Source organism: Mchenga conophoros, linkage group LG13, assembly GCF_057382185.1.
Source record: "Mchenga conophoros isolate Kocher_MC1m ecotype Shallow Benthic linkage group LG13, M_conophoros_male_GT1.1, whole genome shotgun sequence".
NCBI classification, from domain to species: Eukaryota; Metazoa; Chordata; class Actinopteri; order Cichliformes; family Cichlidae; genus Mchenga; species Mchenga conophoros.
Window position 1 is genome coordinate 28592868 of NC_140538.1, and position 60948 is coordinate 28653815.

The 60948-nt window shown below is 40.1% G+C and overlaps 4 protein-coding genes across 7 annotated transcripts; 3 read left to right on the plus strand and 1 right to left on the minus strand.

Moving 5' to 3' along the window:
• Positions 1-3329: 3329 nt before the first annotated feature.
• Positions 3330-6877, plus strand: LOC146561488 (transmembrane protein 229B-like). Its single transcript, XM_085297610.1, has 2 exons — positions 3330-3540; positions 6118-6877. The coding sequence occupies exons 1-2, from the start codon at positions 3492-3494 to the stop codon at positions 6597-6599; spliced, it is 531 nt and encodes a 176-aa protein (XP_085153736.1). The 5' UTR covers positions 3330-3491; the 3' UTR covers positions 6600-6877.
• A 3370-nt stretch (positions 6878-10247) lies between these two features.
• On the minus strand, positions 10248-20821 carry haao (3-hydroxyanthranilate 3,4-dioxygenase). 4 transcript variants are annotated; one of them, XM_085297614.1, is made up of 12 exons: positions 20726-20746; positions 18760-18890; positions 18032-18181; positions 17768-17846; positions 15833-15916; positions 14510-14616; positions 11995-12084; positions 11865-11908; positions 11645-11790; positions 10870-10938; positions 10705-10787; positions 10248-10569 (listed from the first exon to the last, which is right to left on the minus strand). In XM_085297614.1, exons 3-12 carry the CDS (start codon positions 18118-18120, stop codon positions 10497-10499), a joined length of 864 nt encoding a protein of 287 aa, XP_085153740.1. In that variant the 5' UTR covers positions 18121-18181; positions 18760-18890; positions 20726-20746; the 3' UTR covers positions 10248-10496. The 4 variants fall into 4 exon arrangements, with proteins under 4 accessions (XP_085153740.1, XP_085153739.1, XP_085153738.1 ...); XM_085297613.1 differs by having other exon boundaries at positions 18032-18178; positions 20726-20745; XM_085297612.1 differs by lacking the exon at positions 18760-18890 and having other exon boundaries at positions 20726-20821.
• papolg (poly(A) polymerase gamma) lies at positions 20812-39514 on the plus strand. Its single transcript, XM_085297611.1, has 24 exons — positions 20812-21173; positions 21874-22032; positions 22334-22400; positions 23665-23746; positions 25732-25841; positions 25944-25997; positions 26216-26327; positions 26443-26532; positions 28458-28596; positions 28690-28762; positions 30625-30745; positions 30863-30947; positions 31617-31670; positions 32859-32978; positions 33067-33176; positions 34216-34337; positions 34412-34569; positions 34695-34855; positions 35046-35236; positions 35314-35397; positions 35502-35561; positions 35647-35750; positions 35886-35986; positions 37237-39514. Exons 1-24 carry the CDS (start codon positions 21157-21159, stop codon positions 37410-37412), a joined length of 2550 nt encoding a protein of 849 aa, XP_085153737.1. The 5' UTR covers positions 20812-21156; the 3' UTR covers positions 37413-39514.
• A 2028-nt stretch (positions 39515-41542) lies between these two features.
• Positions 41543-55232, plus strand: rel (REL proto-oncogene, NF-kB subunit). The gene is made up of 11 exons (XM_085297616.1): positions 41543-41736; positions 42152-42190; positions 43775-43914; positions 44022-44170; positions 44958-45049; positions 50595-50735; positions 51413-51517; positions 51697-51915; positions 52012-52077; positions 52178-52252; positions 52337-55232. The coding sequence occupies exons 1-11, from the start codon at positions 41730-41732 to the stop codon at positions 53164-53166; spliced, it is 1863 nt and encodes a 620-aa protein (XP_085153742.1). The 5' UTR covers positions 41543-41729; the 3' UTR covers positions 53167-55232.
• The last annotated feature ends 5716 nt before the right edge of the window (positions 55233-60948 follow it).

A 60948-nucleotide genomic window follows, 5' to 3' on the forward strand; every position in this document is an offset into this window, starting at 1 on the left:
TTCCCCACGTCCACATAGCATTATATATCAGTGGGTTATGCTTTATTACATAAGGTAAGTCATTTAGACTTTAGATTTTTGGGACTTTTAATGTTCTTTTTTGTTTTTTACTGAGGTGAACCGAGGATAAGCCAGTAGCTGTGGAACCTTTGGTGGTGGGTTGTTTCCACTTTTGTTGTACAGCACCTTGGGTCCAAAGTTGGTTGGTTGGTGTGTCTGTGTGATTTTTCTCTCTCATGGTCCTCAGCTTCTGGTAAGTCCAGGTTGTTTTATCTTTGATCAATGGTTGCTAATCAATGATACATCCAGATTAACAGAGTCACCTTTATGGACTGAATCTTGTCTTTTCTTCAGATGAGCCAGGGCCACTGCTGTCAAAGAATGATTTTTATCTCTATCTGCAGGAATTCATATTTAGTGGCATTGCTCTGATCTGGGTGCTTCCCTTCCACATGCATACAAGGGAAGTGTGTGTTCACACCGAACGCGATGGAATTTACAGAGAGACAGGAATAAAAAGGACCAGCTGCTCTCCAGAGCAGGAACAAGGCTGAGGAGGAAATGCTCCATTGGAGACTGGTGTGGCCTCTTCAGGGACTCCAGGGTGGCCAGCTCCACCGCCGATGGACCGTCCTGGGACCCGTCCCTCATCTGCCTCGGAGCCGTCCTCCTCTGTGGGCCTGTAAAACAGCACAAAACACAAAGAAATGAGAAGGCTGCTACTAGATTTTAATTTCAACATTGAAAAAAAAAAAAACAATAACAGGATATAATCAGATTGGTTGTAGATATTTAGTAAAGGTGATCACAAGGGAATCCCACCGACTAAAAAGGTATCAGTGCTTGCTGTACATATCTATGGGTGCAGCAGCAGGAGCTCAGGGACTGGGGATGCTCTGCTGCAGAATCAGTTGGTTCTATCAATACAGTATTAAATGTTAACAGGTTGGATATAATAATCGTAGAGTAGACAGTGGTCCCTCATTTATTGCAGGGGTTCTCAGAATAACTAGCCCCTGGTCACAGTTCTCACAATTGATTCTCAAAGTGCAAACCTTTGTAGATTGCAAAACGTAAAAGTATTAATATGCCGCGGTTTGTCTTCATCTGCCCGCCACTTTCGTGCGCCTTTTTCCCTCACGGTGCAGGTGTGTATTTCCGAATGAGGCTCATAGTTATGGGTGTTTTTGTGCTTTTTTGTCTATTGGACGCGATGGTTATCAAAACCAAACGTGATAAATTTGGCAAGCGCAGGAGATTTGTCAATCAGGCTGCAGAATGCAATGCTGTACTGTGCAATAAAAAATCAGCGAAAAAGCAAAGCAGTGACGGATGAACAGCGGGACCACTGTGTGCTGTTTATTAATAAACAATAAAATATATTCCTAAATGACAACATGCATAAAAGCAGAACGGTATTTGTACGTCAGTGGGAAAATAGCGGTGGCTTGCTAGCTTTTGTGCGGCTTCCCCGGGTCAGTGAAAACTTTCAAAAGAGAAATGAATGAACTTACCAGGTTGCCCGATCTCTTCACATATCTTCCTCCAAGCTCGGTCCTTTTTATTCCTGTCTCGGTACTGAAAGCAGCTGGTGTTGTACAGCTCCGAGTTGTTTGCTACCGCATTGATTAGCCTTCCCCTCCATTGAAGTATGAAAGGCTTTGGCTGGATCTGCCCCTTTGACCTAGGTAACAGCCACGTCACCAGGCTCCTGATTGGTTGTCGCGGCGCGATTTGACGCTGGAGTTCAGATTTTTCCAACTCGAGCGGTAGACGCGAAACGCGCGTATGCACAAAATGCAACACAAAAACTCACGCGCGTGGTTTTATTCGCGAGTCAAACGCGCCAGACGCGCTACACTGACGCGCGTTTCACGCGTTTTGGCGTTTTCGCGACGCAAATCTGCTTCCGAATTTTCGCGGGACCCGCAATCGCGCCTTTCCATTGACTTTACATGTAAACCTGACGCTCTGGTGTGAACACACCGGCAAGGACAGCAGCAGCAAGACCCCAGCACAGAGCACAACAGGCAACATTGAAAACAAGGGTATAGGTGGGTTGCAATGTAGCTTGCAGATGCACAGCAAACACAGTCAGGCTGAAGCGGCTTAAATAGTGTGACCTCTTTTTGACGCATAGAAGAATAATCAAGCCATCAACTGATGTGGGCTGACACTGAGACCAGTTGATCTTCCTGGATTACACCATACTTGACTTCATGATCTACCAGAATTCACTCGTCCCGTCCGCTGTCATGCCGTACTATAAAATGTCAGCTGTGTGTTTGCCAGAATCACTGGACTCTGATCTGGACAGCTGCCATTCATTCAACTGTTTTATTAGCGTACACATAAAACAAACACACACAAACAAGCAGCGCCACCACGTCAGGACTGACATCTGCTCTCAGACCCACTTTATGGTTGCAGTGTATACTATGCATGTGTGAAACCAGGCTGTTAAGAGCTCGCTTCCATATTTGTATCATATGTTTTTATTTGTATATTGGCATCTTTGTGTACATGTCAGTTGGTGTCAGTGATTAATGAGCGTAATCCACTTCCTTATTTCTATAATAAGAAAAGAAAACATGATAACATCATATAAATTTCTCCCCTGTACCTGAGCCATTCAGCTCCCTAAATAAACTAAGAAATGCATAAACTAGCTACAGAGAGGACGGTGAAAGGTTTTTATGCACACCAAATAAATACAATACATTTGAATATGATGTAACTATGAAAATATTGAAAGCTATTTGAATGTAGGCTGTACTTGGACCAAACGTATTAGTCTGTACTGGGTGTCTGGTGTATTGTTTTTTCTGTTCACTTTCTAAATTTGTGTTATTGCGCTAATCTTTACTAATCATTTTAAAGGTAAATGCCCAGTTAATATGTCCTAAATAATGACTGAACAATGAAATTTCTGGATTTCACGGCAATCTGCTTCAGACTTGTTGAAGTGTCTTAGGTGGGAAAAGTGGTGGACTGGCCAACCAAAGTGCCATTCTTTAATTTACCTGATTATATAATGTAAATATTAAACTGATCTATTAATATGATTTCTGACTCGCTTCTCTGACACACCTAGGTACTGTAGTTCACTGATAACCGCCAATCTGACCCACTGCATGACTCAGATACAGCATTATATGGCGCTTCCGTGTCTGCCCTTTGAAAACACTCATCGATACAATTCTTCGCTCACTTATTGTATGCTTAAAACATTCAAACAGCCACTGTGGGATCAATACTAGGATTTGCACACAACACACACACAGTTACTGCTCAGGTGGTCCAGGTTTGCTTCCCGAGTTTTCCCTCAGTTCACAGCTTCAGCCTGTGACAGGGACATCACTGTCTCACTCTGATAACATGGAGCAGCTTAATGTTTAGCCCAAGACCCATGCACATGCACACACACACACACACACACACTAGAGAGCTAAGAGATTACAAAGGCACAGAGACCCATATGCCGACAAGCAATGGAGACGAGTAAACTCAATGTGAGGCGAATGCGAGGTAACGATCAAGGTGAGTTATAACTGCTAATAGCATTTTAAAATGTGTAATGACTGAAGAAGAAAAAACTTGAGGTGGTGCTACCTGCCACTGCATCTTTATTTCTTCTGCACTGAGTGAAGAAGCAAAGTGATGGAGTTCAATTCTGTACAGATGGTAAATTATTACTGATTGGATTGACTGGGGAAAATAATTGACCGTGAAAGTCGCCTAGCTGATATTTATAGCAAAGTGAAAACTTGTTGAAGTCAGTCTAAGCCTTTAATTTGCTAATTAGGGCTATTAGCCTGTTAATCCACACGAGAGGCTGTCAGCTGTGCTGCATGGCCTGAGAATGAGCGAGTGAATTCATTTTGAACTTGTAATAATGTAAAGAACAAAATTCAACAAACTTTTCTTTCTCTTAAAATTTTATGATTTTTTTTTTTTATCTGGACAGGAAAATGCTGGCAAGAGAGATTAATGTTAAACACGCTGTTTAATATATTAATAGACTTAACAGCCTTCGACACCCGTTCAAGAAATTATGAAAACAGGATTTATTGCTCAGACTTTACAATTTCATGAAAGAGAGCGTTGAATAATGTAATTAAAAGGAAGGGAAATGTCTTTAAAACAGACTTTTATCCGTAAATAATCTGATTACTTTTCAGAGCAGGAAGCTATTTCCATCTATGGTTGAAGTAATTTATCGTTTCATTTTTTTCTGATTTTGATCATCTTACTTTACATCCATGAAAAACAAAAGAGTGAGAGACATAACCCATAATCCAGAGACATTATGAGAAAAAAACGTGGCACAGAATAGTTTGTTGAAATCAGTAAACTTCTTAAGTTTGGCTTTTAATAGTTGTATTAACATTTACAAATGTAAATCATCTCGATAAAATTTATAATACAAAAGCTTGAACCTTCCACAAAAAATGAGAAAATAGGAAGTGAAAACTAAACTATAGTCTTTGAACTTTGGTTAATTAAGGCTAGCTGTTACCCCCAGCTAACGTTAATATTTTGTAAATATTGTTTTCTGATGTTTACTTCGACATATTTTACATTTAATTTGTTTCACAACCTAAATATTAATTTTCAGTGATATTTCTGACCAGGCAGCATCTTCCTTTAAAACCTCATTTCAGTCCATGTAGCACATACGTGTGTGTGTGTGTGTGTGTGTGTGTGTGTGTGTGTGTGTGTGTGTGTGTGTGTGTGTACATATATATTCGTATTTGTATGTGTAAATGCAAGTATGTGTACGTGTACATAGTGGTTTGCTCTATATGTCTGAAATAAAGATACAATAACAATATATGTAATACTGTACATTCAACCTACAGGCTGACTGAACATTGTAGAACAGCTGGAGACGGGGGGGGGGGAGTTAGTCTGACACAACCCAAAACTAACGTAAAGCAATTATTATAATTTTTATTTTTATTCTGTACAAATTATTTCAAATAAAAACACTTTATGGCCAATTGGCTGTCAAAGTCTTGTCTGTGCACAGTAAACATTAGAAGTGAACTGAATTTATTAGGCTGACAGGTAGACAGACAACTCTAAGAAAAGGGTGCCCCAGGCAAAGAAATAGTCTGACGGCTTTTTTAATATTTGAACTGTTGAACAAATGAAACAAATAGAAGTTCATACCTCTGACAGCACTAGTGCCGAATTCAATTAAATGTTTCTGTCAAATCACAACAACAGGCACCTCTAGTTACTTTGCATTATAACGTGAAACCCTGCAAAAACAGAGAGAAATCAGTTGAACAGTCTTACTGCTAAGCTGAGCTAAATATCTGGATGCCCTTAATATTTACAGCAAAGAAATGAGAGCACTCATCTAATTTATTCTCATCATTTATTAGCCCAGGCTTAATCTGTTTACTCTAAACTATTAAAAATCTTTGAAAAGTTATTTAGAAAACTACACATATTAAATAGTTTAAGAAAAGACGAAAACGCCTCGTCTGGGGATCCTCAGCCCTTCCCATGAAGGTGGCACGGATGCCCCTCCGGTGGTCCTCGTTGGGCTCTCGCACTCTGAGGCCTCTGGATGTCTGGAGCCTGGATCTCCTCCATGCCTGCTTCATGCCCTGGGGGACGGGGCTATGGCTCCCTACATCCTCTAGCAGACCATTACATGTGGAAACCATTTGAATACAAGCGCGCTGATCCACACAGGTGTGCACACGCGTGATCACTGTTCGTAGACTTAAATTACACCTTTCTTGGCTGCTACTTCAAAGCACATTGTGCGCTGTCTGTCCTGTGTGCTGCACAACAAAATTGAATATTTAGTATTTACTGCTGTTTACACTTAGCTAGATTAATGCGATGGTGTTGTGTTTAGTATGTTGCTTTGGGTTTTTTTGCTTGTTTTCTATTCTTTCTCTCTCAACAGGTGATCCAGGAGATTTTTTTCCCTTTCTCACTGTCCCTCTCCCCTTCTGTTCTTCTTTTCTTTCCTCTTTCTTTCTCCCTTTCCTATCCCTCACTCATGTCTGTCCCGTCTGTAACAACTGAAAATAAGAAAAGAAAAAAAAAAAGAAAAGATGAAAACATCCAGTAATTTCTGTCTCTTTTTGACAGGGATTGTTGAAAATGACTCCCCAGCAGAACCACATGGCAGCAGCTCTGTTCGACCTGTTTCTGCTCTTGTTCGTCTCTACGTGTATGCGCTGCATGGCTGCCTCTGCGAGGTGGCCTTCACTGCTGTGTGGGACTGGTGCAGCACCCAGGACAGGAGGCTGGCAGGCCACAGCAGTCTGTGGGCGCTGCCCATGTATGCCACAGCAATCTATCTCATGGAGAGGCTGAGGGCCCTGATGCTCGCTCAGAATCACCCACTGACTGTGCGGCTCGTGCTCTACACTGTTTTCATCTACCTGTGGGAGTTCAGCTGGGGTGTGGGGCTTAGTTTGTTGGGAGCCTGTCCATGGGACTACTCAGGCCATAGGTACAACCTGAGAGGACTGATAACTCTGGACTATGCACTTCCCTGGGCTGTGGCTGCATATATAGCAGAACAGCATGTGATCAGGCACACTTTAAGAATAAGACTGCATAACTGAACCGCTGTTGTGACGATCTGGACTCATGTGCTTCCAAAACACTTGATTAATTAATTTCATATTAATTATATTAAAAGTAACTATTCTGTTGTTTTTAGCAGTATAATAAACCTGACTGGGAAAGTACATTAAAGGAGTAGTCTTGATTTTGGAAAATAAGATAACAAAAAGTCTCTACACAAAGCCACAGATATGAATTAGCCTGGACACTTGGAAAAATAAAATATTATGAAGAAACAGCAGGTGTAGTTTTATAGTAAAGTGAATAAAAACAGAAAGAATGATCAACAATGAGCTTTGAACTATTGAGAAAGTGAAGCCAGCTTTCTTAAATCCTTTGATCTTTTCCCAAAGGATTATTCACACTAAGCTAAAAGAATCCAATCGCTTAATACAGTCAACACTCACCTTTTTATATCTTTGCTTTAAGAAGCAGTTTTACTTTAAACGTTTAGCCTCATTGAAAGTAGAAGAAACTCCAGCAATCTATTCTCTCAATGCAACATAAATACTCTTCTCTTTGTAGCTTCAAGGCCAAATTCATGCACGTAAGCGTACAAGGAACTCTCCAATATTTCATCCTTTAAAAAGATTGTTTAAAACAGCTTGTACCGATTTGCAATGAGGAAGTTAGTGTATGTATTTTTTTTTTAAAAACCTGAACAATAACAGCACACGTGGTTCAGCACTTTTATGCACATTACACAAAGGCAAACATAGATTTACGCTCTGTCTATGCAAGACAAGACACAAGCCTATTTAAGTCTCCACAGATAACGTGTCCTGCAAAGTAGTAGATGGGAGCAAAAATTAAACAAACAGTGAGAATAAAAAACAGGAAATGTCCACAAATGTAGCTAAATGCTGAAAAGTAAGTGTCAGACCAGAAACCAGTTAGTCAAAAACACAAACACGTACCTTGCGTTGTGCGTTTAGCCCTGTACATTTGGCTGTGCTGTGATTGGTGCCTTCCTGGTAACATTTTTTGCTGGTGCATCTAAAGCAGTAAAATTCTGAATTCAAACAAGCTCAAATTTCAGCACTGGGGGTAAATAAAATAGTAGACAAAACCTAATAAGTGGGCTTTAAATTATCTTCATATATGACAATAACATCATTAAGCTTACGCACTGCCACCCCCAAAGTATCTGGAACAATTCAAATCTTTATTGAAAGGCTCTTTCAGACTGTCGACCGAAGGCTAATTACACTGCTGATTTATAAAGTGTCACCAGTTCTTAAATGTCAGCTTTGTAAGAGACTACATGACAAATGTAGGTGGTTGAAAAGCAGAAGACAAGTACTCAACCAATCAGAAATGTCCAGCGCAGCAAGCTCCACACCCATAGTTCCCATTACTTATTAATAAATATTGTCCCACCTAGCTGGAACGTTTTATTGCAGGGCAACGTTCCTGGATCTTAATTTATAGCTTACGCGTCCATGGGAAAAGTGTAGTGAAAACAATTCAGAAAATGTTCATTAAAAAAATATTTGTATTTGTTTTTTTAGTCTGGGTGCCATCGATAATTATGACTGGCATCTCACAGCCAAATATGCTTTGAACTCATTTACAGTCATTTGTGCATTACTGGGGGAAATCCCGTACTCCATTAAACAGTGGTGATTAAATAGGAACCTGGCAGTTGGCACCTAACAGCAGTGTCATCTGACAACAAGGCTGCGTTCCTGATACTCGTTGAAACTTGTGTTTTTAAGTCCTTTGAGCCACTGGGACTGAAGTTTATGAGTGACAGTCATCTTGCAAGGAAAGCACATAATGTTATTTCTGTAGATATTTATTTATTTTTCTCTCAGCACTCACATACAATTACATCTGATGGGAGAGTACAGCTTTCACGTTCTTTAATCACTTTTATTGCAGGGTTTACATCCTTTAGTCTTTATGTGTTAGTCCATGAAATGCTTCTCAGTGAGCAGGACAGCGGTTTCTAATACAGATGTGACTTAGAGTTCATGCTTGGATTGAGGAGTATTTAATGATTGAGGGTATCGATTAATACAGCTACAAGTAAGAAAAGTAAAAAGAAAAGTATCCATAAATAATTTTTACATGAAGATTTACTCACTTTTCAGAGCAAGAAGTTATATTCATTTATGGTTGTAATACTTTAAAATGTAATTAATTTTCTCATTTTAATCATCCTCTGCTATCCGGGGGGAAGGAAACAAAAGAAAAGAGAGTGAGACAACACAAAAATCAGAGACATTTTAAGAAATGAAGGTGGTTGAAATCTATAGGAAAACCTCACAGCAGCAATGAGGGTAACAGAAGGAAAAGGCTTTGCTAAGACTTTATTTTAGACCTAAAAACACTTGCTGTTGTGTCTTTCTTAATATCAAATTTTCCTTGTAAATTTCTCCATACTGTTTTGGTGACCAGGGAAATGGTATGACATAGAGGTTACTTATATTACAAATATATGTAAATTTTGGGGTGTGATGCTTAAATTAATTTGTTTTTACATCTATTTTTGTATAAAATAGGTTTTTCATGAACACAGCAATGTAATGCCTCACAGTACTAAATTGAGAAATCACATCATCATTATGTCTTCCTGCAATCTTCTACATGACGAGAGGAAAGAAAAATATGAAACATGGTTTTCTGTTTAGCCTGCAGTTGCGTTACAGTTGCACTGGACGTAGCGCAGTAGCATTTACCATCAGTTGTGCAGTTGTACTAAGATGTGCAGGGAATAGACAGGGTGGAGCAGTCTACAACGGAGGAGTGGAAATACCAACATTACTTTTATTTTCATTGCATAAAAACACAGGAGGGTGATGGTAAAGTACAAATTGTGTCCAGGACAGAAACAGCCACACTGTACTGCTAACACAACATCAGGTCTTTGCAGACATCTACACAAACAACGTGCCAGCACAGAGCCAGCGTGTAACAAAGTGAGTGATGAGTAGTCAAGCTTAGAGCGCTGTAGCATTCATTTTAGAATCACAGTGGCAACACTTTGAAGTCTATGTGGTGGTTTTCCACTTTGTTTTGTGTTCAAATGTAACCTTAAAAGAAAAACTGCTCTTTTTAAGAAAAGGATTTATCTTATTATCTGGGACTGTAGCCGAAGGTTCATACTGGTAACTGGTAATTATGTCACAGTGTATTTCAGGACATGCTACTGAGCAACATGAAAGAAATATAAAAACAAAAAGCAGCATAACAAATTACTTTTTACTGGGAAGTAATCAAATTCATTTCTTTTAAGTAATTGTAAAAGAAACACTAGATATGACCGTAATGTTATTAAACTGAATTAATTTGGTTACAAAAATCCAAACAAAGCATTGGGTTTGGCTCCGAAACTGTCAGCCTGCTGGTTGACGTGAACAGACAGCCTGCTAAGGAGTCAAATTCCTGTTAGCTCGCTGTATCAGTTCACCTCCATGCACCTCCACCTAAAAGGTTTTTGAAACAGCAGCAGGTTCTACATGTCAGTTTTGTAAGAAACTACGCAAAACATGTAGGTGGCTATGAAGCAGTTCGTTGGAAAAGTTCATCTGACAACAGTGTTATGTTCCCGATACCTGTTGAAACTTGTGTTTTTAAGTCATTAGAGCCACTAGAAATGCAGTTTATGAGTAACAGCCAACTTACAAGGAAAAGACAAATGCTCAGACATGAGGATGTTTTTATTTATGCATTTTACTCACATAAAATTACATGTAGTGATTGATGAATGCGAGAATATAGCATCATTTTGTAATTGTTTATTAATACTGTTTACCCTTACTAAATGGTCTATGCTACTTACTGTATTTGTTTTATACATAAAACACTTTCAGTTGTTCGAGCTCATTTAAAGAATTCGTGCTCCCCTCCCAGCATATGTTTCAATGCAGGTGTGATTTGACGGTTGATGCTTAAGGTCTCTTCCTCTCTGGGTTTTGGATCACAACCAAGGCGACAGTCCCCTCAGCTCTCTGCCACTGGTATCTACGACAGAGAAAGTCACTGCATGCAAAACCACACTGGAAACCCTGGAGAGTTCACTTTCAACACTTTTGATCCAATAATTTGTACACTCAGTGAAAGAGTTTGTGATTTACTGACAACTTGATATTGACTTACTGGCTCTGCTCGGGAATGAGCAAACTGTCTCCTGCAGGAAGACTGAACTCCTGCTCGTTCATAGTCACTGTGGAAGATCCCTCCTAAGAAAGAGATGTAGAAGAGGAAGGGAGATTTACATGTGCGTCCAGGGACAGACTGTTGGGACAGACTCTGCATACATACCAACTGCCAAACCCACACATCAGTTTGGGGTGTTGTCATCTCTGTGAGTCCAGGTCCGAACACCATCGCCTGTTGGGGAGGCAGTAAAAAGAGTCTTGTTTATCACTATCATTACCTACAACACGTCTAGTCTCCTGTTATTTCAACAATAATTATACCTTTGACTTGTACTTTTAGTATCAAAACATCCTTTCTGCCGGATAGACCGTACTATACAGTTGTGGTCAGAAGTTTACAGACACTCATCATGGGCATGTAACTTTGTCATAGTAATTTTGTTCCAGTAGTTTCCAGGTCAGGGTAGGCTTGTGCCTTTGTGGCCCCTGGATTGTCCCTGAAAGTCCGAGCCAATACCCTCTCATGTGAGGGAGACAATTTGTGTCTTCTTGTGGTGGCACACACATTAAACCTGTACTTACAAATATTTATTTAAGGTGTGATCTTGCAACCTACAGTTACTTAGTGCTTTCAAACAAATCTTGTTTATACTGGCAAATAGAAACAACCATTGCCAGCAGTCAACCACGATCTCTGACAAGAAGCTGGTCTTCAAGGACACTGCAGAACCTTCAGGATTGCTTATTAAAAGAAATAAGTGAACGTATGTTTATATTTGAGTGTGTTTGTACACGTTTGACCCTGCATGGATTTAAGAAACCAAAATTGTAACTATATATGAGTGCAGGCCTATATGAAATGTTTTACTGAAAATGGCTGAAAAAAACCCTGATCAACCATCTCATATATGATCATTACCTGACACTAGGTTTCTTACCTCAGTCTCAAACTGAGCTCCGAACATGTCGATGGGCCTGCCATTCCCCAAAGACGGCCTCTGTTTTTCCAGCCAGTCTTTGAAGGAGAAGGGCGTCATCACGTTCATGGTGTTCAGCTGGAAAGGAGGTTCCCTGAAGACTTCATCTATCCATCCAATAATAAACATTGACACCAGCTCAAAGTTTACAGGGACTTACAATTTCTTCTGAACAACTCACTTGGATCAGGTTTTCCTGTTTTGCACTGCTTGGATGCCATGAACCTGAAAGTAAAATACAGTCAAGTCAACATACTTAAAAGAAAGAGCATGATCTGAGTATGACTTGTAAAGATGAAAAGATGCCTTACTCCTTGATTATTGGCACCAGCTGGGTTCCTAGATCCTGACAGTAGAACCATTTTTCAAATAGGATGTCAGTGGTGTTGTCTACATGGTACCTGAGAGCACAAATACATGCTAACATAAAAATCTGTTTACAGGACAAATGTGTTTCACTAAGATCTAAGACTCAATTCAATAACATTGTTATTTATCTATTGTAGGACCCTACAATAAAACTGAACAAAGTAGCTGCTGATGAAGATAGCCACTTAATTAAATCCAAGGCATCACTTAACATTTATCATTTATATATAAAAAATGTAGCCAGTGGTGTAAATACATATCATTAAAGGTTTATTTGTTCAAATAATTAATCATTAAGCAAAATGTGCTGGGTATAATCTGAAGTATACCAGTCCCATAAATTTTATTTGACCAGATTCAATAAAGTTAGACATTTTACATTGTACTTATTTTTGTTCTTGCTTGTACTTGAAAATTGATTAATTAATTAAAGTAGTTTAAGTCATACATTTTTATGAGTGTAGTTTTAAGTCTTACTTAATACAGCATGCTGTCTATTTAGTAAATGATGGTCCTGTATAGAGAAAAACAGACAGTAAGGAGAGTATTTGTAGAGCAGGGGTGTCCAAGTCCAGCCCTCCAGAGCTACTATCCTGCAGCTTTTAGATGCAACCCTACTCCAACACAGCTGAATCAAATGATTGGATTACCTCCTCAGCATGGCATCAAGGTTGGCAAAGGCCTGATAACAAGCCATTCATTTGATTCTGGTGTGTCGGAACAAGGATGCATCTAAAAGCTGCAGGACAGTAGCTCTGGAGTGGTAGTAGGACTGGAGTTGGACACCCCTGCTTTAGAGTATAGCCGGGTTGTGATTTATGGAGGGTCAGGAGTGCCAGAATGAATTAATTAGCAATACCATTAAATTATTAATTAAATGTTTACTAAATTAATTAAATTTGGAATTTATTAATTACATAAATAATTAATTTACTGCCTATTCATTTTATTCAAAACATGTAATAATTTATTTATTTATTTCCTATTCTAATTAATTAATGACATGTTTAATTAATGAAATTATATATTTAATAGGGGTGCAACGATACTCGTATCGATGTTGAACCGTTCGATACAGTGCTTTCGGTTTGGTACGCATATGTATCGAACAATACAAAATTTTTTATTTATTTTATCAACTTTTCTTTTGACGATGCTGTCTGTGTTGAGCGCTCAGTCGATCTGCGCTCGACAGTGCGGAGTAGTCGAACACAGATTCACTGAGAGCAGCGCAAGCTAGCAGGCAGAAGTTAAGCTCACCTTGCAACATGGCAAATTGAACCTCCCCCACCCTCATTCAGATCTGGCATTTGGAATTATTTTGGTTTTCATGTGACGTATGACCCTGAAGGTAAGCGCGTCATGGACTAAAGTAAAACAGTATGTTGGATGTGCCACGCAATGCTCAATTACATGGGTGGGAACTAGTGGTTAGCGCAGTTAGCTTGTTAACGTGTTGACGCCGTCCAGCCCCACGCACGGGGCGGTAGCTCGTTAACAGAGATTTGCCGTGTTGTGACGTTAACGTCATTTCAGATTAACGCTGACAGCACTAGTGGGAACACAACGAATATGACTGCACATTTACTCCGACATCATCCTAGTGCAAAGACAAGTGGAAGCAAGCAAAAACAACAAGCACGCATGCTACAAACTTTACCCAAGTCATTTAGACAGCCGTTAGCACATGATTCTCCTTATGGGGACCTGATATGTTTAATATGCTGCTGAGAATATAGCCCAGAAGAAGCGTATAGTATAGCTTTTATTTTGGAAAGAGACATTTCTCTGTAATAAACTCTCTTTTCCAAAGATGAGTGATTTCTCGATCAGATACTTATTTTTTTCTTACTTTGTTGTTTCAGCAACATTAAATTTAAAAACTGTACTTTTGAGTTAAAATATATATTTATAATTTTAATAAATGACAAATTAAAAAAGCATGAACATTTTTTTTGTATCGAAAAAATATCGAACCGTGACACCAAAGTATCGAACCGAACCGTGTGTATTGTTGCACCCCTAATATTTAATTGTGTATTTATTTAATGATTTTGGCACTCCTGGCCCTCCAATTGACATGGGGACTGTTAAATCCCCAAAATGCTGCTGCTGTAATTTGATTATGTTGTCAGATTTGAATTTGATTTTATTTGTTGTAAAAATGTAAATTTGTTACATACTTACAAGGTAAACATTCAAGTTTACATCGAATCTGGTCAAATAAAATATATTTAACTGGTTTACAGTTTATACCACACGTTTCATTACTGATCTTTGAAAAACCTCTTTTTATGTCAGCTGAGTTTTAATTAAACTTATTGCCTCGTGTTTATGAGGGCAAAGAATCTTTTCTTTTTAAGTGTCCTGTCATGTTTATGACCATTCATCATTTTTCTGTTGTCAACAACTCTCTAAGAAAAAATGCAGAAAATCGAAACTGCCACAGCAGTGAACCTCAGGCAGTCGGTTTCAGTGAGCAGTCTTCTCCTTTCCATCACCAAGCCCACGGTGTTAGCCTGCCTCTGGGGGGAGTGAGGGATCCGAGCTGGCAGCAGAAACATCTAGAATTTGAGACAAAAAGTAGTGGAATGCACAGTGAAGCAGATTCACCTGAGATAAAGCTTATTGCACAAGCTTGCTGTGCTTCCTTATTTCTAATCAGCAGAGAGCGATGGGAACTGGAGCAGAAAAATAGTTTCCAGGAGGGTTTAGTGCAGTTGTCTATCTCAACCAGCATTTCACTATTATGTATAAAAAAAAATTTATTCCTGTTTTGAAAGATGACCAAATAATTTCTATGTTCTCTGTTAAATAAGTATCTTACTACAAATTTAGAGCTAACACACTACATTGTGGGGGGCCTAAGAGACCTGGGCCCATCCCGACTGGCTGTGAGAAGAATTTTCTTAGGTCTTATCTTCAGTTACTAAATGTGGTTTTGTTTGTTTGTTTGTTTTTTTAGTAGACGGCTTTTATGACATTATCACTGACAAATTCTGACTATTCACTACAGCCTGTTTCACATTTACAATTACCTGTTAAATCTGAGCAGCACAGCGCGGTTCAGCACAATGTGAAGAAACGTTCCTCTACTTTATTTGGGCGCTGCTGTAGACGGCTCAGGTTGTGACATGGGTTACTGAACTTGTATGACTTCCTTATGTCTAAAAGATATTTACACCAGTCTCATCGGGAAAAACCCAATTGTTAACAAATTGGTTTTCGCAGGTTTTCTTCCTCCTTTTCACAGGAGGAGTATACTTCAGGGTCTGTCAGTGTAAAATGGGAGGAAGGGGCTACAGCATGCAAGTCAATGCATCAAATATATTTTCTTTTGAAAGTATAAAAAATGTGGAGAATAAATGGTTGTTCGAGCTGAAAGTTTCAGTAAAGTTCAGTGGCTCTGCAGCACTCACTCTTTCTCACTCATCTGATATTTAATTACAATCTCTTTGTTTAAGTGAATAGACGGCCTGTCTCAGTCTTCACAATTAATAATGATGGATTGGGAATTGTTTTCTTAATCTTTTCACACATGTGTAGCAGAAGTATTAAAAATAATAATCTGTGCAATTAAAAGGCCCAGACCAATTTACTCTGGACCCACCCAGAGGTAGAATCCTGCAGCTGCTCTTGCATAAACAGCTTAATTAATGCTTTTTAAAAAAGTGTTCTTTATGTTTTATGCAATTGTACAGTTAAATTCCATCTGAATGAATGAATGTGTATTTGTGCACAGCAAAGTACGAAGCAGAAACATAAAAGTTTAGAGCTTACCTCTCCCTCTTTGATGTGTACATCCTTGTGTTTACCATTTTCAATCACCTTCAGACACATGTCCCCCTTCACCTGGTAGAATAACTACTTAAAACAGAGAGAGAAAGACAAACGAAGAATGGCAGTGGGTTAAATACATGTTATAAATATTTATTTGCAGGCATCAGCAGATACTTCAGTTGTGGAAAAACGGTTAGTCACAATTAACATAAAGACATCTCAGACCAACCAGTCAAGGCTCAGTCTGGATAATGTAGTACATCAATACTGAAAGAACCAAGAGGGAGCTATAACACAGAGGGTCCCAAATGCAAGGAATCAAATGTCAATATTATGTTTAGCTTCTTGATATTTCTTAAAGGGCAGTGAATCCTTTCAGCTACTTTAGTCAAAAGTATTTCCATTGGCAGAAATGTAGACACTCCGTGCTTCGTGTTAGGAACAAAAAGATCCTACACTGATTGATCAAAATCAAAATTATTAACCTAGAGAGGACATGCTGAAAATCACATAAAAAAACAATGCAGCAGGCTAGTCTAATTTACCAAAATCAAAATTTTATTGCAGCAAATCAATCAAATGGTCCTCAGTAGTTTGTATGGACTCCACCAGCATGTATGAATGCCTGGTAATGTCAGGCATGCTCCTATTGAGATGGCGGATGGTGTCAGATACAGCATGAAAGGAGTAGATGGAAGGGAGGTGGGTGGCAAAGTGGCTTGCAGATGTGTAGCAACTGACAAAGCAGCTTAAATAGAGCGCCACATATAGCCATATATGTGATGTGTGGATTGTATCACTCAAGCCTTCAGCTGATATGAGTGGGCATTTCTTGGAGCTGCAGCTGACCTTTACTTCATGGCCTGTTTGAACAAACACCATGTTTAGATTTACAAACAAAGAGCTCATACGTGACTCTGATTCAACTGATTGAGTGTGATGCAGTTGGTGTTCAGCAAGAAGCATGACAACAGTCTCCAGGATGTAGGCACACGTTTCTCTCTCAGTCACTGAACAAGAAATGTATGGATAATCAAATAATCAGCCTCAATTAAAATCAAAAGAAGAAAACCCATAGAAATAATAATAATAACATTCATGAGCCAAACCAGAAGCTTATCTTCCTGTGTTATGGCATAAATATTTATGACAGTCAGATTCCTCAGACTGGCTCAGGCATTTAGTGGGTTTGGTTTTTCTTTTTTTCCCACAATCTGCCAAGCGCATCAAAACTTACTGGATGGCATTTCTAATCTAATCTTTCTTCCTTTCTATTTTTAAACACAAACTCTGTTACAAGAACTGTAGTTTCCATATAATTATGTCATATTAAGAGAGTCATAGTTACTCCCGCCGTTGACTGCACTTCATTGAATTTCTTCACTTTAACATTCAGAGCATTGGGCAGAAATCACATTGCGTCAACACCCACCGTGGGCCTTCGTGATGCTTTGTTTTAATTAATATGAACCAACTTAAATTAATTAAAGCCAACAACTTTGTTTTAAAGCTTAAAATTAAATGTGCAGAAACTTGCAGCTTTCACAAAAAATCATGAGTAACTGTCAAAAAAGACAGAAAAGATCTGTATTTTTAGACCATGTCAGAAATTACCACAACACTAAAAAGGGTATCCTGAGTCATGATTCAGTATCAGTGAATGTTTAAAGTTGTGAAAGTGGCTGTCAGCTGACACACTTTATACTTTGACACAGAAGCAAAAAAACCCAGTAGCAGCAGCTGGCCAAATAGCCTAACCAAGCACTGCAACACGTGGGTGGAACTGGCCCTAAAAGGACAAATGAAGCAACTTTGCGAAAAACTGTAAGAAGCTAACTAATGTTGTCTTTTGTATTAAATTGTAGGTTCTTCTGCTTCCATGGTCCATGTTTGTTGCTGGAATGAGGGAAAAAAAGAGACTAGTCCAACTCTCACCTCCTCCCCTTCCTCTATGTGATAATCCTTCCTGGTGTTAGGGCCTCCGACAAACATGAGAAGCAGCTGGGAGAAGTGCCTGAGACAAAGAGGAATTAAAATCATGTCAGTGCATGCACTGCGTGTCCTCGCAGTTCAACTGACTGAATCCCAAGTGTTCAAACTGCCACATAAATTACACATTGCTCAATAATTACAAAACTCAATTCACATTTGCAAAGAATAAAGAGTGAGAGTGTAGCTAAGAGTAAATGTGTTACTTACATGAGTTTGTTGCACACTGGGGGCAGGAAAGCATTCTGATTTTCTGCAATCCAGTGTTCCACATTGACCTGAAGAGTGCTGCTGTTCATTTTGATGTGATTTGTGCTGCAGAATGTAGCCTCTGGGACTCTCTGTCAGCTGTTATGACTGCTTTAAGCAAGAGGACACATAAAGTCCAAAATGCAGAAGTGGGAGTAAGCAAATCGGGGTGGAGCACAAGGGTTAAAGGTTGTTGTTTAATAAGTAACATAATGCTGTCCTGCAGACCAAATGGAATCCTTTGCAACGTGCACAACGCCACGATGGGAGCAGTTTTTACCCAGCCTACGCTGTACAAAGGGTATTTGAGGTCTAGTTGAGGTAAAAAATTATTCTCACTCAGTTTTCTGCTTCATTGGTGGTTGTATATTTTGGTTGGGTTTCAATCAACTTGTAATTAAAGTCCGTTCCTTTAATTTTCTATTTTTATTTAAGTGAAAGCACACAAGTTACACTTATTGTGCATTTTGTGTAATCTAAAACTGTTGGGTTAATCTGACTTTAAAACAAACACAAAAAACTTGCTTAAATCATGCTACCAATTCATGTAATAAAATTAAGTTCTCTGTTCTTTCAGTGGTGTTTTTTTTTTTTTTTTTTGGGGGGGGGGGGGGGGGGGTTGTGTATAACATGTAAAATATTTAGCATCTTCTTAAAATTCAATATAGCATAAAGGTTAAAAATCCGACCTGTATGCTCATTTCGAACCAGAAAACTGTCCTGGGGTCAGTCAGACCAATCAAACTTTTTATTTTATTTCTGGATGGATGGATGGATGGATGGATGGATGGATGGATTTGTGGATGCTGCATCCTCCAGCCTGAAGAGGAGAGGGACCAGAGGCCATTCTGGCTCATTATCAGCACACACTTCAAAAGCTACAAAACACATGGGTGTACAAACATGGTGAACAAAAAACATTGATCTACTTGGATTTTCCAACACAACCATCTATGAAGTTTACAAAGAATGGTCCAAATAAGAGAAAGCAACACTTTTCTGGGGGAAAATGCCTTGTGTGTGCCAGAGGTCAGGGGAGAAAAACCAGGCTGCTTTGTGCTGGTAGAAAGGAAACAGTAACTGAATAATCATTACAACCAAGGCATGCGGAAGAGCTCTGAACCTGACCCCAACAGGTCGCAGCAGATGACATTCTAAAGGGTTTACTAACTTTTGAGAATCAACGATGAATGAAGATGAAAGTCTGTGTGAGATATTTGGTCATGGGCAAACAATACACTGACCAATAAAAAGAGTCAGGTTTAGTCAGCCAAGTTTACATAAAGCCACAAAAACATCCACCACAAAGAAAACTGAAGTGAAAATGGTAATTTAATCTGTTCAGTATCATATCTGCTGTACAAAGTGTGCTTAGAGTTAAGACATTTAATCAACTGGTAATCACTTAACCTTCAGTATGAAAACAAAACAATTAACTATACTATTGACAATGTTTTTGATGCAAGCTCTGTCGTGTTTTCAGTGTTTTCTTGCCAAGATATGTTGAGCAAGATTCATCACAAGAGCAGTTGCTTCTTCCTTATCGTATTATATTGTGTGACTAATATATTCTTTGCTGAAGAATTATGTGACCAGTGAGCAGCAAGTACATCAGAAATTTGAAGTTCAGTGGAATATGAACAAAGAAGTCCTTCAAGTGCTGTTCAGAGATATTTAGTAAGTAAAAACCTGCCTCCTAGTGGGCCCACTTGAAATGACAGTTTTACAAGTAGCTCACATTTTTTAAACATATGCAGCAAAAAAGTATATGCTGTAAGTTATCGAGAGCATAAACAGATTTTGCTGTTTAAACGAAATTTTAGGTAACTTATCAAACTGTATATAAATGAAGACGTGTAAGTGCACACAGCCATGTGGAATGTTTTAGACAGTTAAAGTGTATTTTGTCCCAAAAAAGAGCTTGGGAACATGGTTATACTACTTCTGTTAACCCCATTCAATAAAAAGCTGCGTCTACACTTAAGGCACATTTTTTTTATCCTTTCAAATCCATCGTGCTGGTGTGCAGAGGTGTACAAAGTTAAACTACCACTGTCCAAAAACATATTAAACTCGCTGTAGATGCTTTTAAAGGAATTTCCGCCAGTTTATTCAAAGAGTGAAAGTCTGAGTTAACTCTATGCCATAAACAAAATAAGAAAAAAGAAAGAAAATACTTTTATCTATCTAGTTATTGTAACTAAAGCTATATTTTGTTGCATCTGTTATTTATTGTTTTTTTCTGTGAGACGGTCCCCCCCTCGTGGTCACAAAGGTAATAAAATATCATCCCAATACAACAGTTACGAAGTATTTATTTTGTAGACAGACTGTACATAAAGTCAGAACGCGTCTATCAATTACAATTCAATTAATATTTTTAATGTACTTTTAATTTTATGAAAACTGTTTAAGCGGGGTCATTCAATGAAGGGATAAAGACTTAATTGGTTCTCTTCCTGTGTGTTCCTTTTAACCCATCACAACCAACATTAGCTTGTGTACACTCAAATTAGTAACGTGACCTCTAATCAACGTATTATATATTTTTATACTTAGTCGTTTTGAAGCTTATTATTTATTTAAGTATTGATTATAGTTTATATGTTATTCCTGATACACTTTTTTAAAGAGAAAATTGGATGTTAGCGCTACCTGCATCCGCTCGTGTTTTGTTGGGCTCATCAGGTTCAAGCTAGGCCTCGGTGGTCACGTGATTTGTGGCCTCACTGAGGCGGTGCCTTCTGCTCAGCGTGCTGCACGCAGTTGTCTCAGCAAACACCGTCACATTTGTAATTTGGGGTTCAAAAAATTCCATATAACATTTGGACGTGTGTTTAGCTGATAGAAACCGAAACGTCCTTGCTTTTTGCGGATTAATTAGATATAAATATTCTTTCAGAGACACGAACCGATATGTTCACACATAAGAACTAATTCCGGTTCACTGGGAAGCTTTGAACTGCTTTCTGGAAAGTGACCATTGTTGTAATCAGGTCGAGGCTGTTATCATTTCCACTTGCTGACTTTCTTTGTGTTTTTTACGGATTTGCAGCAGAAAAACAGCGCAAGCTTTTTAGAGTGTCATGAAAGAAATGTCAAGGTAAGTTATGCATGTGACACATTTTTTCCTCATGAATGATTTTGCCCGCGTTTAAGACTATTCTGAAGAATAGGCTAAAGGCTAACGTTAGCAAACTGTCACAACAAGGCCTGCAGCCTTCGGTTGCTGGCTGTCCCGCTTTGTCGCTGGTGGGAAACTGCAGAGTAAATGTGTCAAAATACCCGCATAGTTTCCACTTGTTGGTTTTATTTGGGAAAATGACAACTTTTAAAATGTCTTTCTGTCGAGTCGTTACTTAAACCAATTCTTCCGTAGCATCCGGCTAACGTTTTGCCAACTTGCTAAATTAGCCAAATTGTTAGCTTCCCGTCGTGTTTGTAGCATCTCTGCTAACGCTCGCACGCTGTAAGGAGAGGTTGAATAGTGGCACTTTTTAAATTTGCTGTCTTGGTCAACTCGCTTTCCAAGTTCGACATTGCACACAACTATGGATTTAAAGCTTGCTGTGTGTGGGAGATGTGATTTAATCAGGTTGCTGTCTGTGGAGTGTTTACACAGTATAGTGTTCGCGGCAACAGAACAAGCTAACTGCAAAACCCGACTGGTGTTTATTAAAGTCTTGTTAACGCGTTGGGGAATGGTTCATGTCTTGTTCTTACTGAGCTTGAAACTTAAAAAAAGTGTGCTAAGTGGTGGTGTAGTATCTGCTTTTTGATCTGTTGTACCACGTTTATCGCAGCACCATGCCTAGTGGGCAGCAGCCTCAGAAACACTATGGCATCACCTCTGCGATTAGCCTCGCGCCCCCACGAGAAATAGACCACCACTACACCAAGAAGCTCTGCGATGCAATGAAACCTTTTGGAGTGTTTGAAGATGAAGAAGAACTCAACCATAGGTGAGGAATGCATGTTCTCTCTCCCTCTTTCTTTGTTAATAATATACCAATCACCACAATACAGTTTTTGAATATGTTGATTACAAACCTATGATTTGAAGAGCTATAAGCATTTAAACTAAGCCTCTCTGATATCTATTGTCTGCATTTTATTTGATGTGCACATTAACTAAGTGAATGTACATGGGCATGTAAACTCTTAGGACAGGTGACCTTGTGAAAATCATTTTCACTCTCTCAATGAATTTGTGGAAATGAAGGATTGTGAAAGAAGTGTCAGCTAAAAAGTCTTTCTTTTCAGACTTGCAGTTCTTGGGAAGCTGAATAACTTTGTTAAAGAATGGATTGCAGAGATCAGTGAGTTAAAGGTAGGTTCTGCTTGGGAAGCTGAATGATTTCTAACCCTATTACCAGTTTCCACCCCCAGAGTTCATTTTATGGTCATGCTGAACTGAGATTTACGGTCCCAAAAATTTGTCTGCCTGTTTGCGCATCTCTGTTTGGGGGTTGTTCACCCACCCCAAACCTACTGTCCTAAATCATATTTGCTTCCACACACTCCTCCAAAGTCCTGATTGCCTGTCGCTGGAAGTGGGTGATGTGTCATCCTACTCTTGATTAGTTGACAAGTGGGCCAGAATAGAGAAGGGAGCAACAGTGGAGTTCGCTGGGAACGGGTGAACTGTGGAAAAAGAATTCGAAGATAAAAAGAAAAAAAATACAGCATGAAATACACAGACCCTAGCTACTGTAGGCACTACTTTTTTTCTTTTCTTTTTTTTTAACATTTGGTTTCACTTCAGCTCTTTGTGCATCAGAAGTTTGATCTTCTCTGTTTCTGGAGGAACAACAATCTTACAAGCAAGAGTGGCCCACAGATCAATTCTACCACATACTCTGTACACTACCTCCACTACGCTGATGACAAACCTGTCTGCAGGCCTGGAGTGGACAGTGACCGCACCACCACCACTGGGCCATAAATCCCATTTAAGACTAGGGCTGTTCTACTGTCTAATGCTTGTTTTTGTTTTTTGTTTTTTTAACTGTTTATTGAGTTAGGCAAAATTTTTGCAGAGTTTTACAGAATTTCCCACTCTCTATAGTTGTGTGACATTAATTATTGGATTAACAGGGGAAAGTGCTCAATTGAAATGAGCTTTATCAACAATGCATGAGTATCACTGCAGATGTCCACGTGTTTAGCACTTTATTTGTGACCCCACAGAAACACTGTGCTACAGACACACCAACTACGCAAGCACCCTTTAAAGAATAAATAACAGGTGTCTATTGAACCAGCAGAGTATAATCTTTGCTTTAAAGTTTCCTCGTCCACGAATATGCAGAGCCATATGACGACATCCACATGCCTGCCAATTTTTGTGACTACTCAGCTGCACTACAAAATAATAAATACCTGTGCAGTAAAGCACAAATGGTCTTTGGTGTCTGCATCTCTCTACGTTTCCAACCAAGTGTATTCCCCGTCTTGTGTGAAGATGATGGGGCTTAGTGCTTTATGAAGTGTTTAATCTTAAACTGTCTAATCAGACACTAAAGTGACACTAACACTTTCTTCTGTTTTTTTAAAAGTCATACTGACTTCAGTTTCTTATCTCTGCTCTACAGAACCTTCCACCATCAGCTATTAGCTGTGTTGGGGGCAAGATATTTACATTTGGTTCATACCGACTTGGAGTGCACACAAAAGGTATGTGTATCTGTTACTCTAATAATTTAACATCTTGTCAACGTGAAACCTGTAGTGTATGATGATTGGCTGGTTCTTTTGGCACAAAAAGAACGTGTTAGCTGAGCATTATTACCACCTATTGCAGAACCCTGTACAAGCAGGTGTGCAACATTGTTTTTGAAAAGCTCAGCTCTCCCTGACGGCACTGAAACACAAGGCTGTCGCTGTCATTGTCATGTTCCTGTGCTATTGAGTGGTTTTGAAAAGGCTAGTTTTGGGGTCAGAAAACTGGGTAAACAAACACTGGTGTGAATGTGGTTTGAGTCTGCCATTGTTTTAAACAGCTGGCCAGTGTGACAAAAGGGTAAAATCTTTATTTAAATACAAGAGTATAATAGTGATTTGCACTCTTCTCATTTTTTAAAGTTACCTGGTTAGCATGTAAACTTTGCAGTATTTTATATTTCAACCTTTTGCTTTCTCGGACAGAATATATTATATATTGATATATAATAATAATGATAATAATAATAATAATGGATACTTTATTGATCCCCATGGGGAAATTACTTGTTTTTCTCTGCATTTGACCCATTCACTCTGTGAAGCAGTGGGCAGCCCACTAAGCAGGCGCCCGGGGAGCAGTGTGTAGGGACGGTACCTTGCTCAGGGGTACCTCAGGGTAGCCGTTAAGTGGATTCGAACCGCCGACCTTCCGATCATGGGGCGACCACTTTACCTACTGAGCTATCCCTGCCCCACATTATATATTATATATTATATATTATAATATATATTATATATATTATAATATATTATATATATATTATTGTAATTGTAAATATTTTTCTTAGTAATGAGCAATCAGATATTGCAAAACTGCAAATGAAGTTCTTTGTCTTTCATTTCAGTAATTTTAGTTGCTGCGGAATGAAAATGTAGTGCAAACATGCTGTCATTAAAAACCTGCGATGTCACGTATGACAGCCTGATCTGTATTACAGTTTAGTCCAACTTAATGCAATCACGTGTGAACTACTGTTATGCATTGGTGTTTTAATGTGAGACAGCAGTTACCAGTGCTGTGTGAGATAATGAGCTGTTATGGTCACAAACATTGCAGCATCGCGTACCCAAGTTCCACCATCCTGAGCAAATTTGGAGATAGTTCTGTTAAGCTAAGGGTGCACAGTGTGTTTGATTTTGTTTTGGTTTTGTTTGTTTTTCCATCTTGGGATCTTCGTAGAATTCTATTGTAGATTTCTTCTATTTTACTGCCATATGACACTTTCAAATCATGGGTCACATCAATCTCATGTCTCACTCTTATAAAAGTGTTACAAAAATGTTTTCCCAACTTCCTTCCACACACCTACAGTTGCCTCTGCTGACTTTACTAGAAAAAAAACCAATAGCACCATCAAGTAGACTGAGAAAGCAACGGATTTTATTATTGTAGTGCTAAAATTCAATTTATATTTGAAATTTGTGTAATAAACAGAGGAAGGGCATTGCTGTTCGACAAACTGATGCGACAGTTTCTGTTATGCTGGCCACAAATTGTCTCTTAAGTGATTCAAAAATTCCAACTGTTTATCAAAACATTTTCATCAACATGGTCAATATTTAAACTCCTTTGTTAAAAATCTGCTCAGTTTTGAATGTTCCCTGTGTGTTCTTCCTTTCTAGTCCCCTTGGCAGGTTTTTTTTCCCCTCATGTAAATGTTCAGTAATTTAGTCACCTTGAACATTGCTACTTCCTCTAAACCCATAACATTTTCTACACTAAACATGAGCAGTCATTAGGCCTGTTGTGCTCAATAGTTGCAGAACTTCTTTGGATGTTTACATACCTAGTTTAGTATTTCCTAAGTCTGTGCTTTAAACCATAACGTTTTATCATGTAATCTTGACTGAATCAACTTTACTATCATTTGATTCATCAACCCTTTATCCTGCTGATCAATCCAGATGACACTGATCAAAGTAACTCCTCCTTACAGGAGCTGATATTGATGCCTTATGTGTGGCTCCACGGCATGTAGAAAGAACAGACTTTTTCCAGTCTTTCTTTGAGAAATTGAAACAGCATGAAGAGATTAAAGATCTCAGGGTAAGTCTTGTTGACACAGCGGGGGGGGCAGACTGACCTACAGTGTCCTCAGATGTCCTTTGTTGTTGATGAGGCCTCTTGTTTGTTCTCTACTCCCTCAAGGCTGTTGAGGATGCTTTTGTACCAGTGATAAAATTCAAATTTGATGGAATTGAGGTGAGTTTCATTGTCACCCAAATGATAATCATGATTACATCAGTGCATGCATACTGATTAAAGTAAACTAATTACACTACTGTGTTGGTAACATGCTTGCTGCAGGGTACTTTGTGCCATGTTGCTTTGGTCATGTTTCCCATTTCAACAAGTATGAAGGGTTAATCCCATGACGCAAACATTTTTATCTCTAATGTTTTATGTCTCTGTGTGAGCAGATTGACCTGCTTTTTGCCAGATTGGCCTTACAATCCATTCCAGACAACCTGGACCTGAGGGGAGACTCCATCTTGAGAAACTTGGACATTCGATGTATCCGCAGCCTTAATGGTGCGCTCAGTGGTCACTGCTGATCTGAGGCTTTAAGTTAAAACTGACACATCTCCAAAGTTTTCCTAATGGTAATTTCCACAACTGTAACACTGCCTTTTTTTTTTTCTTACAGGTTGTCGAGTAACTGATGAAATTTTGTACCTGGTGCCGAACAAAGAGAACTTCAGACTGACACTGAGAGCCATCAAACTCTGGGCAAAACGTATGTGTGCTTGCACTTTCTATGTGTTTGCCGTTGTTTGCGTTTATTGTATTTATTTGCACTTGGGTTGTGTATCCTGTATAGAGGTTTAGGACGTGGCGTCATGCACACATCGCTTGAGAGCTGCCATATTGGCCATAATAAGCGTTAGCAATCATGTCTAATTACTCAAGTAGTTTAAATAGAAATTGGATACAGGCATCAAATAAACAGTATAATGGCGTAACAAATATAAGTTACTTGAATTTTTAAAATCACCAGTGTTTGTTTGAAACAATATTTGACTATTTAAAATTTTTACATGTATTATCTCGTTTTGTTTTTTTTTTTAATTTATTTTATTATTATTATCTTCATCTGCCTTCTTCACCACTACACTCAGCTTCTCACCCTCCTCATCTTAAGCTTCACTCCTGAGTTGAAGTTAAATGGTAAATGGCCTGTATTTATATAGCGCTTTACTTAGTCCCTAAGGAGCCCAGAGCGCTTTACACTACATTCAGTCATCCACCCATTCACACACTGGTGATGGCAGCTACATTGTAGCCACAGCCACCCTGGGGCGCACTGACAGAGGCGAGGCTGCCGGACACTGGCGCCACCGGGCCCTCTGACCACCACCAGTAGGCAACGGGTGAAGTGTCTTGCCCAAGGACACAACGACCGAGACTGTCAGAGCCGGGGCTCGAACCGGCAACCTTCCGATTACAAGACTAACTGCCAACGATCGCCCCAAGTTAGGGTTATAACATGAGTAATCCTATGTGAACAAACTTAGTTTAATCTCTATATTGTTGCAATTGGTTAACGGTACCAGATCAGACATGTGACCCTCCCGTTTCTGGACAGCTGACAAGAGATGGCTAAACAACAATATAACATCACAAGCTAACATCATGCCAGCTAACATTAGACTCTAGCGTCCAAAGACTTTTAACTGCTTTCCCTCTGATCAAAACTTTGATTACATTCTCAAATCACCAGAGTTTATGTTCTAAGTTCGAATCTGCCCACATAAGATCCAAAGTTTCAGGAACAACCATAAATGGCAGCAAACAGGAAATAACAGCAGCACTTACTGACGGAAAATTACAGATATCCTCAACAATTCATCTCAGTGTGACTGTCGTTAATCAGAAATGAGCTACGTTGACCCATTGATAATGTAAGGGATAATGCACAGAGAGGTGCCAATATCAATATCGTGGTCCACTTGATCCAGTGACTACAGTCCAGTAACTAGAGTTTGTTACCCATCTTGACACAAAATACTGATATACAAGTCGACAAAAGTTTGAATGTTTATCTCGTTCAATATAATGTTTGATATAAATCGTGTGGTGTGATGTTGGGGAGAACGCCAGGAAGTTAACATCCATCTTCAGCTCTTCGCTGCCAAGTTTCTCCACATAACGAGCAAGATGCTTGTCACAAAGTGTTTCACTTCCTCTGAGAGAGTATATACACTTGTTTGTTTATTCATAGCTGCTATAGTGTGTCTCATCTATATGTGGTGTAGGTTTTTCACTATGTTTCAGGCTTATTACATGTCCGAAATGGCCGATAAGTTAATGCCACGTGGTAAGCGGTCACATGTCTGCAAATCCTTTATGTAAACATTTGTGTTTACTATCACATAAGGCCAGAGGGGCCGATGGCGCGATATGGCAGCCTGGCTTCTGTCAGTCTGCCCAGGGCAGCTGTGGCTACAACTGTAGCTGCCTCCACCAGTGTGTGAATGTGAGAGTGAATGAATAGTGGCATTGTAAAGCGCTTTGGGTGCCTTGAAAAGCGCTATATAGATCCAATTTTTTATTATTATTACTACAAAAGCGCTCCTCCTGTTTTTCTCACATGTCAGTGTATAACTCAGAGTGGTTAGTGATGCTCTTCTCAATAACCTGTAACATTTCCTGTGGCTGCAGGTCGAGGAATCTACTCCAACATGCTGGGCTTTCTGGGTGGAGTGTCATGGGCTATGTTGGTAGCCAGGACCTGCCAGCTCTACCCCAACGCTGTTGCTGCCACACTTGTCCATAAGTTCTTCTTGGTTTTCTCTAAATGGTGAGATTCTGCAACTTATCGTCTTCTGCTTTTTGGCAGCGTCTCACAGCCCAAATATATTTATTTACTGCATTCATTACCTTCCTTTTGTAGGGAGTGGCCGAATCCGGTGCTTTTGAAACAGCCTGAGGATAGTAATTTAAATTTGCCTGTGTGGGACCCGAGAGTGAGTATTACACCAGTGTTTTACCTTCTTATGGTATTGTTATGCCCTCTGTTTTGCACATGTATTGCTGTGTAGACACTGGTAAAGCTATCTGGATGGAGATGTGATAAGTTTGTTGGTGTGTTTTTTAAATTTGGCTCGACAGCTAGTGTGTAGGTACATTTCACATCTCTTATTTCATGTCTCCTCATCCCTATGTCCTCACGTGACCACGACATTGATTGGGTCCCACTCATGAGCTCCAGTGCTCTTAACTCTGCTCGGAGGAGGCCTCCCAGAGCAGAGCAGTTTGGAGGAAGGAAGACTTCCCACATGGACGTCTTGTCAGATAACACACCCCTACAATAGAAAGTGCATTAGATACAGAATAGAGCTGAAATCATTTTTTATGGGAGTCTCATTTATTTTGGAGACTAAGCCCTTCGTACCTTCTAGCGCTAGTATACATATGGTAACCGTACCATAAGTGGTAGGGCTGAGTGGGGCAATGGTGTGTGTACAGAATATTTCAGGACATATTGAGACTTTTTTTTTTTTGCAAATGTAACTCTGTTCTATCTTGTCAACCTCACAGAGCCATGGGAAATTACTTAAACTGAAGAAGACATTGAAGCTATTAATAAATGACTTGGATCTGTGTAAAAATAAAGAACATTTAATCAAACTTTCTCGGGATTTGAAAAAAATCTTTTCGTCTGAACATTTGTTGTTCCTGTGATAGTTTAGGTGGTTTTTAATGAACAGTATTTGGTGGTTTGGTGGCTTTTAAATGAACGTGGCCTCCTAATTTTGCGTTTTGATGTAAAAAAACAAATTGTTTTTGAATGTAAAATGACTGTAGGTGATCGCATCCTTACACCAGGGGGTGCTGCAGAGTTGATGAGAGGGGGTATTGAGCCTGTTCTCTTACAGTCAGAGCAGGAGCAGCTCGTCTCTTTCAGTCTTTTCCTTTTCCAGCTGTCATATGTTTGTTTTTATAACTTTGCTTATAAATCTCTTTTCAAACTAAATGCTTTTTGCCTTAATTGAAAACACTCAAGCCCTTTGTAACTACTGTGTCATGTTTATTGTGTGCCTTCAGCAATAAACACTTTTTAATTGCATATTGGTGTCCTTTCCGTTCAGTCACTTGGCGACTGCTGAGCTGTAGGCTGAAAATACCATTTAGATTTTATTCATGCCACATGTTTGTTTTACGCTGAGACATTCATCACAGTGTGGACTGTTAAAAGCACAAACTGTTTATTTCCTGGTGGTAAGTTGGCATTTGGCCGTAGGCCCTCCCCTCTCTCTTAAATACAGAAAAGCAAGTATCCAGTGTAAAACCAATCCTATGCAGGATACTTAAGAATGTGTCCCACTTTTGTGACAGGCTAAATCCAGATTTGGTGATGCTTATCATGCAGCTGGTGTTAAGGCTCATTGTGCACATAAAATTTCAAGTGTTTTATAATGCTGGCAAACATGAATAGCTCTCATTTGATGTTAAAGATTAGTTATGGCTCATAGCCTTTTTTTTTTTTTTCCATTTTATTTTATTTATTTATTTATTTTTTGTTTTTTTAGAAATAGTTTCTTTAATTCCGCCATCCTCACATTGCCTGAGGGGAAAAAATGCAAATGAGGGAAATTTAAGGCAAGCAGAGTGAATTGGGATGTACTGTGTGGGTGGGTGGGATGTGTGTACCTTTAGCTTTATGTTGCTTTTGTGCGTGTGGGTGTGGGTTGTGGTGAAATTGATCTTCTCATTCAGCTCGGTGGGTGGAGTGCACTGACGCAACAGCTCCCTGATCTGCAGAGAACCCAACAAGAGTCCCCTGTGCTGCGTCTTTCCTTAATTAATCGACCTTTTTAAATTCTAGGTGAACCCAGCTGACAGATATCACCTGATGCCCATCATCACACCTGCCTATCCCCAGCAGAACTCCACATACAACGTCTCCACGTCTACACGTACCATCATGAGCGAGGAGTTCAAATACGGTAAAGAGTGAATCAGCAACGTAGCACTGCGAAGTCACTTCATCAGTGTTTTCCAATTTACACTGGGTGTACACGAGGGCTGAGTCATCAAATCCATCTTCGTTCTATCATGAACAGGTCTCAGCGTCACAGATGAGATTCTTCAGGGCAAAGCAGAGTGGTCCAAACTGTTTGAGCCGCCCAACTTTTTCCAAAAATACAAGTGAGTGCTCTGTGCTTTTGAAACCGCCTGAGGATAGCAATGTAAGTGTACCTGTGTGGGACACCCCTCCCCTTTGCTTTTTGCTTGTTCTACATTTTGAATTTGCCAGGTGCATATTTAAAAAAACACAAATGCTTTATGCAGCTGAAACAAACTAGTGCAACTTGCCCTACACCCCCCCCCCCCCCCCCCCCCCCCCCCCCCCAAGCAAGTTATTGTTTCTGTGGTGTGGGCAAATTTGAGTCATTCTGTGGTCACTTAGGGTGACTCACTTTGTTTATGAATGTTCCTCCCACACGCAGTTTCTGCTGGCTTTCTGTTGGTGCTGCTCTGTTACTGGAGCTACAATGGTCACCTGAGCAGTGGTGGGACTGTCGATGCCCAAAAACTGTGGATTTTGCTCCTCGGTGTGGTATTGAGGATTGGTACAAGATCATTAAGACTGCACAGTAGTGCATCAGCAGACCAACACCAGTCTCTGTGAAAGCCTGAGGTCTTTCAGGACCTCTGGATTTATTATTTGCATAACTTCCATCCATTCTCTTCCGCTTATCCTTTTTAGGGTCGAGGGGGGGTGGAGTCTATCCCAGCTGTCTCAGGGCGAGAAGCAGGGTAAACTCTGACCATAACTTGTCTAACTTTATTTATTTTCTTCTTTTTTTGTGGCAGACATTACATTGTTCTCACTGCCAGTGCATCGACAGAAGAAAACCACTTGGAATGGTGAGTGTCAAAGATCAAGATTTCTAGTAGCTCAGGAGCTCTAAATCTGTAAATCACCATCAGCCATCATTGTCTTTGATATTAATTGATACATTTGAGCCTGCCAGTTTGCATGCCAGCTTAGTTTCATCTGTATTTACAGTCATGGTACAGGATCATCTATGTAAAGTGTGTATGAAAAAGGTGAATGTAGCTTCGGTGTGTGACAAATTAAGCTTTTGCAGAAGTGTGTGACTTTTGTTCTTTTTAAAACAAAAAGTGAAATTGTTTAGATGTATAGGTCTTCATCTAGAACCTCAGTAAACTCTTTCCTGATGAGTTTAGTCTCAGCAACTAGTGTCAGGTCTTATCGAAGACAGTATAATGATCATTTTTGTCCGATTAAGTCCAAAACAAGGATTTAGCAGGCCTAACTTGTGATTGTGAGCCCCATCCGGTTTCCTTAGGTTTCTCTGAGATTTGCGGCAAGAGCCAAAACTCTCAGCTTGAAGCTTCAAAAACAGGCCTTCACTTAATGGGTGATGTTACAGTGACTATATCCAGCCATCGTATACAGTTTGTCCTGCACATCAGTTGGAAAACTGTACCAAGTGCACTGTAACTGGGCAATACGGGACAATACGTCTCATACATGCACACAAAGGGGAAAAAAGCGTAGCAGCTGCAGCAAGAGTCACATTTATAACACACAGAAAAGTTTGTATGTTGACATGCAAACTTGTCATTAGTAGTATAACAGTCATTACTGTTATCCTGGGTCCACTGTCATGGGGTGCACATATTTGCGTCGTTCAGACCAGATTCATGGACGCGGAAAGTGTAATCGAGGCTGAGCAGTCAGAATTATTCTCCTGTTTTCTCTTATTTGATGAATCAGTGTTGCCGCGTCACATACACGCCAACCTCAGAGCACGCAGGAGTCAGAGTGTAGATGTGTGCGCGCTGTGTTGCAAGCATAAGTTATCTGTGAAGAATTGACGAGAATCTGCAGCTTTGTAGGTTGAATTTAATGCGGCTCTCATGCATCAGATAAGTATAGATAAAAATCACCTTGATTGGTGAGGTATCACCTTTAACTGTGACCATCATCGATCGATGACATCATTGCCTGTCAGCACAGCCTTGTGGTGTACCCTCCCTGACCACGTCTTAATGTTGTTGTTTTTTTTGTTTGTTTGTTTTCCCCAGGATCGGCCTGGTGGAGTCAAAGATCCGTGTTCTGGTGGGAAACCTGGAGAGGAACGAGTACATTACCCTGGCTCATGTAAACCCCCAGTCATTCCCGGGATCTAAAGAGAACCGGAACGAGTGAGTCCAGCTTCATCCACAGACGCTCAACCAGAACATCGAGACATATTCTAAGGGAGCGTGCTCTTTTTGTGTTTTTCTCCAACAGGAACGATTTTGTGTCGATGTGGTTTATTGGGATCATCTTTAAGAAGGTGGAGAATGCAGAGAGTGTGAACATAGACTTGACATATGACATCCAGTCTTTCACAGACACTGGTAGGTCTAACCTCACTCTGCGTTTTAAATGAGCTGAAGGAAAAATTGCTGCTAAATCTTTTCGAACATTCTAGGAAAAAGGACAATGGCTTGTTTTGTTTTTTTCAGCATTAACATGTGCTCTACTTTAGTGTATATATCAGGGAAAACAGGTGAGTTTATAAATGAACTGAATGGAACTGCTGCAGAAAATACCTTTCCAAACATTTTAGCTCCTTTTTCCAAAGGTTTAGTTCAGATGTTTGTTGTTGAGGGTTTTTTTTAAAGGGATCCTATGAGATGTCCGTGTTGTGCTTAGTCTTTATAGTCTTTTCTATGTCCGCAGTTTGCAAAAGCTGAAGAGAGTAATGGTACCGAAGCGAAGGCAAAAAATGTTTTTACTGCTGCACCATATCTTACGGCAGTCCTTCCCAACAGAGCATACACACACTCTCTCCATCCTATCCACACAGAAACAGTCGTTTTATTTCCAGAATACACAAGTAGATTGTTTTTTGTTTGTTTTTTTTAGCTAGGCTTTTGAGTCCTACTACTCAGATTCACACAGTGTGATGAATCATTCGTGCGGCTGTGTAACATACAGCTCTGAAACGTAAAGTTTCTGTATGAGTCAAACAAATCTGGTGGCTTTCAAAAGCGCAGGTGATGAGTTCAGTTCTCCACTGAAAATGGGCTGACGGCAAAGTAAAGTGGGGGGAGATGTTTTTGGGTTTGTTTGGTTTTTTATGGTTATTAAAAATTTTTAAAAAACACTAGTTTTTGCAACTTTAACAATCAATCATTTACTGTGGTTTATAGTGGTGTGTAGGTTGTGTGCTTCTGCTGCTGTAGTTATGTTGTTATGTTTAGTGTAAATGGAGTTTTAACATTAAAAAAAGGACACAAACATACCACAGATACATCTCGGGTGTTTCACTGAGTAAATTGGCAGAAATGACCGGAGCTTATTTGTATGATTTTTATATGTTTAACAAACATTTATATACACCTGTAGAGGTTGTCTGTCCTGTCAATGTTAACGTGACATTGTGCACATCAGTGTACAGACAAGCCAACAACATCAACATGCTGAAGGATGGGATGAAGATTGAAGCAACACATGTGAAGAAGAAGCAGCTCCATCAGTACCTGCCTCCTGAAGTGGTGCAGAAGAAAAAGAGAGTAAGATGTTGCTCTGCGATGCTTGTCTTGTTTTTAGGTTTGTTCTCCTCCTTAACAAATCTGTCCTCCCGCAGAGCATAGCAGAGTTGAACCGTAGTTCTAATGGTGGCAGCTCTAAGCGGCTCTCCCTCGACAGCAGTCACCTGGACAGCTCCAGAGACACAGACTCAGGGACTCCCTTTAACTCCCCGCCCAGCAAACCCTCCAAGCCTACATCTGACACAGACGACAGGTATGATGCACTACTTGTGTGTAATTTTTACTGTTAGTGTTGTCCTTTTTTTCCTAATCCCCTTTTACCTCATGAATACAGTTGTCTTCAAATTGTTGTCATGTTTTCTGCTCTTCATTTTGCAGCGTCAGTCCTCCTAAGCAGCTTTTTGTGGAGGGTTCTCCAGCACCTGTTGCAGCTGCTCCTCCTGCTGCTGCTCCTCCTGCTGCTGTTGCTGCTCCTCTTCCTGCTCCTGTTGCTGCTGCAGCTAAAGACCAGGGCATGTCCATCCCTGTTATTGGTACAAGTGAGTTAAAATAAAATCACACAGGGACTGTGTATAATGCATGTTTTACTTTGCTTCCTAACAGAAATGTCGATTTAAACTGCAATACTTTAATTAAGGAAATGCAGAAAGTGTTACTGTGCACTTGTTAAGTTGGTCTCTAACATGTCCTCTTTTGATTTCCCAACTCCATCACCTCCTCATCCTGAAGAACCTCCTCTTAAAGCAAAGCCTCCTTCCCCACCAGCCAGCAGCTCCATCACCAGCAGCACAAAGCCTACCGCCACCAGCAGCCCCAAAGAGGAGCCCAACGGCCTGGAGGACTCAGTCAACGGAGCTCCTTCCAAGAGACCGCACTCGCCCACACAAGAGGACCCGGCCAAGAGGCCAAAAAACACAGACGTAAGCATTTGGACAACTTATTGACATATTTAAAAGAATGGACCAGATGCTGACACTGTTGTGTTTTGCTGCTGCAGGTGGTGTCAAATGATGACGCTGCCTTCAAAGAACCATATCCACCCTCGTCTGACCCCCAAACACACGGAGAAGCATCCAGCATTGTAGGTGTTACTGCTGCTGTGTCTGCCTCTGTTAACTGTTAATAATAAAGGATTTTCTCAGTAATGTAAAGCAATAAAAACAAATTACATTTTCTCTTCGTTAGACTTCTCTTGCTGGATCAAAGGCAAAGCCCATTCCAACCATCGATACCTCAAGAACACAAGCAAGTTCTTTATCTTTACTTGTTAAATCACTTATTAAAAGACTTGAGGTGATTTCTAACACTGCTGTTGTTCTTCCTCCCTCAGAGACTTCCCAGCATGGAGCTGCCTGATGCCTCCTCGCCTCTCCCTGCCAGTAACAGCTGTCGTGTTGTGAAAAATTCCATTAAACTGGCCCTCAACCGCCACAAGTGAGTTTCATCAGTTATTTGTATGTATGGAGTTTTTCTCCCATCACATTTAGTAGTTGAAAGTGCTGCTTTCACTGATGCAATTCTGATGTGCTGTATGTGTTGTCCTGCTTGTTTTTCAACGTGTCTGTGCAGTATCACACCTCCCAAGCCGCCCGTGTTTGAGGACGCCCTCACCACAGACGCTCCTGCTGCCAGCGAGGAAAAGGGCATGTCCATTCCTGTGATTGGCTCAAGTGAGTATTTGTTTCAATAGCTTCTTTTCATAAAACTGCACATCATTAATTAGAAATCAAATAAATTACAACCAACAAACAAACGGCAGCGATGTCCATAAGATTTTATTTTATTTTTTTTAATAAACCTGAAGTAAAGTCACTGCTGCGTCCTGTCAGTTATCAGAGACTATATTTACCTTTCTTGTTTACTTTAAAAGGACAAGAGATTAATCACCCTGCGATCTGGTCATTTACAGGTCGGCAGAACAATCCGACACCTGTTTGAAAAACACTCATGGCATACTGCTGCCTGTGGAATATCAAAGAATTAATAGGGTCATATATCATCAATTGCATCAAATCATTTAATCAAGCTTCTGTAATCAAATTCTCCTGTGCATTTATTTATTTATTTATTTATTCATTTATTTTATTTTATTTTATTTTAAAGAGCTAAATAACTCAGATGTGTGTTATCAGGGTTAGCAACCCTGGTTCTTGGATCAAAGACATGCCCTAAAGTAAAATGAACCAACTCCTTTAAAAAGATCAACCTTTTTAATCAGATAAAAAAATGAGGTTAGGCAACTTCAACCAATTCTTTTATTTTTCAGCTCGCAGTAGCATTGGATTAAAGATTTTTCGACAAAATACTTATGAACCAGCATGTAATGGCTGGAGCAAACGCAGTAACAAACCCCAAAGCCGCACTACAGCACAGCATTTGTTTGAAATGGTAACCATCACCTCAGCCTACATTACCAGCAGCTGTCCTAGAATTAATTGTGACCTCCAGAACGGTGATCTTGCACTCATTTCTGAGTGATGCACACTACATTAGTTCAGATGTTTTTTCCATCGCGCCGCTCAGCTGTCGACTTTGGTGACGCGTCAGTGCTGCTAATCGCAAACCACACTCGTGCATCTGCAGTGCTGCTCACTACAGGTGTTCTTTAGCGACCTGCTGCGTTTCTGATTTGCCCCACTAAACACCACATTTTCCATATCATTTTAAAGTAAAAGCAGAGCTTTGTTTTGCTTTCCTTTACGATGTTGAGTTGGTCAAGTAAGATTTTACTCTTTGTGATCTATTAGATTGTATTGTGTGTATATAAGAAAGTGATTTTTTTTTTTATCTTATCCATTAATGAAGATCCAAATGTATTGCATAATTTCTCCATTAGTTTGTTAGCACATGCTAAGCTAAGATACAATACAAAGGCTAGTGGAAAAACTCACCATTTCTGTCCCAATCTTTCTCTCTGTAGAACATGTGACATCCAAACATGTGGTGCCTCCCATCGGCAGCTCCATCCCCACGCTAGTGAGTCGAGTAGTCGACCCTCTGAACGGAGCAGCCTCCAAGAGACCCCACTCCCCATCGTCGGAGGAACAGGCCAAAAGGCTGAAAGAAACAGAAAAGGCCAGAATCCATATAGCTTGAACTGCCAACAAAGACTGGATTCACACAGATAACCGAGGTGAGGGGCTTTAAGTCAAGTCAAACACCGAGGACGTGACTTCACACAGGGACAGGCGGCGGCGTTCAGGTCAGTCAGTCTGAAGCGTGAAGCAGCACAGACACCTCACCTCAGACTTGGAGATTACAGTCTTGCCAGTGGATAGGGGATTCGGCCATTGCTGTCACACACTCACAGCCAGAGGGGAGTTTAACCCCCCTCCCGCAGTCTCGGAGATATGACACGAGAACTAAAGCAGCAGGTTTTTGTTCTTTTCTTCTTCTTAACTCTGTGTTTAGAAATCTACACATTACAAGAGGAAAACATGCTGTCCTTCTATTTCATCGTCTCCTTTTTTCCAGTTTAAAAAAAAAAAAAAAAGAAAAAAAAAAAGGCCCTGATCATTTATCAGCACTTGCTACACACATTTCTGGTGTATGCTGATTTTCTTTTACTCCTTCATTTTCTTTTGTCCTCAACAGAAACCTGTACAGTAAATGTTGATGTACATAACTTTTTTTTGTCTTAAAAAGGAGCAAAAGATCACCGTTAAAACTTTTGACCATTCTATTGTAGTTTTATCTAAAAATGGGGAAAAAAAGTATATTAAAAAAAATGTAATTTTTCTTTGTTTTCTCTACTGCTTGTCCAAAAACAAACTGTCCAGTGCCCTGGATATCTTCAGTAGATACTGCATAGGTTGCAGGGAGGGTTTAATGAGGGTGTGCTTGGATGTGACTGGATACTAAAACCACAGCTCATTGGACCAGCATGGACTCCAGGTGTAGGCGCGCAAATGATCTTGGGCAACACAAGAGCTTCTCAGGGGCTGGTAAGGGCAAGAAAATGTTGTCATGACAACAGGAACGGTCACCAGAACCATATCAAAGTGCCACAGACGCTTATAGTTCTATTTGTCTGAGCTTCAGTGTCACACCCGTCCGTCTCTGATTGGACAAGAAGGCTGACTTTTTCTGCTCACGTTCGTTCAATCCCTAGATGTCAGAAAAGTGTCCCGACACAAAAAAGTGAGCGTTGAACGGTTTAGACACCGCCCCCCCCCTCCCCCGAAGTGCTTTCTATGTCTGTGATTGGCTGATTGTCTGACACGTAGTAATTTCGCTCTAGTCCATCAGGAGGACTAAACAAAATGTTTGGAAATACTGCTTGACCCCCTCCCAAACACACACACACCCCTCCACCTGTTCACTGTGGTCTGGTTTTGCTTGTGAAGTGTGATCCTTATAAAAACCAGGTCCCGGTTGTGAGTGCATTTCATGTCCTTTTGGGAAGTTTGTGGTGCTTTGTGACAAGAAAAAAAAAAACCCAACAAAACAAAAAAAGATGGTTCGAAGCTTTTTGAAGAGTTGTGAGTGTATGCATGCATATCTGGTTGACTGTGTGTGAGCGTGCATGCATAGATGGCTGTGTTTATGTGTTGGAGAGAGACAAAATTCCCTTCTATATGGGTGTTAACCCTCTGCGCCTCCTGTGGAGGTTCTTAAAAGGCATCTCCTGGGGCCACTAGTGGCAGTGGTGGTGGTGAGGAGAGGGGTCGGTGGATAACTACTTTCTTGCCTTGCCTTGCCCAACCCTCCATCTTGAAGCTGGGTGTCTTTGTATTTGATTTCAGTACAGAGGATATATAAATATAAACATAGTAAAGTGTAAAGCGATGCTAATGGGGCGCCCTCTTCATTGGAGCAGGTTGACAGTTGGGACATAGGCTTTCTAGCATCAGTTTCCCCAACTAAATGTACAGAGAACAGTTTTTTTTCCAAAAGGCATATTCTTCATTATTTGGGGGTTTTCTTATCACTTTATTTATATTTGCATATTTGTACCATGTGATTTTTTTTTTTTTTCTTTTTGATTTTTTTCTTATTTTTTAAATAGCATTCATAGCAGGTAGGTCTTTTGAATCTGCACCACTCTGTTTCAGACAACTCATGTTTTACTGTTCAGAAACATTTAACAAAACAGGTCGTTTAGATGTTTGTTTCTAAAAATGTATTGAAAGGGTATTTTTGTATGTGTTTATCACTTCCTTTAAACAACTGTACACCTATTAAACCCCTAAAAACAATGTGCTGTCTGTGGTTTGGTTTGTTTTTTTCCTCAATTTTATAATTACACCTATGACAACGCCGTAATGGGAGCGATGGGATTGGATGATAACTGATGTGCCGTGTTTGATTTCCTGGAAATGTTTATCGTTGAAGTAAAAAATGTCTTCTAAGAATTAATAAATGAGAGCCAGTAACTATACAATCCAGTCTGTTTGTGTGCAATGGGGAAGAAAGCCAAAGCAGGTCAGGGAGCAGATGAGCTGAAGGGGCCAAGGTTACAGTAGTTAACTAAAAAAATCATTAGATTGGGGGGGGGACACAATTTCCTAAATCTTTCCTCTGGCAACTACCCCATACGATTGTTGTTGTTATTATTATTATTATTTTTTACATCTAATATAACAACTGAACTGGATTGTCAAAAATGAAATCAAAACTAATTAGAAAATATGAAACTATAATAACAAAGCCTGGTATAAGATGCAAAACTGCTCTAGCGGAGTCCAAGAACTGAAATATAGATCTGGGAATGAACAAAGCAGATCCTGTCTTAGTGAGAAGCAGTGTAATGCTGACATTACTATATTAAAATGAGGTATAGCATCTTTACCCAAGTTAGCTGCTGACCTCATCCTTCACCTTGTGTTTCCCATTATCATTTTGATTCCTCAACATAATATATTTGTAATCTTTAAAAAACCTTGAATCTCACTAAGACTTTCTCACAAATGTACTGTTTTTCTAATCATCTAGAAGAAATATAAAATCAATTTGAATTTCATGCTTGCACAGAGCGTTCAGCTTGTCATAAAGGTTGCAAATGTGACTTAGTGCGGCAGCTTAACCTGAGAACTTGCATACTGGCAACTCTAAAGCTAAAAAAGTCATGAACAAATACCAGATGTTTTTCTGAGCTGCAGATTCAATAAAGAATAGCCAATTGCCTACACTATCAACTACAAAACAGCAGAGAAAACACTGGAGCTGAGCTGATTAAAGTATAAATACCAATGCTGGTAGTGGTATCGGATTGATACTGGTACTACAACAATAATAACTTTGCTTTGATCCTCTAAGTTCAGTATGTAACCCACTAAATTGTTTTATACGATTTTTTTTTTTTTTTTTTTTTTCCCCTCCCCCAGAAATTAAGAAAATACACCTCAAACATATGGCATAGGGTCCAGAATCGGCTGGTAAAGAATTCAATCTGGCCTACTGGATGATTTTGGAAAATGTGAAGGAATAAAGAAATTTTTGACTTCTACCTGTATTTTCATAAGTTTTTTTTTTTCTGTGTTCCCATTTATGCCACACCAAAGTAAGTTACAGAGTCATAAAATTTTGCACATTTACTTAACTTTAAACCAATATATTTTTACTGATAGACTTATTTCTGTTGAAATATATGTTAAAACTTAAAATTTTAACATATAGGATATCTCAGAGATGCTTAGTTAAGCCCAGAAAGGACAGGTTCACAGCAGAAGCCAACAAAAAGTGCTTTAGAGACGAGCGCATTTACAACCTAGATACAACATACATGAAAAGCTGAGCTGTGTGTTTTGTTGTATTAACTACTGTGTAAAGTAAAGAATCACAGTGACTTGGTGGTCATTCAAATGTGTTCAGAATTTTGCAAATTCATCTCGTAAATCATGACATACTTGCTCTCCCCTACCGCCGTTATATGTTAAAAGTATTGGTAGTGACAGCACTGTTCCTGTGTTTACTTGGTATCGCTCAGTACTCATATCTGCTGTATATGTTATATATACGGCTGCTGTGTATAACAGTGTGTATATGTAAACACACAGTGGCTGTGCGTGTGGTGCTCCCTAATTGATATCTATTATCTCTATTATCTCTAATTTTTCGTGTTCTTTATTTGCGGCTGCTGTTGCGTGGCTCTTCTTTACGTATGAGCCCACCCTCATTCTCGCACTTCCGCCACCCACTTTAACCTCCAGCCCTGAAGGACCGACCCCCGTGGACCGCGCCGTGCATTTCCTCGAGCGACCGGGCAGGGAGGAGGCATAGTTGAGAGTGAATCGTCTGGACCCCGCCCCTTTTTTTTCACGGAAGCTTCTCATTGGCTAGATCAGATGTGACGGACGGGAATTCCCCCGCTAGTGTCTTGACAAAAAATAGTTTTCTGCCCGCTGTCACTCATTCAGCCCGAGGTTCTCCAAGACACAATAACCCGTGACAGAGTGAAAGAGTGTTTGCATCATGGACGGTGAGTAGCAACACCTTTTATTTCCTGTGTAATAACAGCGATAAACGTGTAGAGTGAGCGGGTAGGAAACAAACGGTAATAACCACACCTGTGTACCTGTGTCAGTCAAAAAGTCGAAAATGTAGTACTGGCTATAGGTCATCGTGCTGTACAGTATCACCACGAACTGGAGTACTTACTCTTGACTTTGATAGTATTCGACACTGGTTGTGTGTACTGTCACTGCTGAATGCTGTGAACTTCCTCGTTGTTGCATGACTAGCAGTGTTATTGGTTGGGCAGCTTTAGCTAAACTGATTGGGCTTACAAGACCAGTTTTAGCAATAGCGCCATTACTGCCACAGAACAACTCCTCTGTGTGTGATTTGGATATCTATTTGCCTAAATTTTTTCTGTGTCACATTTTCCTCCCCAGTTCTTATGTCCTCCGTGCTGCGGGACGAAGCACACCTACGTAAGTCAATTTCATTTGTGCTCCTGACAAAAATAGTCTTCACAGGTTAAAACTTAAAAGTGCAGAAATGTGTGTGTTGGGGGGGGGGGGGGGGGGTGATGGTTCACTGAACAGTGTCTTTTCACTTCCTCTTTTTTGTTTTATTGGTAAGCATTGTATTTTCAGACTTATGTTGTAAGGATGTGAGAGAGCCTGAGGTTCTTGTAATCTTTGTCTTTACCGGTCTGTGTGTTTATATAGTGTGTAGTGAGTGCGCTTGAGCCTCATGATCTTTCAGTTACTGCAAAGTGATCAGGGCAAAACTTGACTGGGCCACTTTTCTTTCTTTTCTTTTCCTTTTTTTTTCTCTTAATCATTTCAAAAAATGTTACTTGACTTGTTTCATACTGGCCTGCCGGAATAACAAGCAGCACTCTGATCTGTGTGCTTGCTGTCATGTCCAAAAATAACCACGTTTTGTGTTGTTACTTCAGTGGAAACAGTGTACAGCAAAAACTGAAACGCTTCCCGGATCAGTTTTAGTTCCTCTCTTGCACGGGCATCATGTGGAGTCGGTTTTATTTCCTCCCAGAAAAAAAAAAAAAAAAAGGTTGAGGAAACAAATCTCATGCCTTGTCATTATGCCGAACGGCTGAAATGTGCTTTTCTGAGTTAACACTTGTGTTAAGATTTGCAGTCACGTCCTATCAGCATTAAGTTGTTTGAAAGCTGAAAGATTTCTACACATCTGGGTTGAATTCAATAGGTCTGTTCATGCAGCAATCTTTAGTATGTAGAAATCACTTTCTAACAGACCTGCTAATTTCCATATTTTTAGTCTCAGATTCTACTGAAATAGCTTAACATGATTTGATTCTCAAAATAATGCCTCTTAATATCACACTGGTGCAGGCCCTTTGTTTTAGGCCCTTTTCGTGTAAAGAGACATTTGCTGCCCCTCAGAAAGGGAACAGCAGTAGGTGCGCACAGCCAGAACTGTTTGCATGAGATGACCATATTAGGGATAGATGCTCTCAGTGACATCACACAGAGCCAAGATGAACTTTCTAAAATGGAGCCTTAAAAGCAGTCTGAAGTAAAAATTTACACAGATGTAAATCACTAGATTTAATATGAAGGTTCACAATTGTTAGAGTATATAAAATAAAAAAAGGAAATGGCCTAATAGGTTCCTTTTAAGGTTCATAGACCAGTACTTAAAGATTAGTATTAAACCATAATAAACCTTTTTCACAGCAGGCTCGACATAGTGGGAAAGGTTCAGGTGTCACTAAAATCATGGTTCAAGAAGGCAATGACTGTATCTGAAACTGAGGCAGCTAAATGGAAAGCAGCCAGCAATTTTTTTTATCCTGTACAGCTGCATTTTTACTGCTGCGACATGTCGAAATGTTTGCTGAGAAAAAGAAATTTGAGTGTTAGATGTAGGTTTTGAGCCCCCTGCCTCCCAGCACCAAACCACTCATGTGGCAGCCCAAACAGGAAAAAACTAAAGCAGATAACTGTGTCAGATTCACACTCGGGTTTTCTTTTGTCGTCTTATCAAATCTGTTTATCGTCTGCTTGTTGTCACCCCCTCCTTAGTGCCTGAGCCAGGGATTCAGATCTTCGAGCAGCCCAAGCAGAGAGGAATGCGCTTCAGGTACAAGTGTGAGGGTCGCTCAGCCGGAAGCATCCCGGGAGAGAAGAGCTCTGACAACAACAGGACGTACCCCAGCCTGCAGGTTCGACCCCAATCCTCCTGTGTAACCTGTGTATTTGTGCGTAGAAGCACCTAAGCATGTGTCTTTCTACATGCGTCTGAACGCACACCATTCCTCCTTCTCCTCAGATCCTGAATTACTGCGGGAAGGGAAAGGTGCGCGTTTACCTGGTGACGAAGAACGAGCCGTACCGACCACATCCGCACGACTTGGTGGGAAAGGACTGCAAAGATGGATTCTACGAGGCCGAGTTTGGCCCGGACCGCAGAGTGATCGCGTGAGTGCTCCTCCCACGGTCGCCTCCACCTGTCCAAACTCGCTCTTTATCAGCGTCTGCTTACTTCGCTGCCAGTTGTTATCGTTGAGAGCCCTAGTCTCAATCTTAATCAGCACACTTTCACCGAAATAAGTAACCACTCTCTCTGTGACGCACTCACAGAGCCACTCACTGCACAACCGAATTGCTCTCTATTAACAGTATTTCGTCTTTCGCTTGATGGTTTCGGGAGGCATCATGTGTAAACTGATGTCCTCTCAGACACAGCTGAAGAAGCTCTTACAGCACACTGCACACACACACACATACACACACACACAAAGCATATTTGTCGACCCATGTCTGTGAGGATGGCAATATGGGAATTCCCCAAGTGACATCACCCATATTTGCTGTGTGTTAGAGAGAGAAAACAAAATTTTGCGCGTGTGTGAGTGCTGGAGCATGTGTGTGAGTGTGTGAATGAGTCAGTATCTTTTGGTGTGTATAATTTGCAAATCCCAAACAGACTTCTGTAGTAAATACAGAATCATTTTGAATTTCAGGCCTTCTGGGTAAACAAACAGAATGAATCCAGTAGATTCATTACTGAATGTTTTCTTTACTACTGAAAAATGTGCCGGTCTGACTGGATAGGTGAGAGTAATTGCGTCATTACTTTGACCTTTAAGCACAACAAAATCATTGAGTTCATTTACAGTTTTAGAGATCCCTTCACTCAGGGTTTATTCAGCATGTTTGAGTGCTGTCATTTTCCTCATGACATTTTTTTTTAAATTTCTTACAGTTTCCAGAATTTGGGTATCCAGTGTGTGAGGAGGAGAGAAGTGAAAGAGGCCATCATACAGAGGATCACCAGAGGAATCAACCCTTTCAATGGTGAGTGCTCTGAATTTTTATACGGTGGCTCTATAACTACATCAAGGGTCAGTGTTATTTATGTTTGAGAGAAAAAAACATGTTTTTAGACAAAAATGGAAAAAAAAACTGAATAAAAAAAATTGGTAGATATGTTATATTTACATATTTACATATTTATTATTGAAACCCAAATGGTATTAAGCCGCAGTTGAAAATACTCACCCAAACCGTACAATTTCCCCCAAATAGAATCATTTAAGTTAAATTGACAGCCTTCATATTTGTATGTTACCTTTATTTGTAAAAGCTGGAAAATAAGTTGACTTTATTGCCTTAATGGGCCTAAATTCAGGCACCTTGCAGCCATGAAAATGAGCTAATCCAAATTAGCCGTGTAAAGTTAAGCTAATCTCAGTTCTGAGTGTACAGCAATGCTAGCGGCTCTGTGAAACTATATGTCAATCTTTGCAGGCTTGCAAACCATAAATGATTGCAAATGTTTTTGGTTTTTTTAATTTAATAGTAGCCCATCGAGCAGAATTTGAAATGAGTTATTCATATAATCCCTCTTTTCAATCCCAAGGGACTAATCTAAAAGAACATGTAGTAGTTAACAGGCTAATAACCTTCTAGCTCCTAATAAAGTATCAAACAAGTCAGCGGAGTTGTAAATTAACAGAGCTTTACAGGACTTGGTAAAAAGTAATTACAGAATGTCTTGGAGTCTTTTACACTCTTTCTTAGCAAAAAGTAAATTACTAAGCAGTGTGTTAGTACTCCAGAGGATAAGGCTAGCATTTGTTGTGCCGCCAATATGTAAATTAAAACAAGACTGTTACCTTTCAAAGAAACCTGTCCAGCATTATGTCCAGTAACACATCCAGCTAACTTCAGTGGTATTTCTGCTTCAGAGTTATTGTGTATAACCAGACATTTGCAGCAGGTAATATTCACTAATGTACATACAGAGATTCTTTGCTAGCTTTATGATTCTTATGTGTAGCTACAGCTAAAGTGTAATAAAAGTGCAAACGCTTGTGTGATTGAAATAATAGATAAATAACTAGAGTTTTGCTGGTATAATATCCAGCCTGATGTTAGCTGATATTGTCATCTCCCCAGTGGATGATCCACGCTAAAGTCAGCAGTTGACAAAACAGCAAATGGAATTGTATGTGGGTAAAATATAAATATCAATCCTGTTGCTGCTGCTTTTCCTGATCTTGTTACTGTTAAGCAGCTTCAAAAACAATTCACAAGAATTGTTTTCTAATGTTGGTTGACCTAGTTCTCAGGCAGTTTAGCAGATTTTCCTAACATCAAGTCACAAATCCGCTCTCTTGCCACCGCGCTATCTACAGCAATGCCATTTCCTCTCTGTGCTTTCATTCTGCGGTCCTCCAGAGCAGACAGACACTTCTCGTGTACAAACAGGCGTTGAGCTACTTCCCCATTCTTTGTTACAGTTGCTCAATTCAGCACAGTGCAGAGATGCCACGTGAGAGCTGGGAATGCAGGATTCATTAAAAGGGGGAGGGGGTGGACCGAGGGGGTTCCCCAGCCCTGAGAGATGATGATAAAAGTAGAATAGGGTGCTTTACAGGTCTGTAAAACTGTGGAGGGAGTGTGCTTTTAGCTTTTGTTTAGATCTCAGCTCTCACAGTTGTTAAAGAAAAGAAACCGTGTAAGTGCACTGAGTACATTTGCATGGTAGCAAGTGGCAATAAAGAGCAATTTGAATTGCCTTTAATTACTAAAACCGGGCCTGCTGTAAAGTGCACATCTTTTACTTGTTTGTAGTCTTTTTACCTGATAATTGTCTTAGCCTGAGCGCTCTCGCAGACCAAAATATGCAAGTGACACAGATGTGTCCTGCACGATATGAAAAGTAAGCCTGGCTGACATTTTTAGCACCTGTCACCACTGACTCAGATATGATCATATCTCTGTTTCTTACCCCTGTTAATAGCCACTTGGCCCTTAAAAGACTTGAGCTACTTGTTGTGTCAGGCCATATAGAAGCCCCACTATAAGCACTTGTGTTAAAATGTCCTTAGCTGCAGAAACTCGGCGTATTTATTGCCACAGACGTGTGCGATGGACAGCTTGATGTCTCTTTTTTTTCACATGGCTCAAACCTTCCCTTCTCTTAAGTTCACTTCTGCTCTGAAACTCAGCTGCTTCCTGTGTTAGGATGGGGTGTGGTGGAGTGGGTAGGGGGGGTTGGAGGCACTTTCCCCTCCCTGTCTGTGAATACATGCATCTGCACTTTCAAAAGACTCTCTGTGAGCACTGTCCGTTCTTGGCCCAAAGCTCCCCTCACCTGCACGAGTGATGACAAACAGCCATCCTGAGTAGGGCGTAGTAGATTTTTCTGTAGTACCGCTCCGTCACATTCTAACATTGTGGTTGCACACCTGGCAAGTGTTTGTTTATTTCACACGGGACATAAATCTGCCGTAAGACGACGTCCATATTAATTCAAAGAAATACATGTGGCTATAACCGCACTGACAACCAAAGAAAATGCACAGCGGGGCTTCAGATAAGTGCCTGTACAATTCTGCTGAAGCCTGTGGTTTTGAAATATCTTCTGCAAACAAGTGGAAAACTACTCAATTAAACATCCTTTGATTTTTTTGTTTGTGAAGTTACCGGCGTTGAATTTTACCATTCTTCTCGCAAACTGAAAATCTCACAGATCCTGCTTTTATCCCAACTCTATCGGATTCAGCCACAGCACGATCACAATTTCTTGCAGATTTAATTGTGAAATTATGTCTGAATATCAGTGGACATGTACACATTTTCCAGTGCACTGCAGACAGTAGTTTTCTATTAGAAATAAGCTGTTTAAAAATGAACATTTTACCGAAGAGGATTAAGGTGCAGTGATTGTCCTTTAAACTAACTTCCATCATGTTCGGCTCCAAACGGTCCGCTTTTATTTTTGTTCCCTAACGAAACTTCCTCATGTGCTGTAAATGCACACACGTTCATATAATGTTATATGATGCAACAGCAGACTTCTCATGTAGCGACTGCCTCAGCCTCAGCCAGACACAAAAGCTCCACGTCCTAAAACGTGGTGAAATTGTGAGTCATGCAGTGGAGACATTGTTTGTGGTGAGACTTGGCACCTGCCTCCCCGTCTTTCTCACTTTTACACTCTGCTCTCACAGTCATAATAACCACTTACCCTGAACACCCCCCCTTCGGAGCCACATACCACCCCCACCACCTGCAACCCCCCCCTCCGCTGTCACTGAACATGACCCACCCCCCCCTCCCTTGCAGCCCAGTGTATCTTATGACCCTGGGCCCAGTTTCTTTCCACCACACACTCTCAAACATCAACCACCATTGCTACCTACAACCCACTTTCCTGCACCTGTCCGTCCAAGCTTCTCCCTCTGTCAGCGACACTCCACCAACACTCACGCAGACCAACACAGCATGTTCCATCAATATTTATTCTGACGGTTTCGTCTTCACTTCTCCCTCCTTCAGTTTCTCCACTCACTGCGTGTCTCTGCCACCTACAGTAGGCAAACCTGATGACCCAACAGAAAGCTGCACAACAGAGCAGTGCTCCACACCGCAGAACAGAGTATTTGAGACCAATTAGACGTCCAAAGCTAGCAGGATTTGTCGTGCATTCTCAATGAGGAGACCTACGCTACCTCCTTCTAGAGGCTCTCTTGTAATAATGTTTTGTTACGTTGATAGAGTACACTGGCACCAGACCAGAAAGAAGCATTATAGGGAATTTGCTTTTTTTTAATCTGATGAAGTTTTTTTTTTTTTTAAACTAACAGTAAATCCCTCATCGGGTAAATGCTTCGTATTAATTATGCCACATAAATACAAAATTCTTGAATGGTAGTCATGCACACAGGCGAAAAGGTGCGGAAAAGCAAGTCAATTAGCACAGACTCTTGCGTTAAAACTTCAACAATGACAATAACATTACTACGGGCTGCAGTCATGGTGTCCATAAAACAATTCTTTATGTGTTTAGCTAATTTACCTCTTCATAGCAACCTGGTGTGAGCCCACTTCTGGCTCAGAAAAACCCAAACAAACAAACACATCAAGGCACATGTCATGTTCTTCCCTGCTTGTTGCTTCTACTGCTATGAAATCAAGTCAGATTCACAGCATGAATCTGATTACTTCTGACTAAACACAAGCAGACTGTGAACCTAGAGAAGATTAATGTCCGGTGCCAGCAGCACATGCAGAGACAGAGCAGGAGAGCTAGCTGGCTCACTATTGGCACTCAGCATGCCCACTAAGGATGACGACTTTCCCTACACAGCTAATGTGTGACTGCAGTTGTATTGTTTGGGTTTTGCACATATAATTGCCACCTTATATGCCTAAAATAACAAAAAAATGATCACGCTTGAGTATACAGAGTAAGACGCTACTAAAGAATCAAAACTAAAAAGCTTATAAGATATTTTCTCATGTCACACCACTTTCACATACGTCAGGAGGCTCCCTGGTCACTCGTGCAGGAGAGTCTCATCTCTTTACTTATGTGCGGTGTAGACACTCAAACACACACACACAGAGGCGCATACTTGTTTCCACTCTGAGGTGACGTGTGGAGCGTCACAGTGGCGACACTTTGTAGGTGGGGATGGCCTCATGAGCACGGAAGATAGAAAGTAGGTAGATGTGAAAGCCTGCTCTGTGCATGCGTGCGTGTGTCGGCACGTGGGCGTCTCTCAGTATAGAGTGTGTGTTATGTGTGTGTGTGTTTGCGTGTTGCTTCTGAAGGCGGGTGATGCAGATGAGCATGTAGGCTGAGGACGTTTGAAAAAGCTTATCTGTGACGTTTTTATGTTGATCCAAAGGTGAGGTTTTGTGGACAGCCTACAGATGTGACTGCATAACTACACTGTCTGCCTGTTTCTCAAAGCAGGAGCGTATGCTTATAGCATGCCTTTGTTATTGCTGTAATAACGTCTGTTCAACAATGGTGTGCACTTGAAATGCAAGTATTTAGTTGTGCTGATGGTTTGAAATATGTCGGTACTTCAGTGTGCAGCTAGGTAACCTATATCAGTGAGCCAATAGCAGATGACATTTACTAGTCACAATGACCGATGTTTATCCAGTTTGCAGGTTTTAGCTTTTTTTTTATAATGAAATATTGTTTCACTGAAACAAAAAAGAAAAGACATAATGACTGGCATTTATTTTTATCCCCATGCTAAATAGGCAAAGTCAGAGAAACTAGAACATGTTACGTTTCAATTTATGTGTCATCCATCCTTAAGAGCTGTGCTCCACACAAATATAAATTATATTTTAAAAAAAAGAAAAGGCTGGACATTAAACAAACTGCAACTCTAAATGTTGCTGGTTTGCCAGTAACCTGGTAGGTGCTAAGGGTGCTAACAGTCTCTACAAATTAGGTCCACAGTAACCACCAGGTAATACTTGCACTGGCCCTTTAAAGGGAAAGTCTGGTGTAAATGTTTCTTAGTTTATATTTCTGAATGTTTGCTTTATTACCAGCTTCATCTAACTGATGTGTGTTTTATCGTAGTGCCACGGGAGCAGCTGTTGCAGACAGAGGAGTACGACCTGAATGTGGTTCGCCTGTGCATTCAGGTTTTCCTGCAGGATGAGAACGGCCACTACACCCGAGCGCTTAACCCCATCGTCACCAACCCCATCTACGACAACAGTGAGTGACCGAGCGCCGTCTGTGTCAAATACACTGACGTCACATCATGCAATTGCATGAGAACATAATGAAATAGCCGTATAGTTGCCCTGACAAGTACACGGGCTCCCCAAGGTCAGCTTTGTACACCTGTAGAGTTCAGATAACAGCAGACTTCAAGAAGTGATTATATAAGATTAAGTACATACTTAATTCCCTTTCCTGTGTGAGTATAACAGTACTGTGTAAGTACTGAGAAGTGACACATGTAGTCGTGTTTGTACATACAGTGTGTACCAGCAGCTGCAGCATATGTGAATGCAAGTGCTTTTTGCAAGACCTGTGTACGTGTGTCCACTAGTGTTTCAAGTGTTGCAGTTGGTGAACTAGTTCACTGTTCCACACATACACAAACACACAGAAAGGGGAAGTTCTTTATACACACCAACCTTCAAACAACACTGTTACCATGGAGCACTTCCTCTTCTCGCTCCAGGCATGTGACATGTGACTCAACCTGCTGAAGCTTTAGCTGTAAACTGAATGAGGATTGTTCTTCAAAACCAAGGCAGCTTTTTAAGCTAGGCCCACCGTGTCAACAAAAGCAGATCCTGGTTATATTGTTTTTGTACTGAGCAACTTGTAACTTGTAGTATTTGTTGCGTTGTGTGTTTAGAACTTGTTTTTTGTATTACCAGGGGCCCCAAACACTGCAGAGCTGAGGATCTGCCGGGTCAACAGAAATAGCGGAAGTGTCAGAGGAGGAGACGAAATCTTCCTACTGTGTGACAAAGTACAAAAAGGTACATCAAAATGTTCTGCACTATAGACCTTTGCATTTTTGCACACTGTACTAAATTTATTTGCATCTGTTTTCTCTTTCTTCATCTTTATTCAGTCCACTGATTTAGTTTACCTCCCACACCCATAGTGCCTGTCTCTTTGCATGCTGATGTACTTTTCTGTTCCTGTATTGCTCCAGATGACATTGAGGTGCGGTTCTTCTCCCCTGATGGCTGGGAGGCCAAAGGCTCCTTTTCTCAGGCTGATGTTCATCGCCAAGTTGCCATCGTGTTCAAGACTCCGCCCTACCACAACACGTCCATAACGGACTCGGTGACCGTGCACATGCAGCTACGCCGGCCCTCTGATCAGGAAGTCAGTGAACCAATGGATTTCCGGTATCTGCCTGATGACAAAGGTGAGCAGCAATCGCTTTATTTCTGCGGGGGCTTACTAGTGGCACCTAGTTCTCGGTTAGACTCACGTAGTGTTAATATTGTTGTTTTTCCATCAGATCCTTATGGATACAATGAGAAAAAGCGCAGAAGAGAGCACTTGATGAAGATATCGGGATTGTCAGGTAAGCAATGTGGCAATTTATATATAGTACACCTCATGTGATATCATTACTTGTGATTGCGAAGTTTGCATCGCAGCTAAGGTTTCCCGTCTCTTTTTAGGTGGTCCTTTTAGCGGTCTGACAATGAATAGGCCCAAGGCAGTACCACAGAGTACCATGAGTCACCTGAAAAGAGGTAACTACGTTTGAAGTCATCATAAAAAGGAGGATGGCGATATACTTCATTGCTGTGAAACTAAAACTCTTTTCTTTTTTACAGACATGGGCAATGCATACCCAAGACAACAACAGCAACCTTCTATGTTCACCCAAGCCTATCAACAGGCTCCTCAGAATCTAATGGCACCCAATCTACAATTAAGCCATGCATGGGCGAATTCCAATCCAACGCTCTCTATGGACACAGTCACCATAAACCCAGGTGCCAGCAATCTGCCACGTCCTGTTAGCAGGCAACAGCCACCGAACCGCAGCTACCAACACCGTGTGGACCACAACAGCTGTGAGAACAATGCCCTCCCTCAGCTCTCCATGCGGGACCTGCAGTGCTTGGATACAGGTTCTCAAGCCCCTGTAATGAGAGAACCAGAGCAGCTCTTCCACCAGCAGAATCAAAGGGAGGAGCTCCGATCAGAAACTCCAAACCAAGCTCAGAACCATCTGGTCAGCCAGAACCAAGGTATTCAGTGGTCCAATTTTACTACCATGGGTTCAGTTCCGAACCCCTTTAATGGATCTGGAGGTGGAGGGGGATCACAGGGGGTAGGGTCGTTCCCTTTCTTAGAGGGAATAGAAGAGAATGATTTTCTGAAGAACATGGCGGGAGCACCTCAGCCGTGCTTCCAGTTGAAACAGGAGTCCCAGATCTCAGTGGGACAAGAGAGCCATACTCCCCTCATGCAGTCCCCAAGTCAAGGAAATACGTATACTAACCTGCTGCCCCGTCCAACGAGCAATGGCACCAACAGAGATCCAATGCGGCCAGACGGTACTGCCATCAAAAATCTCCATAGTCCTTACGTAAACAACGGCACGACTGCAGAAGCCCACTATGCAACTTTGGAGGACTGGATGAATCAAAATGACTGAAAGCTGCTCAAATTCTTCTTTTTAAACAGTAGCAGCTCAAAGGAGAGCAGAAATTTCTTTACTCACGCTGGCCCTGCTATGCTCAGTAGGCCTTTGCTTGGGTTGTTACCTCAGTGGGACCAAAACGATTGACAGTCAGTCAGCCTTAGGCAATGTTTCGCAGAGATACAACTGGTTACTGATCACTTGATTGGTTAGCAAGAGTACTTCCTGATTCTGATTCTAACAACATGGTACCTTGTGGTTGGTCTTTACTTCCAGTTAGTCATCAACATTATCAGGTAAATTTAGTTTCTTGAAAAACTGGAGACAAGCTATTCCCAGTGCTTGTCCTATTTAAATTGGTGATGCATTGTTTCATAATTCTGTACAGTGGGATTCTGTAAAGTTCAGCCCCAACTTGTAACCTGTGATTTGTTGTTGCTTGTCTAACAAGCCTTTTATTTGTGGGGGTTCAGCTTTCAGCTGCTGGTGTTCACCATACTAGTCAGTTGAAGTGATTCATCTGGTCTCTTTAGGGGGTAGGATCTTTAAGTGGACGATCCATGTTTTTAATGACTATAAAAGAAAAAAACAGTAGCGTTGGCTTCCAAGCCAAAGTTATGCCTTTGAGGAAGTGAATGTACTACTTTCTTTCTTGAATATTTTTTTGTAAAGTTAGAATTACTACCAATATACTGTAACATAAATGATTTGTTTGAGGTTTCTTGGATCTTGAGAAAACAAAGGAGTAAATTTATTGTTTTTGTATGTCATAAAGTGGAATGGACAAAGTTTAACTTGGTATTTTTATTTTCTTGCATGTAGTGATGTGTTTTATTCTTTGATATTTTTTTAGCGCGTAGTGTTTTATTTTGTTGGGTTTTTGCATGCTTTTGTTTTGTTATGTGATTTGTTCTGGGAGGATGCCCATTCCACCGCCCCTCCTGATCATTAACCTGGCACACCTGGGGTTGGCAACAGCTATTTAATAAGCGAGAGCGTGAGAGAGAGAAGGGGAGAGACATGGTGTGGTAACCAGTGTGGGCGACGGCCGCGCAGAGCGGCACAGAGGCCCAAGGCGTGCGGCAAAGGAGAACGAGACCGAAGATCGCGGATGACCGCGCACTGGAGAGAGTGATCGGGGCTGAGCAGAGAGGTCCGTGTTGGTGTTGACGGAAGGTAGTTCCTCGCCGAGAGGCCCACGGCAGGGGATTGAGAGGCAGCGGGGTGGTGCCTTATGTCCCCGGGACGCCGAGATTATGGCTACGCGTGTGAAGCACAACACTGTGGCGGCCGGAGTTAGGAGCTCTGCCCATCCCCGGGCTAAGTCCCGATCCATCCCGTCTAAAACGAACCTCCAGTGGAATCTAAAAATGGTGACTGCGCTGGCCCTCTCTCCTTTCTTAGTTGGCACCAGAATGAAGAGGCAGACAGGACTGTTGGTTTCTGCACCGTTTGGACTTACCACCCGTGAATCCACCTATTACATGTGTAATGCTGGAATATATTGCTTATTGTTTTACTATTGATCTCTTTGTAAAATTTTCATACATATGAATTATAGTACAATACTTTTTTGTTGATTTTTGTTTTCTTTTTTTTATTTGGTACCAAAGCATTTACTGTTAAGTGCACTCTGTACATACATGTTAGCCATAGTTGAGAGTTACAGCAATACCAATGCCGAAACACTCAAGAAATGGCAAGGTACTGAAATTTCCATTGAGGAAGTGGGAGGAAACACATTCAGCTGTGTCTTTCCTCTGTAATGACTATGTCATACCAGAGATTGCATGTATTCAGAGTTCTCAGAGCATTTCTAACAGATGTTTTATAGATAAAGATGTCAGTTTTATTGTTTTATGTATTCAGCCGATGTTCTCTGAAACATCACTGAAAGTATCTTGTTAAAGCATTGACGGCACAAAGCTGATGTTAGACAAACTTTGTAGGCCTTCCAAAAGCTTTATGGTCTAAAATATAAACGTATATTCTGATGACTACTTTGTAAGATTTGCTATTTTTTATTTGTTTTGATTTTTTCTATGAGATCAATTCTTAATAAACAAAGTCGGTCATTTCTAAATATTTTTGTCATTGTTTATTATTTATTTATAATATTGTAAATGGTAAAATGTTATAGCTCATTGCAAACATTATGCATTGTCATGGGCATATTATTTCATAGATGGTCGTGATATTGTGTGAAGGCATAGATGTGACTGGACATGACAGAAAGAAATACATTTTAAATCCACCAGTGCTACCTTAATGTGATAATGTGATAAATAAAAACCTTAATATAGTTTAAATAACCCAATTTGAATAGCTGTGTTAAAGCTAAATTCCCAGATTAAACATCAGTTAATAGTGTAGATATAAAAATTTAATGAACAGGGTGTGGCACTGTGATTTTTCTTGAGACAATAATGAGGGGTCGATAGCCTGCCAGAGGATGTTTTCCTGAATAATTAGTGTCTCAACAACAAAACAATAAGTAGACTGAAGCACATGACTCTTAACTTTCAATTTAGACCGAGTCCATCCTCATGTTGATATTTAGTAGTGATGGGATTTCCGGCTCTTTTTAGAGAACCGGCTCTTTTGGCTCGGCTCACTAAAAAGATCCAGCTCTTTCGGCTCTGAACCGACTCTTTAGGTTGTTTTGCTTTAATTAATTTATTATTAACAACAATATAAAAGGAATTACTAATGTAAAAAAAAAAGTGGTTTTATTTATATATGTTTATATATAAATATATGCGGTGGCCCCTAGAGACAAAGCACGTACAAACTCCAAAAAGCACGTACAAAATACAAAACACATTTCTAGCGTTAACTGAACTTCCAAAACAGAGCTACCTAGATCATTTAAATTAAATTGTTTGTGTATTTATACACATGCACTCATTTATATTCAAATAATTAAAAAAAAAAATGTTCATTTACCTGTTACTAACACACACCAAATCCGGTCGCTGGTACTTGAATGGCTTTTGTAGCCAGTAGGTAACAAAAGCTCAACACTGCGCCTAGCATCCTGGAGCACTTCTGTTGTCTTTTGTACGTGTTTTGGAGTTTTTTACGTGCTTCTGAGTTTTTACGTGTTTTGGAGTTTATACGTGCTCCGGAGTTTTTATCTGCTTCGGATTTTGTAGGTGCTTTGTCTCTAGGGGCAACGTAAATATACTTTTATTTATTCACTCCACATAAAATTTAATAAATAAATCATATAATACAAAAAACAACTATTCACATTTCAACTTTTAACTATTTAAATTTTTCCTTTTAAACAAATTTAAAGTGAAACAACACAAAACACTGCAAACCACAACACAATTAAATATAAATTAAAATATGAAAACAAAAAGAAGATGTACATTCTCTGTCATATGAGCCTGCATGAATAAACTTTCTGAATCCTTTATCATCCTCAACTAAAAATAGTTGTGGATGATTACTATACCTTTCTAATGTGACATTGTTGTCCCTGGCTCTCTTTCTCTCTCTTTCCCTCCCGCTCTGTTCCTGTGCTACTGTGAGTGTAACTACTGCCCCTCCCCCCTCTTCCCAGCGCAAAGCACAAGGCTCGCATGCGGAGTGAAGTGGAAAAAAAGTGCGAGCCTAGCTTAGCTTAGCATAAAAGCTAACAAGAGTGAATGGTTTAGGAGAATTTCTCAGCTTAACAGTAGTGTGGCATATTATCACATAAATGTTAAAATGAATGTTATACTTAAATGATCTCCCCTATTTGGGCAAAGTCTCATTTTTTCTGTCGAAGACATTTATTTTTATTTAACCGTTACGATTGGTTTAGCTAGTTTAGCTTAACTTAAAAGACTCGAATCAGACATGGTTCATGTCTAAAGATAACAACATTTTTGCAGACTTGTAGAGATTGTATTTTTAGTTGTGGTGGTGTTTTGTCACATTTTGACAAAACCAGGCTAACAATCTTCCCCATTTTCCATCCCTGTTCTATGCTAAGTTCAAGCTTGGCTGCGTTGCCTTAACACTGTCACTGCTGAACAAAGAAAAACAACTTTTATTCAGTATTCCTGTAGGTCAGGTTTCTGCACATGATATGGACAAAATCAGGACTGACCAGTTGCACAACAGGGGAAATGTAGTGACTTGAATATTGTTGAGCAACGTAGGTTGAGTAAGTGGCCACGGTGTTTGTCCCAAACACTTTGGAATAGTGCAGTAGTTTGTTATTGATTACTTACAATTTCTGAGTAAAAAAGGTACATAGAACCATCCTGCAGAAAGTCTTTTACATGTATTATACCAAATCATAAATCATTTTGTTCCCTTTAATCTATATGTTTGATATTTGTGTGGTTTCAATGATTCTCCAGGTGATCTTTTCCAAGTAAAGGCTTAACCACTCTCAAGAGAAGCTTAGTTTAGTTTCACTACAGCTAAATACATTGTCATAAGGCAATTTACTTGAAATCTGTTAATTTGATTTCTTATCAGTATGACATTTCCTCACCACCAAAAACAGATTATCATCCGTTTTTGGTCAATGGTAAAGTCACTATGTCATCTCCTGACATATTTCTGCCTATTCAACGTATGACGTACAGTTCTGACACATGTGAAACTGAATTATCTCAAGGTGTCAATAAGCTGGCGGCAAGAAAGTAAAGTTTTTGCTGAATATTTTAAATCTTTCAAAACAGAGTGGTTCTTGCAATTTTCGGCCTTTTGCTCAGTAGCACTTCATACAAACATAAGAAATAACCTACAGTTTCTAAAAGGAGTCAGATGGTGCACACTGAAAAATCCATATCAGTGTGCTCTGAGCTACTCAAAAAAACTCTCCAAAAGCTGCAAGAAGAACTAAGAATGGAGAATTAATATAGTACAGTGCAAATGTCATAAGCCAATTTGACAAATTGCTCATCACCACTGGCTAAAATGCAGGCCCAAAATGACAGAGCCTACAGATAGTTATGGACGCTGTTGTTTCTATGAGGTTAACACGTCACATCAGGAGAAAGGCTTTGGCATACAGCTTAACCTTTAACTCACTTAGACAATACTGAAGCCATTATGACGAAAGAAACATCAAACAAGTGCAGCTAAAGGGAATTCACGAATTTCATATTTACATCAGTACCATTCACATTTTCATCACAAATAAGAGATTTTGATGTCGATAGGTGACAAATCAACAGCTGATTATCATCTTTTCCTGTAAAATTCAGTTTTTCACTGCCAACAAGGTAGTTTACAATCAGTGTGTCCTGAAGCGTCATTACCAAGGAACCCAGGATGTACTACAGGGGAGACGTTTGTTTTCTCTCGTATCAGGAGGCTGAGAAGAAATGCTCTGTGTAGCTTCCTTCCTGTCGCGTTGAACGGAACCACAGCGAACCCTAATTTAACCTCAGTGCACAGGATACTGTAAACAATCCACTCACAGGTTATATTGGTTTTGGTTTATTCCCCCAAAACTTATTGGTAGACACAAAGCATATTCTTATTGGAATCTCAAGTTTACACCTCATCTGGTGTTTATTACGTCTTCTAATAGAAAAAGTTTTCTAGTTCTGTTCTCCACCAGCTAGTTGCTGCTAATTTTATTAAGGAAAGCAAAATAGGTCAGTTTCAAGTGACAACACCAAAACAATGAGCTCAAAGAGGCTAAAACAACCCCCAGAGATGACTGCATCAGCAGTAATTTGTGACAGCTAAATAAATGGCGAATTTACCATTACACTTAAGAATGCATATTTAATTTGCTTTAATCCATATTCATTAACCTGACAAGACAAAAAAAACTGTAAAAAAAATCAGATTTTGTGCTTTTCTAAGTTTTTGAAACATACCACAAGACAGTGTTGGATTTTATTTAAAAGAAAAAAGAGTAACCACAAGTAAGTAACATGTTCTTTATTGCTTTTTTAAATCTGCAGCTGAAAGATGTAAGATGTTGGTTCCTGTAATGGTGCTGTTGTACTGACATTCAGACTGAACATTCATAATAACATACTCGAACTGGGCTGACATCATTCCTTTTGATGTTTATTTAGATGCAACTCCATATGTTGTGGAGGCCACAGAGAAGCAAACCATTTATATAGACTCTGAAAGCTCTGAATTGGATGAAAACCAACATATGGTGCTCTGTGATTACTAGATCTTCATTAACTTTGAATCCCAAACACCAGCAATGTCACAACCACCATATCCAGTACAGTTTTCTCAAACTTTCAGACCGCAACTCTGGTCTTCTAAGATTGTTGTTCTTCTACTATCATTAACTTCCAGTCTTTTAATCCAGCACTTAATTAATGACTTAATAAAAACAAGTGGAAACAGGTTAAGCTAGAACTGTCCTATATTGCAACATCATATCCTGTTTATTGGTAAATAATTACAGGACAGAATGTCCTCACGTTGACAAAATAATGGAGTAACTCATCAGGACATTTCACCTCTGCAAGGATCTGCATGGAGATAGGCACACGGTCCTCACAACATCAGCACTGAATGAGAGTTTAGCTGCACACAGATTCCACATGCATGTGTTTGGATCTCTGTGTGATAGACACAGCTTGTCCCAGGTACTCACTGCACCGTATGTCTTTGAGTATTTCTTAACCATGTCCTGGAAAAGGCGAGCTAGACCTGTTTAGCCACCTATTTCCCGTAATGCCCCTCCTCTGCTGCTGTCTCCTCCCATTTCCCTCAGGTCCCCTCCTCCCCCTTCTCTCCCCCTCTTTCTCTTTCTCCCTTCACACTGTAAATAGTTGCTGACTACACCAGCTCCACCTGAATGAATTTGCTATCAACTCACAAAATTAGACAGAAATTACTACAGGGTAGTCCTTTCCTCATTGCATTTATTATAAACAGGAGGTTTATTTTAATGGCATTTATACACTTCCCTTATTTACTTACATACTTCTCGATTACATAAGTTATGGGAATTTATCAGATTGCAATATATTACTAAATATAGAAACAAAAACTGGATATTTTTGTCCTACCCTGTGCACAAATAAGAAATTTAGACTAAAGCTGACTTCACACTATAAAGCTCTGTGTTTTTCAGTTACCTCAGTTTTGCATGGGGATTTAAAGAGTCCGTTCACTAATATTGATCTGAATTAACAGATCAATAACAATGCCAGGATCAAAACTAGCTCTCTTTCCCACTGATTTGTCTATGAAGTTTGGAGCATGCCTTTACTTCCATTCTCTGATCCTACAATTTCCAAACTTCCTGCTGCACATTTTAATGATAGGTATTGTACAGTATGTGTTGCTAGAACAGCTCCTTATGCAAGACCCAACTCATGTTCAGAGCAGGGAAAATCCCATGTAGCTGTTGCTGTGAATGTTTGACTAGAAACAGTATATACCTGTCTGTTGATGAGTGTTCAGCAGACATGTGTGGCCTCATTGTTTTCACTGATTATTTTTCATGTGAGGCACACACAAACATCCACCCAATCCAACCCAAATCAGGAAGTGTATTAGCCACTGCTGAAAATACTTTTAAAGTAGCAGTAAGTACAAATTTGCACACAAAGGAGTTGACTTTTGTACTTCAGTGTTACCCAATGAAAATTGGTACCAAATGTATAGCATTCAAAAACATGATTTAAAACGAGCAGGAACCAAACAAAGACGGACTGAACTCCATCATGATCAAGTGTATAGTTTGTCTGTGTGACTTGTCTTTTCAAATCACCACATTTAGTTTTTTCTAATCAGAGACCATAGCTGAATGACCTACAGCTATTTGGCTAGCTAGTTTGTTTAGCAATTACAAAGGATGCT

Excerpts from the sequence above, each read along its gene's own strand:
- LOC146561488 (XM_085297610.1), top strand. The coding sequence starts at position 3,492 with ATGGAGACGAGTAAACTCAATGTGAGGCGAATGCGAGGTAACGATCAA. Across the intron at positions 3,541-6,117 it reads AATGCGAGGTAACGATCAAG|GGATTGTTGAAAATGACTCC; the intron begins GTGAGTTATAAC and ends TCTTTTTGACAG.
- haao (XM_085297612.1), bottom strand. The coding sequence starts at position 18,120 with ATGAACAGCAGCACTCTTCAGGTCAATGTGGAACACTGGATTGCAGAA. Across the intron at positions 11,909-11,994 it reads CTGGTGCCAATAATCAAGGA|GTTCATGGCATCCAAGCAGT; the intron begins GTAAGGCATCTT and ends TTTTACTTTCAG. Across the intron at positions 10,570-10,704 it reads CTCATTCCCGAGCAGAGCCA|ATACCAGTGGCAGAGAGCTG; the intron begins GTAAGTCAATAT and ends TCTCTGTCGTAG.
- papolg (XM_085297611.1), top strand. Across the intron at positions 34,856-35,045 it reads CATCCCTGTTATTGGTACAA|AACCTCCTCTTAAAGCAAAG; the intron begins GTGAGTTAAAAT and ends CTCATCCTGAAG. Across the intron at positions 35,237-35,313 it reads AGAGGCCAAAAAACACAGAC|GTGGTGTCAAATGATGACGC; the intron begins GTAAGCATTTGG and ends TTGCTGCTGCAG.
- rel (XM_085297616.1), top strand. Across the intron at positions 42,191-43,774 it reads GCGGGACGAAGCACACCTAC|TGCCTGAGCCAGGGATTCAG; the intron begins GTAAGTCAATTT and ends CCCCCTCCTTAG. Across the intron at positions 50,736-51,412 it reads CAACCCCATCTACGACAACA|GGGCCCCAAACACTGCAGAG; the intron begins GTGAGTGACCGA and ends TTGTATTACCAG.